Here is a 72,089-nt window from a genome sequence, read left to right as displayed (position 1 = left end):
TTTGCAACCACAACTACAAGGGAAGAAAATACCAGCAGTTTCTCGGACTTAGTGAAAATCACAGATTTTCACTAAATTGACAATTTCAGCCAGATGCCTACTTTGACAAAGCACAACTTGGACATACAAACTCCTAAGCATGAAACAAAACCACAATGCTGTAGAGGGGTTCACCCACTACTGCCACAACAAGGAATCACCCTCTTAGGCTCATCACACCACTTGGAACCAAGTTCTAAACAAAGCATCAAACAGAAAAATGACATCTCCAGAAAGTGTTCCAAAGGAAAATTTGATTCCACCAATGGATTCCTGGGATGATTGTACCCCAAAAACATATATAATACCTAGGTACTTGCATAGAACAGCTAGGCAGAAAGCTAAGATGAAAACCTACATGGAATCACATAGTCTCAATAGTGCCATATCACATGTGTTACACACTAGCTCATCACCTACACATGCATTTGCCCACACTCACAACTCCAATGGTGACATGAGAGTTTAGACCTCATGTATGTGTGCCATAGGACATCACCATACACACACACACACACCAATCATACACACACTACACATGCTAGTTTCTAACACACACACTTACTTACACTCACCTCAACTACCACTAGCTCACACACATATATGCTTGCACCCAAGTGTTCACTAAGGGAAAACCATGCCTTGGGCATGTGTGTGTCATACTCACACATGCACACACACACAACTCCACAAGCTAGCGAGCTCACACTGACATGGCCATCCACACAAACACATCCACATATACTCACACATGGTGTGCTTGCAACCACATACACACTACCCCTATACCTCTTACACTAGTGCACATCACCACAAGCACACATACACACATTCACATGGTTACCAACATCTACACAAGTACTTGGGTGATTGCACCACACAAGCACACACCTACACATGGAAGATTGCACACACATACATCCTACCACATACACTAGAATCACTACCCTCCTACACATGCACATCAACTAGAACAGGGGAAACCTATTGGTTTTGAAATATTAGGCAACAGAGTAGTGTTGCCCAAGCAAGCTGCAGCAAAACTACTATGAACAGCAAGAAGAAAACACAAAAAAATAAAAAGGGGACAGAGGGGATTCGAACCCATGCCCTTCTGCACTGCACACACAAGCACACCCACTGCACTACTGCTCCTGACTCTACAGAATAGAGGAGGCATACAGGGTAAGCTCTTCTCTGATGCTACTGCGCCACAGAAACAAAATACAACAAAAAGGGCACTGCAAGGTTCGAACCCACGACCACCACGTGCCAATACCACCTACTTACCACTACGCTATGAATAAGAATTTAACAGAGTAGAGATGGATACTCTCTTGGGTAACCCCTCTCTGTTCCTGCAACAGATCGGCGGTGGCCGGAACAGGGGACGACCACCAATGAAGCTACGCCCCAAATTGAACTGCGGCTGCTTGCGGGGAGGAAGAGGGATTCACCAGGGACCCATTCCCGTGCCTACCGCATCAGGAGGAAGCCTGCCACGGCGGCGCAACTAAACTCAGCTAAGCGGCGGCTACGGCGACACAGCGGCGGCGCTATGGCCCTAGGAAGCTACGCGTGAGGGAGAAAAGGAAGAAGAGGATGAGCAACTCACCCTGGAGTGCTCGGGGATGATCTGCTTCGACGGAGAGGAAGAAGAGGAAGCAGCCCTCGCGCGACCCGCAGCTTGCTCCGGCAACAACGACATGGAGGAGACGCCAGGAAGGAGGATCCCCCATCCTCGTGGATGCCTCGGGCTCGACGGAGATGCGCCGACGACGAGGGGAGGGACGACGGAACACCGGCGGCGACCACTGAACCTCTGAACCTGTCCTACAGATCTTACCTGACGGGGAGAGGGAGAGAGATGGAAGGGAGGTGGCGGCGCTAGGAGGGAGGACACGGAACCCTAGGAAGTAGGGCACGCACGCTGAGGTTATATAGGGCCTCGACGTCCGTGAACTCATGGCGTCTCTACGCTCCTCTCACACGCGCCTGCTACTGACGGAAGAAACAGGGGAAGGGAGGAACGGGGAAGCTGCGCTCGAGGGGAAAACAGAGAGGGAGAAGATGGGCCTCAGGAGGGGAAGGAGGCCCATGCTGGCGCCAGATAGAAGAAAAAGGAAAACCTTGGGGTTTTCCTATTTGAAACACAGCCAGTAAACAATAAATCTCCTAGGTAATCTATGTCTTCAAAAAAAAGATAAAAATGCCCTTTGTCATAAGGAATTATGACCTATTTAACTAAAATGAAAAGGGAATTTTTGGAGCACTTAAATATTTACAAAACAGAATTAACTAACTTTTTTTTGAATATTTACCCCACTAAAACCAATTTTAAAATCACAATAAACCTAGCACCACATCCACCACAAATCACTCTAAATGATAAACATCTTTGAAACATGGATAGATCATGTAAAACTTGTGCTTGAGAAAAATAGAGAGGGGGGTTTGAAACCTATTTGAAAACTAACATAGTTGCACCCCACTTTCAAATGCACCACTTCATCACAACACATATCATCAACACCTATCACATCCATGGAAACACAACAACAACAAACACAAGAAGGCATGAATGGAATGAATGCATGCATGCATAGGGGAGACAAGTAATATCACATGAAATAACACATGCATATATCTCACATGGAAATGACATAACGGACCCACATACATGAAGGTTCCAAATATGGCAAGTTACTCTCTGGGGAATTACAAACTCTCCCACACTACAAAAAGATCTTGCACCGAGATCTAGGATTGAAGGAACTCTGGGAATTCAGAACGGAGGTGATCCTCGCGTTCCCAGGTGGCCTCTTTATCGGAATGACGTGACCACTGCACCTTCAGAAATTTGATAGACTTGTTGCGGGTCTTGCGCTCAGTCGCCTCGAGAACCACAACTGAATGCTCACGGTAGGATAGGTCGGGTTGAAGGTCGATGTCTTGAAGATGAACTGTGCACTCGGGAGTCTTGAAGCATATCCGGAGCTGAGAGACATGGAACATGTCATGCACAATTGCAAAGTTTGAAGGGAGCTCAAGATGATACGCAAGGTCGCCTCTCTTGCCAATAACTCTCAAAGGACCAACAAAACGAGGCGCAAGCTTGCCTTTCATGCCAAAACGTTGTGTATCCTTCATAGGAGACACTTTGAGATAGACGAAGTCATCGAGCTCATAAGACATGTCACGATGCTTGCTATCATAGTAGCTCTTCTGACGGGACTACGCTGCTCTGAGATTATCCTGAATGACCCGACACATCTCTTCAGCTTCTTATATCAAGTCATTCCCAAGAATCTGACACTCGCCGGTCTCAGACCATTTGAGCGTGGTACGGCACTTCCTGCCATAGAGAATCTCAAACGGAGCTTTGCCTGAACTAGCTTGATAACTGTTGTTATACGAGAACTCAGCGAAAGGCTGGCAGTCTTCCCACTTCATTCCTAAAGAAATGACACAGGCTCTCAGCATATACTCAAGGACCTGATTGACTCTCTCCACTTTCCCACTAGTCTGAGGATGAAAAGTTGTGCTGAATCGTATCTTCGTACCCATCGTAGACTAAAAAGAGTCCCAGAACTTGGAAGTGAAGATACTTCCGCGATCCGAAGAAATCAACATAGGCACGTCGTGCAAAGATACTATCCTGGAAGTGTACAAATCTGCAAGCTGGGCTGCCGAGATGGATTCCTTGACTGGAGGAAAATGAGCCACTTTACTCAACTTGTCGATGACGACGAAGATGGCATCGTTACCCTTCTTGGACTTCGGAAACCCGGTGACGAAATCCATCTCAATATGGCCGAACTTCCACTCGGGAATGGGCAATGGATGCAAAAGACCTGCTGGACGTTGATGCTCTTCTTTCACCCTTCAACATACGTCACATTCATTTACGAACTGAGCAATGTCACGCTTCATGCGAGTCCACCAGAACGTCTGTTTCAAGTCCTGATACATCTTGGAGCTTCCTGGATGTATTGAGAGCAGAGAGTTATGAGCTTCTTCCATGATTACCTTTCTGAGATCACCTTTCGGAACGACAAGACGATCCTCAAAGAACAATGTGTCTCTGGCATCAACACTGAAGCACTTATATTTGGGAAATCCCTTTGCGAAGCCAATCTTAACTTTCTTCACCATTGCATCAAGAAGTTGTGCTGCTCTGACCTGATCTTCCAAGGTAGGAGAGATCTGAAGATTTGCAAGAAATCCCTGAGGTACTAACTGAAAGTTGAGCTTTCTGAAAGATTCACAAAGGTCTGGCTGGAGAGGCTTCAGAATGAGACTGTTGCAGTAATCCTTCCCGCTCAAAGCATCTTCCACGACATTAGCTTTGCCTGGCGTGTACTTAACGCTAGGATTAAAATCTTGGAGAATTTCCACCCAACGAGTTTGCCAGAGATTCAGGTTAGGCTGGGTGAAGATGTACTTGAGACTCTTGTGATCGGTGAACACTTCAACCTTTCGTTCCAACAAGAGGTGTCTCCAAGTCATCAGAGCATGTACCACTGCCGCCAGCTCAAGATCATGCACAGGATAATTCTTCTCACTTGGATTCAACTGCCTCGAGGTATAAGCTACCACTTCCTTCTCTTGCATCAGAACTGCACCAAGACCTTGAAGAGAGGCGTCGCAGAACACTTGGTAAGGTTTGGAGTCATTAGGAGGAACCAAGACTCGAGTAGAGGTGAGCTTCTCTTTGAGTGTGTCGAAGGCCAACTGACACTCTGGAGACCAGACATACTTCACACCCTTCTCAAGAAGACTTGAGAGAGGCTTAGCAATCTTGGAGAAGTTCTCAACGAACCTTCTACAATAGCTTGCAAGCCCGAGAAAGCTTCGAAGCTGTTTCACATTCTGTGGAGGCTCCCACTCAACAATGGACTGCACCTTCGACGAATCAACTTTGATGCCCTCGGCACAGATGATGTGCCCAAGATAAACAACTTGTTTCAACCAGAACTCACATTTGGAAAACTTGGCATAGAATTTATGCTCTCTCAGCTTATCAACCACCAGCCTGAGATGTTCTTCATGCTTTTCTTCAGTTTCCAAAATAACCAGAATATCATCGAGATACAGCAAGATGAATTCATTCTTGAACGGAGAGAATATGTAGTTCATCATACGACAAAATGTCGGTGGAGCATTTGCGTGACCAAAAGACATGACCGTATACTCATACGAGCCAAAACTTGTCCTGAAAGCAGTCTTTGGAATATCCTCTTTGCGAATGCGAATTTGATGATAGCCCGTCCTGAGATCGAGCTTGGAGAAGGTCTTAGCCCCTTTCAACTTCTCGAACAACTCATTAATGTTAGGAAGTGGATACTTGTTTCTGATTGTCTTCTTGTTCAACGGACGGTAATCGACACACAATTGGTCTGTGCCATCCTTCTTCTTGACAAAGAACACTCCACAGCCCCAAGGAGACGAGCTTGGTCTGATCAGACCCAGACGCTCCTGCTCATCGAGTTGCCTCTTAAGTTCCTTCAGCTCTTCTGGACCCGGTTCAATCTCAATAACACATTCAACTTCCCGGTGCGGAGGCATTCATGGTAGTTCTTCTGGAAACACATCTTCATATTCGCAGACCACTCGGACTTGCGAAATTGGATTAATCTCACCCTTCTCATTCAAGGAAAATAGACGGATTGTGTCATCGCACGCCGCGAAGATAATCACGTCCACTGAAGAGTGAGTAAGCTTCACTTCTTTAGCTTCACAATCAATTGATGCCTTGTTCATGGCCAACCAGTCCATACCAAGGATCAAATCAATGTTGGAATTGCCCAAGACAATTGGAGACCCCAGAAAAGAATAACTACCCATCTTGACAGAAACATCCGGAATTACCACATTAGAGCTCATCAACATGCCCAGGGAAACCACACGAAGAGGTTTGTCCAATGTCTTAGAAACGAAATCATGATTCCATGCAAATGGTCTAGACATGAACGAATGAGAAGCACCAGAATCAAACAACACTTTAGTAGGAATATCATTAACGAGGAGGTTACCCATAATCACATCTGACGAGTTCTCTACTTCAGCTGCATTCACCATATTGACTCTAGTAGACCTGGGGTTGAACTTCACGATAGCATTTCTTGGAGGTTTGCCTGGAGGAGGAGGCGGAAGACGCAGCTGAGAAGTTCACTTGTTGGCATAGTGACCCTTCTGCCCACACTTGTGACAAGCAACATCTGCCGACTAACGGTACTGTGTCTGAGGAGGCCCTTGCTTCTCCTACTGAAACCTCTGCTGGGAAGTTGGGTTGGGTGGGTGGGAAGAACCACGACCACCTGAATGCTTGAACTATTGTGTGTGCCGAGGAGGAGGAGGAGACACCCAATACTTATGTTGCTTTTGAACCACCTGAGTTGAGGAAGACGAGCTGGAATCTTTGAAGCGCTTCTTTGAATTCTCCACCCTGAGCAAAGCTGCCTCAGCCCTGAGAACTAAGTTGTAGAACTTATCGAACTCCTCAGGATCATGGAAAGCATGGGCTAGCTGCAAATCTTCTTACAAACCACCTCTGAACTGATAAAGCTTGCTCTTCCGATCCGAAATATTCTGCAACGCATATCGGGCCAGCTCGTGGAACTCGACGTTGTACTTGTACACGGAGTTACCACCTTGCTTCAAACGCCTGAATTTCTCACACATCTCCTCCACAAAGCTAGTCAAGATGTAGTGGGATCTGAAGTCTCTGCAGAACTCATCCCAAGTGATCACTCTAGCACCCCTAGAATTCTTCAACTGCTGCCACCAGATCGATGCTTGCCCCTTCAGCTAGAATGTTGCAAACCTGACGAAATCCTCTGGACGAACATTGCTGCAATCAAAGTGCTTGTTCGTGTCGCGGATCCAATCCTTAGCATCAAACGGCTGGTCACACAACGTGAAGGTCTTCGGCTAATTTGACAGGAACTGACTCAGATTAGCAAACTGATTGCCCCCATGATGGAAGTTGCCTTGCTACTGATTTTTCCTCTCTTGCAACAAGTGTATCAGCATCTGAGTGTTTGCATTTGTAGCAGCCATCACCGCTTGCTAAGCCTCTGCAGGAGGAGGCGGCGGCGGAGGAGGATTCTCTGGAGGAGGAGGTGGTGGCGGCATGTCAGCACCCTCATGACTTGGATTATGACGAGTTGGTGGAGCTATCCTGAAGACGGACAACACATTTGCCCACAACATAAATTGAAGGTAAAGCTGAATCAAAAAGGAAGGAATATCTGAACAGGAATATTAGCAATTGCACTCGACCAAAATAGTAAGAATGCTTCCTCAAAGTGACTGTCGACAAAATTCTGATTAAGACCACATGCAAACAAGTATGAGCTAGAACTGCTCGGAACAAACATATGATCGAGATTTCATCTGATATCTTCGTGGATAAGATCGCACGGCTCGAATTAACTGTAGCCATCTTGTGCAAGGTAGTGCACACGACTTACGAAGTATCCCCAAGTCATAGCAAGCTACAAGGACTATTTAAGACACAACGAGAACAGTTGTAAGACGACCGTGAACAAACGTACCCACTGAATGTCGAATCCCAACCTCACACCATGCATCTGTAGGAAGATTGTCCTATAAGTCACTACTTGATATCCCACCTATGAGTTCCCGAAATATCTGGTCATGCAAGCTGGTACACGGATACAAGGAGTAATATTCACACAACTCCTATACTAACCCGTCTAATGTATCACATCTGTTAACACATAATCAGAATCTCGGACCTTCATCTACTACAGACCCTCGTGATCACAATGATACAAAGTATGGCAGTACTACCGAACAATCCGCACCAGTGCTGGGGACATCGGGATTATCTCGCCACTACTAGTATTGAAGCAATTAGGAACATCCTTCGTTCTGAGATACTCAAAAATCTGAATGATGGTGATGTGCACAAGAATCCCCTGGAGCTCAACTCCCCGAAAGAAATCAAGCCAGGCAGGAGGTACCAAGACAGAACTCCGTCACATCGATAACATATAGATTTCAAAATACCCGCATGATCCTCAAAAAAATTTGAGCGAGAAGAGGAGTAGAATTAAGATTTACAAAGACGAGAACCTCACAACTCTCATACCAACTTGTAACGTCTAAGATGTGGTCCTTTCCGATTTAGAGAACGAGGCCCTATAATGGAAAGAAGCGCATCTAAGTGTTTCGCAAGCAAGATAAACATAGCACATACATAATTTAAGAATGACAAATAGGGAATCGTTTGCCATCTCCATAATATTGGAGTTACATCAACACATTTATTCAGACAAGGTAGTTCCGCTACGGACTACATAACATGAGAAAAAGGCTATGCTATCCCGCATGCTTGCCCATGATCACGACCATGCCTCAGTCTTCTGGATAGTTCACGTATAGGCGGTCGTTCTCCTCATCGTACTGCCACGCCACCTCCCTTCCATCTCTCTCCCTCCCCCCGTCAGGTAAGCCCTGTAGGGAAGGTTCCGAGGTTTAGTGATCGCCGTCGGCGTTCCATCGTCCTTCCCCTCGTCGCTGATGCGTTTCCGTCGAGCCCGATTCATCCACGAGGATGGGGGATCATCCCCAGTTCCATTTCCGAAGCTAGCAAGGCCGATCCTCCTTCTTGGCATCTCCTTCGCGTCGTTGTCGTGGGAGCAAGCTGTGGGTCGCGCGAGGGCTGCTTCCTCTTCTTCATCTCCATCGAACCAGATCTTCTTCCTTTCCCCGTCGCGCGTAGCTTCCCAGGGCCATAGCGCCGCCGCTCTGTCGCCGTCGGTGCCGCTTAGCTGAGTTTAGTTGCGCCACTGTGGCACGCTTCCTCCTGCTGCGGTAGGCACGGGAATGGGTCCCTAGTGAATCCCTCTTCCTCCCCGCAAGCAGCCGCAGTTCAATTTGGGGCTTAGCTTCGTCGGTGGTCGTCCCCTGTTCCGGCCATCGCCGATCTGTTGTAGGAACAGAGAGGGGTTACCCAAGAGAGTATCCTCCTCCACTCTGTTAAGTTCCGATTTGTAGCGTAGTGGTAAGTAGGTGGTATTGGTGCCTGGTTGTCGTGGGTTCGAACCCCGCAGCGCCCCTTTTTGTATTTTGTTTCTGTGCAGTAGTAGCATCAGGGGAGAGCTTACCCTGTATGCCTCCTATGTTCTGTCGATCCAGGAGTAGTAGCGTAGTGGAGGTGCTTGTGTGTGGACTGCAGTAGGGCATGAGTTCGAATCCCCTCTGCCTCCTTTTATTTTCTTATTTCTTTTGCTGTTCTATAACTTGTTGCTTGTTGTTCTATAGATAGGTTGCTGGTTATATTGCTTGGGCATCTCCATTTTTGTTGCTAGGATTTCAAACCAGTAGGGTTTTCCCCTTGTTTAGTTAAAAATGCATGTGTAGGGATTTTGAATGCAAGTGTGTGTGTGTGAGCAAGCTTGCATGGGATGTGTGCTTGTGTGGTGCAAGCACCCACATGTTTGTGTAGGTGATGTTGATGTGTGTGCTTGTGTGGTGCAAGCACCCAAGTGATTGTGAATGTGTGCTTGTGGTGATATGCACTAGTGCATGTGTAGGAGTATGTCCTTGTGTTGATGTAGATGTAAGTATGTATGAGATTATGTGTGTGTGTGCATGTGTGTGTGACACCCACATGCCCAAGGCATGGTTTTGCCTTAGTGAACACTTGGGTGCAAGCATATATGTGTGTGAGCTAGTGGTAGTTGAGGTGAGTGTAAGTAAGTGTGTGTGTTAGAAACTAGCATGTGTAGTATGTGTATGCTTGGTGTCTGTGTGTGTATGGTGATGTGCTATGGCACACATACATGAGTTCTAAACCCTCATGTCACCATTGGAGTTGTGAGTGTGGGCAAATGCATGTGTAACCGATGAGCTAGTCTGTAACACATGTGATATGGCACTATTGAGACTATGTGATTCCATGTAGTTTTTCATCTTAGCTTTGTGCCTAGTTGTTCTATGCAAGTACCTAGGTATTATATATGCTTTTGGGGTAGAATCATCCCACGAATCCATTGGTGGAATCAGATTTCCCTTTGGAACATTTTCTGGAGATGTCATTTTTATGTTTGATGCTTTGTTTAGAGCTCAGTTCCAAGTGGTGTGATGAGCCTAAGAGGGTGAACCCTTGATGTGGCAGTAGTGGGTGAACCCCTCTACAGCATGGTGGTTTTGTTTTATGCTTAGGAGTTCGTATGTGCAAGTTGTGCTTTGTCAAAGTAGGCATGTGGCTGAAATTGTCAGTTTAATGAAAATATGTGATTTTCACTATGTCTGAGAAACTGCTGTTATTTTATTCCCTTGTAGTTGTGGTTGCAAAAGTTCATGTGTTGGGAATCATCCCTTGCAATAAACTAGATAGTTGGAGCTCTGTGTCAATTTTAATGCACTTTCACTTCCTGAAGATATTGTTTTGGGGGTTGTCAAAATGCTTGAGAGCATAAACAACTGGTGAGAATCTGAGATTTTCACTAACTCCCAAAAATCTGTTAGCAACTGTAGATCTTGTTGTTTGTAACTCCTTTGTATTATCTTTTTGCTCATGCTTGTAGAGCTTTTGAATAGTTGTTCCCACATATGTTGTTTGGCACCTTTGGGAGGCTGTAGGTGCTTTGCATGTTGCTCTCAAACTGCTATGTTGTTGTTTAGGACAAAATGCATAGTTTTGTTGTTTTGTACATTGTGAGTGCATAGTTGATGGTGTGGTGAGTTTCTTTGCACCACCCCATCTATATTTGGTTGTTTGATCATGTGGCAACCTGGGAATACCAGAAGTATGCCATTGGGGAGTGCATGTGGTATATTTGATCTCTAGGACTCCATTTCTTGTTTCGTAGTTTCCGGTTGATCCGTAGCTCCGTTCTCAATGTTCTTTATATATTTTTGCATCGTTTTCGCGTGATGCACCTGTTCATGTCAACTTCATGCATGTCAAGATAGCTTAGAGTGAATTTCTGTCCAGAAGTTGTCTTTTCTTCTCATTCATATGCAAGTGACTAGAATAGAGATGCATGCTACATTCTCATCTCATGTATCATGTGTTTGTTGCATCATGTTGTGTTGTTGTTCATTGGATGCTATTTTTATCTTGGGTAGCACCGGGATCGAAGAGCGAGTACGTGAATTCGGGAGAGTACGTGCAGGGTGAACAAGAGAAGTTCCAAGGTGAAGACATCACACGCAAGATGACCATGACCTTGATAGCGTCTCTAGCTTTGTTATGCCTAGATTCACGTTTCCTTCGTCTTATGCTCACTGGCTACCATTGAAATAATTGCCTCCTGATATTGCCATGAACCCAAACACTTTCCCCTCCTAGCTAATATTGAATGGCTAAGTAGGCTTGCTCAGCTTCTAATGTTAGCGTTGCTAGTTGCAGGTGCAATTGTCTCATGTGATAACATGAGTTTTTGATATCATTATGTTTAAATTTGTTATTTAATTAATGCACCTACATACTTGGTAAATGACGAAAGGCCTAGCCTCTTGCCGGCTGTTTTATTCCGTTATTGCCGCCTAAGTTTTCGGCTACCGGTATTTGATTCCATAAATGATCGCTCCTAACACGTTCGGGGTTGTTATGGGGACCCACTTGATAAATCGTGTAGTGTTAATACTTGTCCGGCAGGACCCAACATTGGATTTAATTTGCTAATCACCTAATAATAATCTGCATAGGGAATAGCTACCCCGAGGAATTAATCAACAACCCAGGCAGTGCTCCTCATGAGTGTTGGTCCAAACCAGAGCACTGTGCGGGGCCAACTCAGGGCAACTTGAGAGATTTCTATCAGGCCATCGTACGTGTAGCTCATCTATCGTGTCCTGAGACTGAGATACGCAGCTCTTATCGGGGTCGTCGACATGACGGGAGGTCTTGCTAGTCTTGTCTTACCTTAGCGATATATCTTGCGTATAGGAATCCCGGTGAAGCTTTGGTTCTCCCTAGAGTTGAGGTTTTCCTCTAAGGAATCTGAGGAGATCACGAGATTCGTGATAGAGGATTACTTTGCGGCCCGTGACCGTTTGTGAGGGACTAGTTGGAGCACCCCTACAGGGTTTAATCTTTCGGAAAGCCGTGCCCGCAGTTATGTGGCAACTAGGAATATTTGTTAACATCCGGCTCTAGATAACTTGAACTAATTCTAATAGAACTGCCAACCGTGTGCGTAACCGTGACTGTCCCCTTCGAAGACCTCTCTTCGATCGGGAATACGGTGGGGTTATGTTTGATGCAGGTAGGTGATCAGGATCACTTAGTGATCATCTAGTCTTCGACCGCTCGCGTAGACTACCACATCTATAACAAGGCTCTGATACGAACTTGTAACGACTAAGATGTTGTCCTTTCCGATTTAGGGAACGAGGCCCCAAAATGGAAAGAAGCGCATCTAAGCGTTTCGCAAGCAAGATAAACATAGCACATACATAATTTAAGAATGACAAATCGGGAATTGTTTTACATCTTCGTAGATAATATCAGAGTTTACATCCACACTTTTATTCAGACAAGGTAGTTCCGCTACAGACTACATAACATGAGAAAAAGGCTATGCTATCCCACATGCTTGCCCACGATCAGGACCACGGCGTCAGTCTTCTGGATAGTTCACGTACATGCGGTCGTTCTCCTCATCGTACTGCCACGCCAGCTGCGTGCCGTTGGGATCACCTGTGTCGGGCATACCTGTACCGGTTGTGGTGTTGAAGTAATCTGTGAGCCACAGGGACTCAGCAATCTATGACCTCGGTACCGAAACTAGTCAAGTTATTAGGTGAGTAAGGTTCAGTGTTTAGGTTGCAGCATCCTAAGCGTTTATGGTGGCTAACTTACGAAGAACTAGTTATAGATGTGGTAGTCTACGCGAGCAGTCGAATACTAGATGATCACTAAGTGATCCTGATCACCTACCTGCGTCAAACATAACCCCACCGTGTTCCCGGTCGAAGAGAGGTCTTCGGAGGGGACAATCACGGTTACGCACGCGGTTGGCAGTTTTATTAGAATTAGTTCAAGTTATCTAGAACCGGATGTTAACAAATATTCGAAGTTGCCACATAACCGCGGGCACGGCTTTCCGAAAGGTGAAACCTTGCACGGGTGCTCCAACTAGTCCATCACAAATGGTCACGGGCCGCAAAGTAATCCTCTATCCTGTATCTCGTGATCTCTTCGGATTCCTTAGAGGAAAACCTCAACTCCGGGGAGAACCAAAGCTTCACGGGGATTCCTATACGCAAGATATATAGCTAACGTAAGACAATACTAGCAGGACCTCCCGTCATGTCGACCACCGCGATAAGAGCCACGTATCTCAGTCTCAGGACACGACGGATGAGTTACGCGTATGATGGCGTGATAGAAATCTCTCAAGTTGCCCTGAGTTGGCCCCGCACAGTGCTCTGGTTTGGACCAACACTCATGAGGTGCACTGTCCCGGGTTGTTGATTAATTCCTCGGGGTAGCTATTCCCTATGCAGATTATTGTTAGGTGATTAGCAAATTAAAACCAATGTTGGGTCCTGCCGGAAAAGTCTTAACACTACACGATTTATCAAGGGGGTCCCCATAACAACCCCGAACATGCTAGGAGCGATCAGTTATGGAATCAAACGCCGGTAGCCAAAAACCAAGGCGGCAATAACGAAACAAAACACCTGGCAAGAAGGTAGGCCTTCCGTCATTTACCAAGTATATATGTGCATTAATGAAACAACAGATTTAAACATAATGATATCGAACTCATGTTATCACATGATACAATTGCCCCTGCAACTAGCAACGCTAACATTAGTAGTTGAGCAAGCCTACTTAGCCATTCAATAATAGCTAGGAGGGGAAAGTGTTTGGGTTCATGGCAATATCAGGAGGCATTTATTTCAGTGGTAGGTAGCGAGCATAAGACGTAGGAAACGTGAATCTAGGCATAACAAAGCTAGAGACGGTATCAAGGTCATGGTCATCTTACATGTGATGTCTTCAGCTTGGAATTGCTCTTGTTCGTCCTGCACGTACTCTCCCGAACACACGTACTCGCTCTTCGATGTTGGTGCTACCCAACATAAAAATAGCATCCAATGAACAACAACACAACATGATGCAACAAACACATGATGCATGAGATGAGAATGTAGCATGCAACTCTATTCTAGCCACTTGCATATGCATGAGAAGAAAAGACAACTTCTGGACAGAACTTCACTCTAAGCTATCTTGACATGCATGAAGATGACATCAACAGGTGCATCACGCGAAAACAATGCAAAAACATATAAAGAACATTGAGAACGGAGCTACGGATCAACCGGAAACTACGAAACAAGAAATGAAGTCATACGGATCATATATACCACAAGCACTCCCCAATGGCATAATTCTGGTATTCCCAGGTTACAACATGATAAAACAACCAAATATAGATGGGGTGGTGCAAGGAAACTCACCACGCCATCAACTACGCACTCACAAGTTACAAAACAACAAAACAATGCATTTTGTCCTAATCTGCAACATAGCAGTTTGAGAGCAACATGCAAAGCACCTACAGCCACCCAAAGGTGCCAAACAAGATATGTGGCAACAGCTTTTCAAAATCTCTACAAGCATGAGCAAAAAGACAATAGAAAGGAGTTACACACAGCAAGATCTACAGGTGCTAACTTGGCCAAAAATAACAGATTTCAGGGACTTAGTGAAAATCTCAGATTCTCAGCAGCTGTTTATGCTCTGAAGCAGTTTGACAGCCCCCACAACAATAGCTACAGGAAGTGAAAGTGCATGAAAATTGACATAGAGCTAGACAAACACAAAAGCTCCAACTCTCTCGTTGATTGCAAGGGCTGATTCCCAACACATGAACTTTTGCAACCACAACTACAAGGGAAGAAAAATAACATCTCCAGAAAGTGTTCCAAAGGGAAATCTGATTACACCAATGGATTCCTGGGATGATTATACCCCAAAAACATATATAATACCTAGGTACTTGCATAGAACAACTAGGCACAAAGCTAAGATGAAAAACTACATGGAATCACATAGTCTCAATAGTGCCATATCACATGTGTTACACACTAGCTCATCACCTACACATGCATTTGCCCACACTCACAACTGCAATGGTGACATGAGGGTTTAGAACTCATGTATGTGTGCCATAGCACATCACCATACACACACACACCAAGCATACACATACTACACATGCTAGTTTCTAACACACACACTTACTTACACTCACCTCAACTACCACAAGCTCACACACATATATGCTTGCACCCAAGTGTTCACTAAGGCAAAACCATGCCTTGGGCATGTGGGTGTCACACACACATGCACACACACACATAATCTCATACATGCTTACATCTACATCAACACAAGGACATACTCCTACACATGCACTAGTGCATATCACCACAAGCACACATTCACAATCACTTGGGTGCTTGCACCACACAAGCACAAACATCAACATCACCTACACAAACATGTGGGTGCTTGCACCACACAAGCACACATCCCATGGAAGCTTGCTCACACACACACACTTCCACTCGAAATCCCTACACATGCATTTTTAACTAAACAAGGGGAAAACCCTACTGGTTTGAAATCCTAGCACAAAAAATGGAGATGCCCAAGCAATATAACCAGCAACCTATCTATAGAACAACAAGCAACAAGTTATAGAACATCAAAAGAAATAAGAAAATAAAAGGAGGCAGAGGGGATTCGAACTCATGCCCTACTGCACTCCACACACAAGCACCTCCACAGAGGGGATTCGAACTCATGCCCTAGGGAATCGGAACTTAACAAAGTGGAGGAGGATACTCTCTTGGGTAACCCCTCTCTGTTCCTGCAACAGATTGGCGATGGCCGGAACAGGGGACGACCACCGACGAAGTTATGCCCCAAATTGAACTGCGGCTGCTTGCGGGGAGGAAGAGGGATTCACTAGGGACCCATTCCTGTGCCTACCTCAGCAGGAGGAAGCCTGCCACAACAATAGCTACAGGAAGTGAAAGTGCATGAAAATTAACATAGAGCTAGACAAACACAAAAGCTCCAACTCTCTAGTTGATTGCAAGGGCTGATTCCCAACACATGAACTTTTGCAACCACAACTACAAGGGAAGAAAAATGACATCTCCAGAAAGTGTTCCAAAGGGAAATCTGATTCCACCAATGGATTCCTGGGATGATTATACCCCAAAAACATATATAATACCTAGGTAGTTGCGTAGAACAACTAGGCACAAAGCTAAGATGAAAAACTACATGGAATCACATAGTCTCAATAGTGCCATAGCACATCACCATACACACACACACACACCAAGCATACACATACTACACATGCTAGTTTCTAACACACACACTTACTTACACTCACCTCAACTACCACTAGCTCACACACATATATGCTTGCACCCAAGTGTTCACTAAGGCAAAACCATGCCTTGGGCATGTGTGTTTCATACTCACACATGCACACACACACACAACTCCACAAGCTAGTGGGCTCACACTCACATGGCCATCCACACGAACACACACAAACACATCCACATACACTCACACATGGTGTGCTTGCAACCACATATACACTACCCCTACACCCCTTACACTAGTGCACATCACCACAAGCACGAATACACACATTCACATGGTTACCTACATCTACACAAGTACTTGGGTGATTGCACCACACAAGCACACACCTACACATGGAAGATTGTACACACATACATCCTACAACATACACTAGCATCACTACCCTCCTACACATGCACATCAACTAGAACAGGGGAAACCTACTGGTTTAGAAATATTAGGCAACAGAATAGTGCTGCCCAAGCAAGCTGCAGCAAAACTACTATGAACAGCAAGAAGAAAACACAAAAATAATTAAAAGGGGACAGAGGGGATTCGAACCCATGCCCTTCTGCACTCCACACACAAGAACACCCTCTGCGCTACTACTCCTGGCTCGACAGAACAGAGGAGGCATACTGGGTAAGCTCTTCTCTGATGCTACTGCGCCAGAAAAACAAAATACAATAAACACGGCAATGTGGGGTTCGAACCCACGACCACCAGGCGCCAATACCACCTACCTACCACTACGGTATGAATCGGAGCTTAACAGAGTAGAGGAGGATACTCTCTTGGGTAACCCCTCTCTGTTCCTACAACAGATCAGAAGCGGCCGGAACAGGGGATGACCACCGATGAAGCTACGCCCCAAATTGAACTGCGGCTGCTTGCGGGGAGGAAGAGGGATTCACTAGGGACCCATTCCCGTGCCTACCGCAGCAGGAGGAAGCCTGCCACGGCGGTGCAACTAAACTCATCTTAGCGGCGGCTAGGGCGACAGAGCGGCGATGCTACGGCCCTGGGAAGCTACGCGCGAGAGGGAAAAGGAAGAAGTGGACGAGCAGCTCACCCTAGATTGCTCGGGGATGATCTGCTTCGACGGAGAGAAAGAAGAGGAAGCAGCACTCGTGCGACCCGCAACTTGCTCCGGCAACGATGATGCGGAGGAGACGCCAGGAAGGAGGATCGGCCTCGCTAGCGTCGGAAATGGAATTGGGATGATCCCCCATCCTCGTGGATGCCTCGGGCTCGATGGAGACGCGCTGGCGACGAGGGGAGGGATGACAGAACACCGGCGGCGATCACTGAACCACTGAACCTCTCCTCCAGATATTACCTGACGGGGAGAGGGAGAGAGATGGAAGGGAGGTGGCGGCGCTAGGAGGGAGGACGTGGAACCCTAGGCAGTAGGGCATGCACGCTGAGGTTATATAGGGCCTCGACGTCCGTGAACTCACGGTGTTTCTACGCTCCTCTCACACGCGCCTGCTACTGACGGAAGAAACAAGGGACGGGAAGAAGACACCGTCACAAAGAAGGGAGGAATGGGGAAGCTGGGCTCGAGGGGAAAACAGAGAGGGAGAAGATGGGCCTCGGGAGGGGAAGGAGGCCCATGCTGGCTCCAGACAGAGCAAAAAGGAAAACCTTGGGGTTTTTCTATTTAAAACACAACCAACAAACAATAAATCTCCTAGGTAATCTATGGCTTCAAAAATAAAGATAAAAATGTCATTGGTCATAAGGAATTATGACCTATTTAAATCAATTGAAAAGGGAATTTTTGGAGCACTTAAATATTTACAAAACAGAATTAAATAACCTGTTTTGTGAATATTTACCCCACTTAAACAAAGTTTGAAATCACAATAAACCTAGCACCACATCCACCACAAATCACTCTAAATGATAAACATCTTTGAAACAGGGATAGACCATGTAGAACTTGAGCTTCAGAAAAATAGAGAGGGGGGAAGGGGTTTGAAACCTATTTGAAAACTAACATAGTTGCACCCCACTTTCAAATGCACCACTTCATCACAACACATATCATCAACACCTATCACATCCATGGAACCACAACAAGAACAAACACAAGAAGGCATGAATGGAATGAATGCATGAATGCAGCGGGGAGACAAGTAACATCACATCAAATAACACATGCATATATCTCACATGGCAATGACATGATGGACCCACATATATGAAGGTTCCAAATATGGCAAGTTACACTGTGGGGCATTACAACCAGTCTTGCTTTGTTTCGAACGACCACACCATTTGCATCCTTCTTGTTCTTGAAGATCCATTTGATTCCAATGACATTATGTTCCTCCGTTGGTCTTGGCACTAATTTCCAGACTTGATAGCGTTCGAAGTTGTTAAGTTCATCATGCATACCTTCAAGCCAATCCTCATCATCAAGCGCATCATCTACCTTTAGGGGTTCAACACATGAAACAAACGCGTGATACATACAAAAGTTTGATAATTTTTGACGAGTGATTACCCCTTTATTGAAGCTACCAAGCACATTCTTCAAGATGTGTTGTCGAACACAGCGTTTGTTGGCTATCTTGGTAGCACGGCGCTTCATAATTTCCCTACTTGATAATGTAGGGGATTCTTCTTGAACGCTTTGAGCAGCGTCTTGAGCTTGCTCAATAGATTTCCCTTGATCTTGTTATTGCACTTGATCTTGGGTTGGCTCGGAATCTGGAGCATGATCTTGGACATCATTTGGGGTGGCACCATCTCCATGAGGTTTATCTTGTCATTGATCAGGTTCATCGGGTCGAGGGTTTACATTTTGTTCTTCGGAAGCGTGTGGGTCTAGCGAGGGTCATGGCTCCACTTGAGTAGACCATTGTCCTTCTCCTTCGGCCACAGGGGGTTCCTCAATGTGGAGTATTTGACCAATCCCCATTCTTCTTATGGCTTGAGGAGGAATTAAATCACCTACAGCACAAAGACCACTTTGCTCCACTTGGGAGCCATTATTCTCATCAAACTCCACATTAGATGTATCCTCAATGAGTCCGGTGGAGTTGTTGAGAACACGGTAAGCATGGGAGTTTGTAGCATAACCAACAAATGTGCCCTCTTGAGCTCTAGCTTCAAAATTAGACAAACGAACATTTTTCTTGAGTATGAAACACTTACAATCGAACACCCAGAAGTACCTGAGGTTGCGCTTGTTCCGTGTAAGGATCTCATGACATGCGGAGGTAGAGCCGATTGGATGCATGACATGCGGTGCTAATGGCTTCACCCCAGAAGTTGTACGAAGATTTGAATTCTGCCATCATAGTTCTTGTCGCGTCCATCAAATTCCGGTTCTTCTTTTTTGCAACACCGTTCTGTTATAAGGTGCTGAGTATTGATGCTTCATCCCCTCATCATTAAGGAACTCATTTAAGGTGTAGTTCTCGAACTTGGTGCCGTTGTCACTTCTAATCATCAAAATATTTGCTTCATGTTGATGTTGAGCTTCATTAGCAAAGTCGATGACAGTTTGTTGAGTCTCAGTCTTCTTCTTGAAGAAATATAACCAAGTCTATATTGAGTAGTCATCCACGATCACCAAGCAATACTTTCTGCCCCCAAGAATATCAAAATGGGGACGTCCAAAGAGATCCATGTGAAGGAGCTCCAAACGCCTTTTAGAGTATATGATAGTTGTTGGACGTTGAGCTATTTCATGAAGCTTTCCTTCAATACAAGCACTGCAAGCAGGGTCTATGGCAAAACTCACATTTTTTAGTCCACAAACATGGTCCCCTTTGAGGAGCCTTTGCAAAGATCTCATATTGACATGGGCTAGTCGGCGATTCCATAGCCAACCCACATCAACTTTAGCCATTAGACAAGTCGCGGTCTTAGTAGGTCGCTCCGAAAAGTTTACTACAAGAGACCATTCTCGACATATCCAACAAAGGCTACTTTAAGAGGCTTGCTCCACAAAAGGGCCACGGTATCAAGATTAAAGAATGTGGCAAAGCCCATAATTGCAAGCTGTCAAAAGGAAAGCAAATTGTATGCAAGGGACTCAACAAGAATGACCTTCTCTATAGATAAATCTTGAGAGATGACCACCTTACCAAATCCCATTACCTTAGATGTTGAGGCATCAGCAAGTTGGACATGGGTGGGCATAGATGGAATTGGATGCACATCCACCACAAAGTCCTTGCTCCCGGTCATATGATTTGTTGCTCCACTATCGAGCAACCATGACACCCTACCGGAAGCAAACTCCTGCACGAGATCAATGCTTGGATTTAGGTACCCTTTTTTGAATGGGTCCTTTGATGTTAGAAACAAGGGTCTTAGGAACACAAATAGCCCACTCAATGTACTCATAATAAGAACCAACAAATTTGGCATGAACATGCCCATCACTAGCACGACATAAAATATAAGAGGGGTTAAAATCGCCGGCGGTGTTGGTCGGAGTGGTTTTGCCATTCTTGACATTGTCACCCCCTTCCTTGTTCTTCATCTTCTTATGAGTACATTCACCCTCTTTGACAAAGATGTACTTAAGAGAGAAAGATGGCTTGGTCTTGTTCTTCCTTTTCTTTTTAGACTTGGTTGAAAACCCAAGTCCTTTATTACCTGCAACTTCCTTTTGATTTCTCAAAAGATCATTTAGATTTTTCTCTCCTTGGATGCACGTAATGAGGCCCTTCTCAAGCTGTTCTTTCAACTTGGCATTCTCCTCCTCAAGATGCACATGCTCACAACAAGGGTTAGTAACGCATGCATTATCAATTAAAACAAACGGAGGACAAGTAAAATTCTCCTTGGTTAGTTTTACTTGGAGTTGATCATGAGACTCCTTAAGGGAGAAGTGCACACTTTTCAAGACCTTGTGGGCCTTGTCGAGTACATCAAAATCCTCCTTGAGTCTATCATGTCCTAACCCAAGTGCAACCTTCTCAGGTTTAAGCACACGAGTAAGATCAATCGCAAGATCAAGTTCTTTTCATAATTTAGCATGATCAATGTTGTGTGACTCCTCAAGAGCAAAACAAAGACCACACTCTTCTTCTATGGCAATGTATAGTTCTGCTATCTCATCGGCGTAATCACGACTATGATCTTGCATCTTGGAGATAGTATCCTCATGAGTCTCAATGAGATCATTGGCTTCACCAAGTTGTTCCAAAAGAGCAACAAAGTCTCTTTTGGTTTCACCCTTGATCTTACATAAGAATTTATCAAATTCATTTTCATCAAGTTCCACTACTTCACTATTATCAACATAGTCTAATAATGAAGGAGAGGTAGTGAGAGTGGTCTTGGTGCTAGGAGTTACCTTATTTATACCTTTGGACATGAGGCACTTGGCAATACGGTTCTCTTTGTTGGCGCCGAAGACAGATACCTTCAGAGAGTAAGTGGCAATGGAGATGGTGGTCGTTGTCATCCCCTCACGACTTGTGTCGTCTTCATCATCATTGGAGGTGTACTCTTCATGGGCCACCAAGCCCCTTGGATGAGTCTTCTTTGTGAAGGTGTTCTTGTTGGGGAAGGACTTGGGCCTATCCTTGCGAATGAGCTTGCCACCGTTGTCCTCCCTCTTCTCATAGGGGCAATCTGCAACAAAGTGACTCACATTGCCGCCGTTTTAGCATGTCCGTACTCGTTGTTTGTTCTTGGACCCACTTGAGTTGTCCTTGGATAAGTTGGGTCTTGAGTTTCTTTTGTTTCCCCAAAACTGCCTTGAAGCAAGAGCCATGTGCTCATGATAAGTGTATTTTGTGTCTTCGGGGCAGCCATCTTCTTCCTCTTCTTCTTCATCGACAATGGCCTTGGTCTTTAAGGCAAGGTTGGGAGATGTTGTTTTTGACCGAACACGAGCAAGCGCATTGTTGGCGGTCTTGTTCATGATATCCATAGCAATGAACTCATCCAACACTTTGCGTGAGGACAAGGAGTGAAAATCTGGTCTTTGCCGAATGACGGAAGACATGGCTTTCTTGAAAGGCATGACCACCTTAAGAAACTTGCGCTTCATCCATGTGTCATCCGTATCTTTGCTCTCATGGTCTTGGAGAGAAACAGTGAGGGCAGTCACCCTCCGATAGAGATCATGAGGGTCTTCATCTTCTAGCATTACAAACTCATCGGCCTGATCGAGAAGCACTTCAAAGTTTTACCGTTGAATGCTTGAGCTTCCCTTGTACATCACCATGATGTGCTCCCAACACTCCTTGGCACGAGTGAGGGGCCGCAGGTGTGGGAGATTTTCTGGTGGTACAGCGGATTAAAGGATGAATAATGTGGAATGATTGTATTGGTTGTCCGCCTCTTCTCTTGGAGTAAGGTTCCTTGGATCATGAGGATAATAACCTTGCTCGATGATTCTCCAAAGATTTGTTGAGTTGTGATACAAATGAGGCTTGATAAAAAAACCCAATTAGCAAAATCACGTTTAACAAGTTTTGGAGGAGGTCATAGGTTATTAATATGCGGGGTTGGATACCGGTCCTCCATAGATCGGAGGAGGCGGAACCAAGGCGAAATTCCCCGTCCCATTCTTATCATGAGGAGAGGAGGTTTGAGCACCTTTAGCCGCTTCCTTATCGGAATTGGCCTCCAACACCGATGAGGTTGGTTTAACCACAAGCAACAGGTCGAGAGAGTTTCTCATCCCCTCAAGTAATTCTTTAAGCATGGATTTGACTTCGGTAGTCATGGACGTCTTGAGTGAAGGCATGGCCTCATTCATGTCGTCTCGTGTGACCGAAACCACCTCCACGGCCTCCGACCCTTCGGGACGATCCCCACCATCGTCAACCATACTCTTCAGGTGGTGAAACCCTTAATAAAGAGATGTAGCTCTGGTACCAATTGAAAGGATCGATATGGTTGACTAGAGGGGGATGAATAGGCAACTACCAGTTTTTAGCTTGTCTTAACAAATTGATGTTAGCAACAAAAGGTTCTCTATATGAACGACTAGGTGAGAAACCTATATGATGCTAACTACAACAGTCATAAGTGCAAGCAACGAATACACCACAAATACAACAAATCCAAAGTAAAGGTAATAGATAACCGCAAGTGGAACTGGTGGAGACGAGGATGTGTTACCGAAGTTCCTTCCCTTTGACAGGAATTACGTCCCCGTTGGGGCGGTGTGGAGGCACAATGCTCCCCAAGAAGCCACTAGGGCCACAGTATTTTCCTCACGCCCTCACACAATGCGAGGTGCCATGATTCCACTATTGGAGTCCTTGAAGGCGGCGACCGGACCTTTACAAACAAGGTTGTGGCTATCTTCACACAAAGCTTGGAGGCTCCCAACTAGACCACAAAGCTTCACCACAATGGCATGTGGCTCCGAGGTAACCTCAACCGTCTAGGGTGCTCAAACACCCAAGAGTAACACGATCCGCACGGGATTAGTGAGGGGAATCAAATATCTCTTGGTGGAAGTGTCGATCAAGACCCTCTCAAGAAATCCCTAGAAAATCAACAAGTTTGATTGGCTAGAGAGAGAGATCGGGAGAAAGTAAGCTTATGGAGCAACAATGGAGGTTGGAGAGGTTGAAGGTAAGCTCCTCGAATTAGAAGATAGCTTTATATAGTGGTGGGCTTAGATCCAACCGTTACCCACCTACCACAACAATAGACAAGCGGAACTACCTCTCCTATGAGGGGTACTACCGCTTCTAAGAGCGGTGCTACCGCTCTGCACCTCACCAACCACAATACTAATAAATTACTACCATGTCTACTACTGAGCGGGAAAAGTACGCGAAAAAGTCCGTGTGAATGGTAGTAAAAAATTACTATCGCACTCAGGGTGGTAGTACCGCTCTTGGAGTGGTAGTAAAAATTAACTACCGCTCTGAGAGCGGTACTACCACTGGCCCTTTTGCATACACAATAATATGAGTATGGAGCTCCATTGTGGCCAAAAAAAGGTGGTGCACCAAGTGTACGTGATGATTCCACCCACACCTTTCCGACGTGGACCCCCTCTTAATAGTATGTCTTTCCTACAACCTAAAACCACCAAAGAGAAACATAGAAAGCGATCGTCTTCGAGAGATTCTGAGGGGCATCGAATCGTTTTGTGCGTAGATATGAATTGTCTGAAATGCTCAATGCACACGATTAGCCCGTGCAGCCATTGTCATCAATCACAAAATACCACTTAAGGATAAATATTCCCTAACAACCGGAAAGCGACCAACGAATATTTTCACAAAGCAATTGGATGAAGAAAGGTTTCGCCAGATAAGGCATGAGCTAAATATCATTTATTCGAGTAATGTGGTATAAAACTATGCACAACCCACCACAGTCATCATTTTATCTTGTTTTAGATGTAGGCATGGACATAGGGGGTGTTGCTTTCTCCATGAACTCACAGTCCTCTTATTATGCATAAAAGTAATATAACTTTCACATCTACCATCTTTATGGTACTCGTGCTTCAAAGGTGAATTTTGGTATTGCGCCCAAGGTTAAATCTTTGTGGTGCCAAACTATTTGACTCTTACAAAGGTGGACACAGCCATGGACCCTCTCTTGTCTGGAGAGCTTTTTGGTTCTCTTTGGATTTTCATTTGCTTTATTTATACTTTAGGTCTTCGGTGTTTGTTCACTCCATGTTTGGCTTTTATGTTTTGCGTCCTACAACCTTCGAGTGCACACCACCATATTTCAGTTACTTATCTCTATCCCAAGCACATACACTTCCCAAAAACCATCTAAATTTCTATTGTGCACAAGTCACTTTTTGATCGTGGAAGCAGCTCCAGCGGCTGAGAGATACAACTGCGATGATCGAGCGGTTCAACCACTTATGACCTTGGCTGCAGCGCTCCAATAGTACAACCACTGTGGTTCTTGTGGTTCTACCGCAAACCCATGGGATGTATGATAGAGGCAAGGGTCCCGATATTCGAGTGAGATGGTAACTATCGATTTTGTGGAGGTGACTTTGACGACCCGACTACAAATATGCATGATGTTGGGCCTTAGCAATTGCTAAACCAATCTCCATGAGGTTACTGATGATGCTGGAAGCGTGACTAGCATCACCAGGAAGGACTATTCCTTAAATAAAATCGAAAAATAAGCGAGAATATGATAAAGCAATCTGAATATTGCAAATATATATGAAGTATTGATAAAGCTGGGGATCTCAAAGCGGTCTTGTCCTGGTCATTGGACACAAACAAAGTACACCCAGTTGCAATGGCTAACTTTTAACTAAACAAATACCAAGTCCAAGCGGTGCCTTAAGGGCCTTATTTATAGGGTAAAGGGAGGAAAATTTGTCCAACCTTGGTAAGGTAGGACTAAAACACCTCTTGAGTCATTTCCCCTACAATACAGACTCTAAAACCAGCCCATGTAGTAGTATTTTGAAATTGCATGGCCTTGTACCAAAATAAGGTGTCGTGGCACTTATAATAAGTTATGGGTAAAATTTATAAATGGGCATGGTGTATATTTTGTCCATGTTTTTGTATGTCATCATGGGGGCTTCAAAATGCTGAAATCTCCACTAGAAACATCGTTCTAGTTCCCTTTGCATGCGCCTTCATATCCATACTTGTTCCTGCTCCAATGTCCACCCCTCTTGTCCATGCTAGTCCCTTCATTAGTAATCAACACAAATGTATCTACGTTAGACTGTGTCGTGTTCTCATGAACATTGTATCATTCCCACGAAATTGTAGTACGTTATAATTTAATTGGCGTGTGCGAGCTCTAGTAAAATTTCCAGTATGTATAGTAGGATGGGTTGTGGGTGTAATTATGGTATTAATGTCCTCATCATCCTCCCCTTCTTGAAATGAAGTTGCCCTCTACATAAGCTCATCTTCCTCACCCAAATAAGGCTTCAAATCTGCAATGTTAAAAGTGCGACTAACCACAAAATCTGCAGGCAACTAAAGTTCGTATGCATGATCATTTATTTTCTCTAACACCTTCAAAGGACCATCAGCACATGGCATTAGCTTTGGCTTACGCAAATCAGGGAACATATCCTTGCACAAATGTAACCAAATAAAATCTCCACGTACAAAGACAACATGTTATCTACCCATATATCCAACAAGTTTATATTTAGCATTCATATGCTCAATGTTTTCCTTAGTTAACTCATGCATTTTTCAGATTAATTCCTCGAAGATGGAAGAGGCAACAAATAAACAGGTGCACGGGGTAGGAAACCATACAAAAAATGGCACATCTTAGTAGTAGGATGCGACGAACTATTATAAGCATTTCAATATGAGGCAAGCATTCTTCCCACATTTTCAGGTTATTATTCAAAACAACCCTAATTATAGTATACAATCATCTATTGACTACTTTAATTTGTCCATCATTTTGGGGGTGACGGGTAGTACATAAAATCAGTTTAGTCCCCAACCTAGCCCATAAACATCTCAAAAGTGGCTAAGAAATTTAGTATTATGGTCTGAAACAATTGTATTTGGAACACCATGCAAGCGAATAATTTCATGAAAGGGCAAATCAACAACATTAGGAGCAACATCATTTTTATTACATGGTATAAAGTGTGCCATTTTTTAAAATCTATCCACGACAACAAATATGCTATCCCTCCCCTTCTTAGTTTGAGGTAAACCTAAAATATAGTCGATATATATATATATCCTCCCATGAAATACTAGGTACACGCAAAGGCATATATAAACCATGAGGATTGAGTCATGACTTAGCTCTTTGATATGTAGTAAGACAAGTAACAAATGCTCAACATCCCGTCTCATCTTTGGCCAAAATAACTGTGTAGCAAGTACGCCATCCCTCTTCTTCATGCCAAAGTGTCCCATCATTCCTCCTCCATGCACTTCCTACAACAACAAAAGAAGAACGCAGTTAGCAGGAATGCATATCTTCTTAGGACGAAATAAAAATCCATCATTAATGACAAACTTGTTCCATGTTGTCCTTATTTATAATTTTGCATCACATCCATAAATTCAACATCATGCATATATTGATCTTTGATGGTTGGAAACCAAATATTTTAAAGTCAAGCTTCAAAAGCATAGTACAATGATGAGGCAATGCATCAACAATAACCTTTCATTTCCCCTTCTTCTGTTTAATGACATAAGGGAAGGTCTTAATGAATTAGTCCCATTTAGCATGTCTACGGTTCCGTTTTGCTTGACTTTTAATGTGTTTCAAAATTCATGATCAGAATGCATAACAAATTATTTGGGCCATAAATAATTTTGCTATGTTTCCAAAGTCTGAACAAGAGCATATAATTCTTTAAGTAGAATTATTCACACTAGGTCTACTCAACTTTTTAGAAAACTATGAAATAGGTTTACCATCCTCTAATAACACACCTCCTAATCCAATTTCACTAGCATCACATTCAAACTCAAAAGTCTTATTAAAATCAGGAAGTTGGAGTAAAGGATAAATGTATCAACTTATCTTTCAATGTCGTGAAGGCTTCTTCCTGTGTGGTACCCCAAACAAAATACACAACCTTCTTTGTAAGATCATTGTGAGGTGCAACAATGGTGTTGAGATTTCTAACAACACGTTGATAGAAACCAACGAGCCCAAGAAAACTCATCACTTGTGTGACCATTTTGGGTTGCGGCCAACTCTCAATAGCTTCAACCTTGGCATTATCAACTTCAATTTCCCATGGAGTAACAACATAGCCAAGAAAAGATACTCGGTCAGTTCAAAAGGTTAACTTCCCAAGGTTACCAAACAAATGTAAATCATGTAGACCAATTAAAACAACATGTAAATGCTCCAAGTGTTCCTCCAAAGATCTGTTATGAATTGGTATATCACCAAATAGACTACCACAAATCGTCTATTGAACGTACATAAAACTTTGTTCATTAATATCAGGAAAGTGATAGGTGCATTAGTTAACCCAAAAGGCATGATTAAACAACCATATAATCCAAACTTATTCTTAAATGTTGTTTTCCATTCAACTTTCAATTTCATACGAATATGATAGTATCCACTATGCAAATCATCTTTAGAGAAAATGGAAGAGCCACTTAATTCATCAAGCATATATATCATCTAGCCTAGGAATAGGATAACGATAATGAATAGTAATATTGTTAATGCCTCTACAATTAATAGACATACGCAATGTACCATCCTTTTTTGGCACTAGAATAATAGAAACAACACAAGGACTAAGGGATTCATGTATATAACCTTTGTCAAGAAGATCCTATACTTGATGTACAATTTGCTTCATCTCCTTTGGATTGGTATGGTATGATGCATGATTGGCTAGCGATGCACCGGGAATTAACTCAATCTAATGCTCATTCCTTCTAATAAGTCATAATCCGAGTGGCACGTCTTGTCGAAAGACGGTAAGGAGCTCCTATAATATGTTAGTGTCAACAGGAGGCAAAGAGGGAGGCACGTCCTCAAATGAAAATAATACCACTTTGCACACAAAATCATAGCAAACAGAGTTAGTAAAATAAACATCAGCAATATCAAAATTTTTGGGAAGTAAACATCCACTTTACAATTTTATTTTAGATGCAACACTAGATGATGGTTTATTACTGATACGTCTCCAACGTATCAATAATTTATGAAGTATTCATGCCATGTTTGCCTATGTTTACAATACTTTTATATGGTTTTGATGCACTTTATATGATTTATTAAGAACTAACCCGGACTCATGTTGTTTTTAGCACAACTACCGTGCTGTTGTTTTTTGTGCACAAAATGGAAGTTCTCAGAATCGCCCAAAACTTCTCTATAATTTTTGTTGGAGGAAATAAGCAGTATTGAAGCGAAGAACCACCGGAGGGAGCCACACGTGGGCCAGAAGCCAACATGGCGCCCCTCGTAGGTCGCGCCCCAATGGCTTGTGGGGCCCACATGGATGTGTTTAGCGTGATTCCAACATTGAAAATCCCATATATACGAGAAACCACGAAAATAAAGAGAGAACTTCCGCTTCACCGTCGTAACTCTCTCTATCGATGAAAAACCCATCGGAGCCTTTCCAGTACTCTCCCAGAGAGGGGAAATCATCTCCAATGGCCATCTTCATCATCCCGGCAGAGGGCATGACAAGGAGGGAGTAGTTCACCCTCCGTGCTGAGGGTATGTACCAGTAGCTACGTGTTCAATCTCTCTCTCTCTCTCTCTCTCTCTCTCTCTCTCTCGTGTTCTTGTTGTATCACGGGCCTTGTCAATCTACTTGGATCAAATGATGTTATTCCCTATCTACCTTGTTGTGATGAATTGAATCTTTCCTTTCAAGATCTCATTATGTTGGATTGGATATTTTGGTTTGCGAACACTTGATGTATGTCTTGCATGCGGATACCCGTAGTGACATTGGGGGTATTCAAGTGATTCACTTGACATATAATATGGCATCAACTTGCGGATTCCGGTGACTTTGGGGATCTATGCATAGGGGTTGATTGCACGTTTTCATACTATTTTCTCCCATAGAAATATTGGGGTGATCCTTGAAGTTCTTTGTGTTGGATTGAATATAATAGATCTGAGTTTGTTTGATGCATGTCACATAATTTACCCACGGATACTTGAGGTGACATTGGAGTATCTAGGTGACATTATGGTTGTTTTATAAGTACCATCGGTGTTATTCTAGTACGAGCTCTAGGGTTGTCTGTGACACTTGTAGGAATAGCTCAAAAGATTGATCAGCAAGAATAACTTTCAGGTGATACTACTACCTACACCAATTTCATCTTAGTGTTATCCGCTAGATAGGAACATGGAGTGATTCTTTGTTACACGTTGAAGGATGATCATATGATTCTATTATGTTAGCATTTTTGAGAGATTTCACTAGTGAAAGTACAAACCCTAGGCCTTATTTACAAGCATTGCTATACGTTTTGCTCGTTGTTTTACACTTGCTACCTTTCTTTGTTATATTTTCATATTACAAAAACCTATATCTACTATCCATACTACGCTTGCACCTATACAATTTCCATTGTATTGGGTGTGTTGGGGACACAAGAGATTTTTTTATATTTGATAGCAGGGTTGTTTGAGAGAGACCATCTTCATCCTACACCTCCCACGAATTGATAAACCTGAGGTCATCCACTTTATGGAAAATTTCGACTGTCGTACAAAACTCTGCGATTGGAGGTCTAGCATTGTCTACAAGAATAAAGTTGTGTAATAGACATCAAGCTCTTTTCTGGCGTCGTTGCGAAGGAGGTGAGTGCTTGAAGGTATATCTTTAGATGTTGCAATTTAATCTTTTGGTTTATTATTTTTCACTAGTTTGGTTTTATAAAAGAAAACTACAAAAAAATGAATTTAGGTTGCCTCATTTGCTTCATCTCTATAATGTATTTCATGAAAATGATGGTTCCGAAAATTATGCTCAAATGCTAGAGGAAGAATTTATGAAAATGCTTAATGTGAAATCATTAATGATGAGCATGATAGCAATATTGTTGGTATGAATTCTCTGAATATCCATGATGCTAATGATATGCAAATCCACAAGCTTGGGGATGCTATGTTTGAAGAAGATGCTATTTTTACGCCCCCAAGTTTTGATGAGCAAATTTATTATGATGAAATCATGCCTCTTTTCTATGATGATTATTGTGATAACATTTATGCCATAAAGAATAAGCATAACCATAAAACTTGTCATCATGACTTTAATTTTCACATGGATTATATCAATCAAGTATCTCATGATAGTTATTTAGTTGAGTTTTATCCCACTACTATGAGTGATAAGAATTTTGTTTGTGTGGGTAGTAATAAAAATTCTATGCTTGTAGGAATTGCAATATAAAGTTTCCTTCCTAAGTGTTCAAAGTTTTGAAGTCATGCTTGTTTTGCCTTCCTATGAAAGTTGATTATTGCTAATAAATTATTTGCTTGAAAAATACCTATGCATAGGAAGTGGATCAAACTTACATGTGCTTGCAATATCTGATACATGATGCTCCCTTGTATGTTTCAAATACTATTCCTATGTGAGCATCATTGAAATCATCCTGCCTAGCTAAAAAGCATTAAAAAGCACTTGTTGGGGGACAACCCAACACTTCTACTTTCCGTTTTTTCTGTTCACATGATTAATCTACTCTATTAATCATGTTTTGTGTCATTTATTTCAGTAAGGTGCCAAGTAAAGCCTTTGGGATAGTGTGGTTACTTGCTTGTTTGATTATGTGCAAAAAAACAAAAACTTTTACGTCCAGTGCAGAATTTCTGTAATTTTACTGGAATGTCAAAAAAGTCTGAAATTTTTACACAGTTTTTGTATGCAAATTATCTTTGTTGTCCTACTTGTTCAAAAAATTTAGAGTCAGAGAAGTATGCTGTTCATTCATATCTTCACACATTGTTTTCTTTGTGACACATTCTGTTTTGCATGCATAGTTTGCTTGTTTAGTGTTTCCATAGATTATGTTCAGTTATATAAATTATGGGAATGATAGAATGCAGTAGGTATTATGTGAGAACGATTATGATTTTTTTCTTGACAGTACCTAAGTGAATGATCTATCTTTATTACACTAACCCATCTCACGAAGTTCCGTTAAGTTTTGTGTGATTGATGTTTTCAAGTTTCGGGTGAGATATCAATATGAGGAGAATAAGTAGAAAAAAAGAACTCAATATTCATGATTCCGAAGGCACCCCAAGGTAATATACAAGGAAGACTCAAGCGACTAAGCTTGGGGATGCCCCGGAAGGCATCCCCCCTTTCGTCTCCAACATTATCGGTATATCTTAGTTCGAGCTATATTTTTATTTGTCACATGATATGTGTTTTTATTGGAGTGTCATTTTATTTTGTTTTTATCTGTTAGATGTTATTGATAATCTTGTTTTTAATAAAAAATTCCAAGAACTGCATTTATAATGCTTGAATTGCATGTATGATGTGTGTTGTACAAAAACAAGAAACTTTTGCTGTTGTATTTGAATTATCTGATTTTACTAGAACATGGGAAGTTTTTGAAATTTTTACATGGTACTTTCATACAAATTATTTATCACTTCCCAAATTTTCTGAATTTTTGGAGTTACAGAAGTACACCATTTTAATAGATTGCTACAGACTGTTCTCTTTGGACATATCATTGTCATAGTTTTGTTATCTATTTATCCTAGAGTTTTATTAGCTTATATTGGTAGATATAAATTATGTAAATGATGGTATATATTACCTAATATTTGAAAATTATTATGAAACTTGTCTTTGCAGTAAATTAAGTTTTGATTTACTTTTATGTGTACTAATCTATCTCACGAGTTATTTTCAAGTTTCATGTGGATGAAGTTTTTCAGACTTAGGTGAAACCAGGACATGAGAGGATTGAACGAGATAAAAAAGCTCAAGCTTGGGGATACCCAAGGCATCCCAAGTAAATATTTCAAGAAGTCTCAAGCATCTAACATTGGGGATGCCATACATCTCACCTCTCTTCGTCAACAAATATCGGTTAGCTTATGTTGAGCCTAAATTTTTATTTGTCCACATGATATGTGCTATTCTTGGAGTGTATATTTGTTTTATTTGATATTTGAAATAAAATATAAGATCTTAAAATATTTATTGAGATAGAATCCTCACATGGCTACTTAATTATTTGACTACTCATTGATCTTCACTCATATCATTTGAGAGTAGCTTGATGTCTTCTCTTGTGTTTCACTTATACCCTAAGAGTAAATTGTGAATGAATTGAATATCATAAATATGAAATAATCAATGTGCATTATGCATTGTAGTAGTTTCACATTTGGTTTAGAAAGTAAAATCTATTGAAGTTTTACAATCACTGTATTGGTCATATGAGCAATTCATGAATGATTTGTATAAGGAAAAGAACATTCACATATAAATATATTATCTTGGAGATCTTTAATGATTGTGAATACCCATTAATTATTTTCAAAGTTTATCAAATAGTTGAAGTTGGACAAGGAAGACAATGTAATGGTTATGTTCAGGTATATTTCATAGAAGTTATATTGTTTTCGATCCTCCAACATGATGTGCTTGTTTAGAACCTTTTGCTAGCCAAAACTTCATACTAAGTAGAGATATTACTTGTGCATCCAAATACTTGAGCCATGTTTGTTCCATGAGAGTCCACCATACCTACCTATATATGGTATTTCACTACCATTCCAAGTAAATTTGCATGTTCCACCTCTAAAACCTTCAAGTAAACATTCGTTTTGTGTGCCCGTACCCCTCATGGAGCGATGGGGCGGTCAATATATTTCATGCTAAGCGAGTTATTCTCAAGATGAGTGTTTATTCACTTGTAATTGCACGAGAGAGGCTGGTAAAAAGGATGCCCAGTCCTACACAATACAAAAATAAATAAACAAGAACTCCCCTTAGAAAGTTGATTGTTTGGATGGCACTCGTGGATGCGGCTAGCCATGGAATGTGCTTGAATGGTGGAGGGGGTAAAATTTCAATTTTGTTTGGGAACCGCCAATAATGTGATTAGCATGGAAGATATTGAAAACTATGTTGTGACATTGACATGAAAGGCACGCCACCCAGATTATATATTCATCTCTATTTTAAACAATGAGCTATGGCACCTCTACAAATCCATGCTTCCCTCTATGAAGGGAAAACCTATTTACTTTCATGTTACTTATTTTTCATGTTGAGTCAACTTCTTATTCCAACCTCAATCTATTAGTTGGCAAGCACCATGTGGTGGGGAAAGATCAAAACATATATATCCATTCCAATATATTTGATCATTATTCATTATTGTTGACAATTATCTTGATGATAAGTATGCTGGGAGGTGAAACTTTAAGCCCCTATCTTTCTCTGTGTTCAATGGATGTTATTTGTTCTAAAAATATGCTTTGAGTATTAGCAATCATAGAAGACCATATGATAATTGAGTATGTGGAGCTCTTACTTAGACTTGATGATGCATTGAAATTGTTTGATGACTAAGAACATATGATGTTGAGTTTCAAGAGAATGCATTGTTTGAACCATGACATGTGAATTAATTGCTACTCAATCTTGAGAAGTTTTATGATAAATACTTGTTGGTTACGATACTACAAGAAGTGATTGAAATTATCCATGATCAAAACTATTCATTATGCTAGCATTCACTCTTCATAAATTATTTCTTTTAACATTTACCTACTCGAGGACGAGTAGGAATTAAGCTTGGGAATGCTGATACATCTCCAACGTATGGATAATTTATGAAGTATTCATGCCATGTTTGCCTATGTTCACAATACTTTTATATGGTTTTGATGCACTTTATATGATCTATTTAGAACTAAATCGGACTCACGTTGTATTCACCAGAACTACCGTGGTGTTGTTTTTTGTGGAGAAAATGGAAGTTCTCGGAAGCGCCCGAAAATTTTATATTTTTTTTGAAAGAAATAAGCAATATTAGATCGAAGAACAACTAGAGGGGAGCCACCTGTGGGACACAGGCCAACAGGGCACAACCCACCTAGGTCGTGAGCTCATGGCTTGTGGGGGGGCTAGGTTGATCCATTTAGCGTGATTCCAATGATGAAAAATCTCATATATACGAGAAACCCCAGAAATAAAGATAGAACTTCCGCTCCGCCGCTGCAACTCTGTGTATCGATGAAAAACCCATCTGGAGCCTTTCCAGTACACTGCCGGAGAGAGCAAATCATCTCCGATGGCCATCTTCATCATCCCGGTAGAGGCCATGGCGAGGAGGGAGTAGTTCACCCTCGGGGCTGAGGGTATGTACGAGTAGCTATGTGTTCAATTTCTCTCCCTCTCTCTCTCTCTCTCTCGTGTTCTTGAGGTGGCATGATCTTGATGTATCACGGGTGTCGAATTTCGGGCTCCACAAAACCCTAAATATTCGAACTCAGGGGCGTGTACGAAGATCTCTCGTGGGCTCACCTCACCTAGCTCGCTACTCGTCGGAGATGGCAAAGAACTCATTCGATGGTGAGGAAGACACAGAACACGGCAGTTTACCCAGGTTCGGGCCGTTGGGAAGCGTAATACCCTACTCCTGCTTTGGTGGATTGCCTCTCGTGGAGGTTGCTGGATGAACTAGTACAATGTTCGAGGGCCTCCGGAGGCTGGTTTGTCCTTGTGTGATTCCGGTGGGCGAGGATGAATGAATCGAGTCGGATCGGGTCCGATCGGGGCCTCTCCTTCGAAGTAACCTATCCTGTATATATAGCGGCGGTCCCGGTCCTCTTCCCTTATCGTTTTGGCGGGAAGGGATCCCACAATGGCCAATTTTGAAGGGGAACATGGGAACATGCTCCCCCTGCCAAAAGGTGGTCTTCCCCTGCAAACAGGCTGCCAGCGCTGTAGGGACGGGTCCAGGGGTGACGTCTGTCCTGCTAGCGGGTGGCCATGGCTTTTTTGCACCAGAAGGGAAACCTTTCGAAGATGCCTTGGAAACCTCGGTACGTCCTTGCCCCCTTTGCATGCACTAAAGAGGAAACTGCTCCGCCCTGTTGTCTGCTGCTCGCCTGTCCTTCCCACACGTCATCCTTGACTCCTCGGGCTGAGCCTTGCCTCAGAATATCCGCCGCTCCAGATGGGTCCTGATGAGGCCCCACGCGGGTCTTTATGTTGTTCCTCCTCGCGAGGCTTGGCCCCTCGCGAGGGCCTTGCCTTGAGTGGTATCACGCCCAATCATGCTTGTTTTATGAAGTGGACCAGCCGTGGGCCACAGGAAGGCAGGTCTGGGTACCCCCGTTCCTAGAACGCCGACAGTAGCCCCCGGGCCCACGGCACGCTCAGGTTGGCTTCTGGGCCGAGCCTTGAGGTCGGCCTGAAGCGCCGCGGACCCTTAACGCTTGTGGGCCAGGTCTGGCACGTGTCTTGCGGGTGATGTCGGGTTCCCCTTGCCTTAGTTTCCGCTCGAGTTATCAGGAGTCTAACTTGTTGCGTTGGTCCATTATTGCCTTCCCTTATCCCACACTCTCTCTTCCTCCTCAGAGTCCAACTCCAACCGGCATCTCCAAGATCCAGCGTCGCGCCGCTCCCTTTCCAGTTCTGCGATGGCGCCCATCGGCAAGCAGAAGCCAGAGTTGCAAGGTCCTGCCCCGGCTCCTCCGCTCCTGGAGTGCGCCCTCTCCAAGGACGTGGATCTCGTCCCCATGCTTCCATGGACTACGGCCGAGTCCAACGAGCACGGGAGAACCCTGATCTGTCTTGGCGCCATAGAGAAGCGGTCCGCGTCAAAGGTGGTATACTCCTTCCTTCTCCATAGTGTCTTCGCGGGGCTGGCGTCGCCTTTGTCATCATTCTTCACCGCCATCCTGAATCACTACGGGATCCAGGCCCTCCATCTCCAACCCAACTCCATCTTGCTTATGTCCGTCTTCGCTTTCTACTGCGAGGCCTTCGTAGGCATGCGGCCTTCAGTAGCCCTCTTCCACCATTTTTTCAGCTTGTGCCTACACGACGATGCACATTTGTTGCCATGTCTCTCCTTCATAGTGGCCCAGAGCGACAATTTGCTCGTGAAGGCTGGGAAGAAGGTGGATAACTTCAGGCATCGTTGGGTTCTTATGAGCCTCAAGGACGCCAAACCTCAGCTGGAGGAGCCGAAGGGGCTGCCGGAGAAGACTTCCGCGTGGAGCTCGACGAAGTTCGCCTACCCTCGGGTCGTGCCTATCCTGGAGAGCTTTTTCCGCGACATCAGAGCCAGGGGGCTGGCCGGTGGGATGATAGTGAAGGAATTCATGGTGCAGTGCCTCGCGCCCCTTTAGGCCCATTCCAGACCCCTGTGGGACTACCGGGCTAGTGACGACGAACTCACGCTCCGGTCCCTGGACCTTCCCACAGAGGAGCTGAACAGGGTCGTGGCGATCTTGCTGGGCGGTGACCCTGGTGACCTGCCCGAGGCTCTGGGTCCGTTGTACCGCCTCGATGACCGGACGGATCGGATCGCCGCGCTACCTATCTTTGATGAGTGGGGGCTCTTCCGGGTCGAGGGCTCTGGTCCGGTGGAGGTATCGTCGGACGACACCTCCGGCGGGGAAGCGTCGAAGAAGACTGTCGAAGACTGCCCGCGAACGCGCCTCCCCCGTCGCAGGCCATCCTTCTGCGCAAGCTTGAAGATGATGATGCCACCGGCGAGGACTCTGCGGTTATCTCCTCGCGCCCGACCAGGACCTCCACGGGACCCGCGTCGGCCCCGCGCGCCACCTCGTCCGCGTGTGTGCCCTCCCCCCAGAAGTGCGAGGCTGGGTCATACTTAGCGCATCCCGCCTCCGCCGGAGGAAAGCCTGAGGCACCGGGCTCGCCCCCCTCCGTGGGGTGCCCTGTTGCTCCCATCATCGCGGGGGCGGAGAAGAAGAAGAGATGGATCGACCTCAAAGATTAAGTTACTTGTCTTGGCATGCCATGCGCGTCTGTCGTCCGTGCTTGGTCGATTCCCTATTTTGTCTGATCTCGAGGGGCGTCGTCTCACCGAGGGAGAAGAGGAAGAAGACGGGCGTCAAGCCGAAGGCGACTCCTGATGCACCACCGGCCCTCTCCAATGCATCGCCGCCAGCCGATTGTCGGGACCCCGATCCTAAGCCATAGGAATCCAGCCTGTAACACATCGCATCCCTTTGCGTTCTCACGCACGGTTAACTCCACGGCCGCAGCCTTACCTTAGCCGGGACCGTTTGCATCTTTTGACTCACGTATGCAATAGTGTCGCCAGCATTCCAATGTCAAACAACCCGGATCGACAAGTCTAGTCATAAACCAAAGTGGCAGTACCGCACAAGGACAAGCATACATGACCAAACAAAGCAGGTGTCGGTCACTAGCGAGTGTAGACGAGTCGTAGCAAGCTAAAAGGACTCCATTACATCGCGTGACATTTCCCCAAAGGGGACAGACACAGCAGCTAAGAAGGACACATGCCGGTCAACCAATGTGTCCGGAGCAGTAGCGAGCTACCATGGCTCGTTGGATCACAAAGGGGCATTTCCCTGTAAGGAGTGCTACTAAAATTCACGACTAGGTAATCGAACCCCATACATATCAAGTACGACACACGTACGCATGGCACACCGATATGTATAGATACATCGATGGCATCACAACATAACCATAAACATACAAGCTTTATTTAAGAGGCTCGGAAGAGCCACACACATAATATTACACAGTAAGGGTCTCACGACCCATAATAGCAGTCATTCAGTTACAAGCCAGCGGAAGGGTTTAAAACTGTCTGAGTACAAACAGGTGCAACTAGAAGGCACATGGCCTGACTATACTACAGACCCAACCTAGGGCCAGATCGTAGCTGGGACACCAGCTACTCGTCGTCGTCGATGTCTATGAAGAACCCTCCGTTAGGGTCATTAGCAGCCTCTGCAACATTTATTAAGCAAACATGAGTACGGAGGTACTCAGCAAGACTTTAGGATAACTATCTACTCATGTAATGTATCAATAAGGTATTGTGGGGTTTCATGCGGGAAGCCAGCATTTGACTCGTGGCTAGACAACTTGCATTTTTAAATAATTTTGACAACTTGATTTCTCGCACACGAGTCCACTAACACCACAACAATACACCATCGTGGAATCATTCCGTCTCCATACGGAAATGCCGTCCATGACACTCACGCTTATCTTGACAATTTTATGAGTAGCCATTTAAGTTATCTATGAACAACATATGTCTCCAAGTAGTCCAAATCCGCGGACGCGGCTATTCGAATAGATCATAACCCTGCAGGGGTGTACTTCGTCACACATGCTCTCGCCACTTATCGCCATGTGCACGTCATGCACCTCGGCAACCTTCAAGCGGAAGCCCAGCGAGGGAGTCGGCCACGACCGTTAACCACACTAGTACCTAGTCCAGGTTTATCGCCTATCTGAGAGTAACCCGTACGGAAGTCCGGCCGAGGTTTCCGCCAGGGCCTCAAACGATGTGCGCAGGGTTCCCAAGCCCACCATCCGGGTGCCACTTGGTACACCATGCCACTGCCTACCGCATCACAGCCCACCTCTTAGGTCAGCGCTATGCACGGCCTCCAGCATGACTATAAACACCAGAAACTACTTGCAACTCCTGGACCGAGTACTAAGCGATTAATAAGTCGAGCGGGGTCATATTTCAGGGCCCAGCATGTGATAGTATCTAGTCTTGGATTACATACACGGAACTAGTTCCTAAGGACGGTTCCAATGAAACAACCCGCCATGTACTCCTACACAGCCTTTCACCGGTACCTTTACCAAATCAGGTTCAACACACAACCTTTGCTTACCGAACACATTCTCACAATTCTGTTCATCTCCCAGATGATAGACCATACACAACCCTAAGCATAGCATGCATAGCAGGATAAGGCACATCATGGCTCAAGAAACTACCAGGTATGCTAGGTTGCAGGGTTCGACTAGTTACTGTGACAAGGATAGGCCATGCAAAGGAAGTGGGTTCAACTAACGTGGCAAAAGCAGTTGAAGCATTTGATCCTAATGCAATAAGTAAGTGCAGGAGCAAGAACATGGGATTTATCGGGATGATCAAAAATGGTTGCTTTCCTTGTTGCTCAGAGGAGTGACAATATCCGTCAGACGGATATTCGGTGGAATCCGGGGGAGCGGAGCCTACTGAAAGGAATGACAGCAATCAATAACAAACATATGCAATCAAGATGATGCATGAGCATGGCATGAGGGTGCAAGGTGGTATACTATTATAACTAACATGTATTAGGTTTGAAGTTGATTTGAATCACATTCAAATATCACTTCAAACGAGGTATTCTCGGATACCAATTTAATTGATTCGACCTGATGCTCAGATCAACTTGATGTTAACATGCATGGGATGACATGTTAGGTTGCTGGTTTGTAATTAGGACAGTATTTGATCATGTCATTCATAGTGAAATTTAAATATTTTCCATATTCCATTTATAAAGTATTTATAAGAATTGACTTATTCATTAATCTACATGTTTGGGTTCTGTAACATTTTCAAACATGTTTGAAAATGACATATTCAGATTCCTTGAATTTTTCTGATACTTTTTCATATATAAATTATTTTCATTGGAGTTACAGATTAATTTCTATGAATTTTTGAAGTTATAAACATTTCTGGAATTATTTTTATACTGAAAAATCCCTTTATTGCGTCAGCCTGACATCAGCAGGTCAACTGACCTGATCAGGTCAAACCTGACAGGGGGACCCACTGTTCAGCCTCTCAGGGGCTAATCTCGCGCTAACCAGCCCCTAAGTGGGTTTGACTTGGCCTTGGGCCCACTGTCAGTGAGTGTTTAGGCGTTAAACTACTGGGTTAGGCTGGCCACGTCGTTCCTCGCCGGAGCCTGGCCGGCGGCGACCAGATCCGCGGCAGAACCTCGCGGAGACATGCTAAAATGTGCTGTGGTGCTCGGAAAAGGATGCTGAGAGCACTGGAGTGGTCTCCAGGCTCGACCTCATCAAGCGCTGGCCTCAGGGAGAGCTATAGGTGGCCGGAGTAAGCCGGCGACGAGCCGGGGCGGCTGCCGGAGTACGGGTTTGATGGTCCAGTGGCTAGGGGGCACGGATCCGAGGGGAAGGAGAGGGGAAATGATCGCAGGCTCACGGGGAGTGCAGAGAAGGGCTTAGACGGCTCGGGGAAGGGCTGTTGCCGGCGTTTCACCATCGATTTGCCGGCGACCGAAGGTTGAAGACGATGCCGTTGGGGACGTTGCAGAGCTCAGGGAGACTTTGGCCATTGCAGAGAGAACCAGCTCGATGAGGCGAAGCTACTGGACTACTCGGAAGGGGGGTCCTGTGGCTAGAGGCGCGGCGGCTCGAGCTCGTGGCAATGGCGGCAGAAGGAGGGAGGAGAGATCCTGAGAGGAGGGGGGACTGGAGCTGGGGAACAGATAGGGACGGCCTCGGGGTGGATATCCCCGTGCTTGCCAGCGCGAAGCGGCGGCCAGGCAGCCAGGGAGCTGCGTGGAGGCCCGCGGCGACGCGGCGGCCACCTCCTGCTCCTACTGGCGAGGAGGAAGACGGCAGAGCTACTGGGCCGGGCTGAGGTGAGCGTCAGGTAAGACTTATCTCATTTTCTTTCTGTTTTGTTTCTCTTTTAATTACTGACATTGATTTGCTATTTATTTCAGCTCCCAAATAGTTTGTAAAACTATGTTGAACACCCCAGAATATTTGTTGGAATATTACCAACCATTCCTAAAGTTTTCAACATTTTTGAAAGTTTAAAGTTTCTGATTTCAAATTTAAAACTTGAAACCAGTAGCTTTTTGCATTTATTTAAAATGCTTATAGTGTCAAGAAAAAGGTTTTCTTCATTGCTTATATACTTTCAAGATTTATCAGAAAGATTGAACTTTTCTTGAGGCCATTTTGGGTTCATTGATTTTAACTAGTTTGAATTTTCCTTTATTTTGAGAAGTGGCTAGGGTTTTAGAATTTTCCTTCACCACTTGCTTTGTTCTTGTTGAAAATTTCCTAGATGCAATGCAAAGAAAACATGAGTACAAAGCTAACTTGATTATAGTGTCAGGGATGTGACACCGATGGAGAGGGGGAGGCTCGCGCGGCGACCTCCCAGGCCTTGATCGTCGCGCCCCTGAGCCCCCGAAGCGTTCTGAGGCGGTCGTGGGGACGCCGTTTCTCGAGGGGCAGGCTCTGGAGGGCCCTCAGCCCGCTGATGCGCCAATGCTTGCAACCTCCAGGCAACCTTCAGAGCCACTTGCCCCTAGTGACGATGCCTCCCTGACGACACCACCCAGGGCAGCTCTAGAGGCTCCTCAGGAGGAGATCGAGAAGACTTTGGTATTCACCCTGGGTGTCCTGAACGAGGCCTTCCGCGATGTGGGAAGGTCACGGTCATGATGGCGAACAGCGAGAAGGAGGCCAAGGCCACTCGCGCCGTATGCGAGGAGGCGATGGAAGGACCGCTGCGGTCGCCAAACACTGCCAAGAGGCGGAGGCTCGTCTGAAGGCCCTCCAAGAAGAACAAGCCAAGCTAGCCGACCAGCGTTGCATGCGGGAGGAAGAACTCACGGCCCGCGAGGCCAAGCTCGCCGCCCGGGAAGAAGAGTTGTCCCAGGAGGAAGATCGCCTCGGCATGAAGGAGGCGCGCTTGGACGAGCAGGAGAAGAAGGTCGCCTCAAGGAAGACCCTTCGCGATGCCAAGGGGGAAGCCCTCGCCGCGTCCGAGAAGAAGAAGGCCACAGAGCTGGTCGGCTTCCCTGACGTTGATCTCAAGCTTCGCACTGCGCTCTACACCCCTCTGCCGGGACGGGTTCGACGAGTCTCTGGCCACCCCAAAGAGTGGCTTCGCCACACTCGTGGCGGAGCTCACCGTGGCATTGGAGTACACCGTCGTCCAGATGGACAAGATCCTGGACAGTGAGTGACGCGACCTCTTCTTTGAGGCCGCGACATGCGTCTTCAGTCACCTTCATCTTCGCGAGCCGGGATTTGAGTTCGGCTTCGTGATCGTCTCGGTCCCCACTAAGGTTCAACACAACGCTGCGTAAGCGGTGAAGGGCCTTCTGGAGGCGTTGGTGAAGAGGTTCGCCCGCGTCGCAGCTCCTTCATCTCTCGGCGATGCTGAAGCCGACGACGGGGAAAGCGACGCTTCTGACGCCGATGAGAAGCCCCCAGAAGACAGAGCGACCTGCGGTGGCGGCTCCTCCTGAGTTCTTCCCCCTATTTTTTCCCGAATGCACATCATGCCTCGTGGAGGCGTCAAACTTATCTTCGTTTTCAAGGATTTATTGAGGCTTCTAATAACCGGCTGACCGCTTGAATGGTATTTTTGCCTCGTTTCTTTCATGTTTGCTGTGATACTCTGCGTCGGCACGGCCCGCCTCGCGTGTACCTCCGCCGTCACGGAACCAACCAGAAACCAGGACGGCCCAAAGGGGGAAGGGGCTACGAGCATAGTTAAGCCCCTGAGTCGTGATGCTCAGAGGTCCCCCTTGACGTGCGAGCAGCCCTCATGAGGGGGATGCGGCGAGGAAGTTGAAACTTCAGAACACTTTCAGCACTCTGCGTTGGCAGGGCCCGCCCCGCGCATACCTCCACTGCGATTGGACCGACCAGAAACCAGAACAGTACAAAGGGGGAAGGGGCTACAAGCATAGTTAGGCCCCTCAGTCGCGATGCTCAGGGGTCCCCCTTGACGTGCGAGCGACTCCGATGTCCCTCCTAAGAATCTGGACAATTTGGAACCCCTTCAGCGCTCTGCATCGGCAGGGCCCGCCCCGCGCGTACCTTTGCCGTGATCGGGCTGAACGGAAACCAGGACGGCCCAAAGGGGAAAGGGGCTACGAGCACAGTTTAGGCTCCTGAGTCGCGATGCTCAGGAGTCCCCCTTGACGTACGAGTGACTCCAGCGTTCTCCCTGTGAGATTTTAAGTGGTTTGTTGAGCGCACTAGTCTCTGCATCGGGAGGGCCCGCCCTGCGCATACCTCCACCACCGTTGAACCGACGAGAAACCAGGATGGCCCAAGAGGGAATGGTCTACGGGCGTAGTTAGGCCCCTGAGTCATGCTACTACAACAAAAGACCTTCCAACGGCGCCAGAAATAGGAGTGTTGCTTGATACTCCTCAGCAACGGCACCAGGAATCCTTCAGCTATGGCTACGCCTTAAGCGACTTCCTAGGCAAGTATGCAAAGGATTTCCCCCGTGACCTTGGAGCCTTGCGTTGGTGTTCCCTCGAAGAGGAAAGGGTGATGTAGCGTAGCGGTGGTAAGTATTTCCGTCAGTTTGAGAACCAAGGTATCAATCCAGTGGAGGAGTATCTCAAGATCCTGCACAAACAAAAAAGCTTGCTCCCAACGCTATGAAGGGGTTGTCAATCCCTTATAGATTTTTTGCCAAGTGAGAACTGAAAGCAACAAAGTAACAAATCAAAGTAAAAGCGGAGGTGTAAACAATGGATGTGATTAGACCCGGGGGCCGTAGTGTTTACTAGGGCTTCTCTCATTTAAGCAAGTAGACGGTGGGTGAACAAATTACTGTCGAGCAATTGATAGAACCGCGCAAAGTCGTGAGGATATCTATGGCAATGATTATATCTGTAGGCATCATGTCCAAAACAAGTAGACCGATGCTTTCTGCATCTACTACTATTACTCCACACGTCGACCGCTATCCAGCATGCATCTAGTGTATTAAGTCCAAAAGAACAGAGTAACGCCTTAAGCAAGATGACATGATGTAGAGGGATAATCTCAAACCAATGATGAAAACCCCATCTTTTTACCCTTGATGGAACCTACTTGATGTGTGCGTTGCCGCCCCTACTGTCACTGGGAAAGTCACCACATGGTAGAACCCAAAACCAAGCACTTCTCCCATTGCAAGAATCATAGCTCTAGTTGGCCAAACAAAACCCAAGACTCGGAGAGACTTACAAGGATATCAAATCATGCATATAAGAAATCAACAAAGACTCAAATATATATATCATAGATAATCTGATCACAAATCCACAATTCATCGGATCTCGACAAACACACCGCCAAAGAAGATTACATCGGATAGATCTCCATGAAGATCATGGACAACTTTGTATTGAAGATCCAAGAGAGAGAAGAAGCCATCTAGCTACTAACTACAGACCCGTAAGTATGAAGTGAACTACTCACGAGTCATTGGAGGGGCGATGATGATGATGAAGAAGCCCTCCAACTCCAAAGTCCCCTCCCGCAGGGCGCCGGGAAGGGTCTCCAGATGAGATCTCGCGGAAACGGAAGCTTGCGGTGGCGGAAAAGTATTTTCGAGGCTCCCCTGATTTTTTGCTGAATATTTGGGAATATATAGGCCAAGGATCTAGGTCAGGGGGCGGCCAGGGAAACCACAAGCCCTGACACCGCCGCCTCCCCCCTGGTGGAGGAGTGGGAGCTTGTGGGCTCCCTGGAGCCCACCTGGCTTGGCCCAGCGGCCCCGTGATCTTCTTCCGTTCGGGAAAAAATCATTTCGGGGTTTTTTTTCCGTTTGGACTCCGTTCCAAAATCAGATCTGAAAAGAGTCAAAAACACACAAAAAACAGGAACTGGCACTTGGCACTAAATTAATAAGTTAGTCCCAAAAAAGATATAAAAGGTACATAAAACATCCAAAGATGAAAAGATAACAGCGTGAAACCATCAAAAATTATAGATACGTTTGAGACGTATCAAGCATCCCCAAGCTTAACTCCTGCTCGTCCTCGAGTAGGGAAGTGATAAAGAATGAAGTTTTGATGCTTTCATGCTACCTAGCATAGGTGTCCTTTGTAATTCCTCTTATGTGACGTGAATGTTCAGATCCATTAGATTCAAAACAATAGTTTGCTATTGACGTGGAAACAATAATAATTCAAGCAAACTAGCAAGGTAATCATGAACTTTCAAAATAACAAGGCCAAAAGAAAGTTATCCCTACAAAAGCATATAGTCTGGCTATGTTCTATAATCATTGCACAATGAAATTAAATCATGCACAACCCCGGTATTGGCCAAGTAATTGTTTCACACCTTTACTTTCTCAAACCTTTTCAGCTCTCACGCAATACATGAGCGTGAGCCATGGTTATAGCACTATAGATGGTGTGGCATGTGGTGGAGGTTGCAAGACAAAAAGGAGAAGATAGTCACATTAACTAGGCATATCAATGAGATATGGAGATGCTCATCAATAGATATCAATGTGAATGAGTAGGAATTGCCATACAAATGATGCACTAGAGCTACGAGTATTTGAAAGCTCTTAAGAAAACTAGTGGGTGTGCATCCAACTTGCTTGCTCACGAAGACCTAAGGCAATTTTGAGGAAGCCTACCATTGTAATATACAAGCCAAGTTATATAATGAAAATTTCCCACTAGCTATATGGTGCTGACAAAACGAGAGACTCTCAATCATGAAGATCATGGTGCTTAATATGCACATGTGTGGAAAAAATGGTAGCATTGCCCCTTCTCTCTTTTTCTCTCATTTTTTTTGGTGTGCTCTTTGGCCTCTTTTTTTATTTTGGTGGGCTTCTTTGGCCTCTTTTATTTCCTCACATGGGACAATGCTCCATTAATAATGATCATCACACTTTCAACTCAAAACTTAGAGCAACTATGACTCTATATGGAATGCCTTCGGTAGTGTACCGTGGCAATGATCTAGCATGGCATAGACATCAATGGAAACATCATGCTAGCTATCTTACGATCATGCAACGACAATGTAGACGTGGTGGCACATGTCATGGTGGTAGTTGCATGGCAATATATCTCGGAATGACTTTGAAAAAGCCATAGTAGGTAGGTATGGTGGCTGTTTTGAGGGAGGCTAATGGTGGGTTTTGTGCACCGGCGAAAGTTGCACGACGCTAAGAAGATAGTGATGGTGGTAGGTGAAAGTGCATCTAAACCATGGACTCAACATTAGTCATGAAGAACTCATATACTTGTTGCAAAAGTTTTATTAGTAATCGAAACAAAGCATTCAACGCATACTCCTAGGGGAAGGGTTGGTAGGTATAAACCATCGCGCGATCCCGGCAGCCACGCAAAGGATGACAATCAATATACTAGTCATGCTCAGATTTCATCACATAGCGGTTCACCATACGTGCATGATACGGGAATCACTAACTTCAACACAAGTATTTCTAGATCCACAACACCTTACTAGCATGACTTCAATATTACCATAACCACAACTAAAAACTAATTGAGATGAATCAAACTTCTCTAACTATTCAATGCACATGAAGGTGGAAGTTTTCGTATCCCTTTGGATAACTACCCCTTTTGAGACTACTTTCAAAGCATAGATCAACTACCCAGCCACGCATCGCTGCGCTCTAAAAGATATAAGTGAAGCACACAGAGCAAAAGTATCTAGCTCAAAAGATATAAGTGAAGCACATGTGAGATGAATTGTCTACCAAAAGATATAAGTGAAGCTCGACAAAATCACGGTGTGTGCATGTCTCTCTCTCGAGGTGTGAATCAAGGATGGTTGTGTCACAACAAAAATAAAAGACTGCTATGATACAAGACACTCCAAGAAAAAACACATAACATGTGGTGAATAAAAATATAGCCCCAAGTAACGTTACCGATGGATTGAAGACGAGAGAGGGGATGCCTTCCCGGGACATCCCCAAGCTTAGGCTTTTACGGAATCCTTGAATCTCTTGGGTGCCTTAGGAATCCCCAATCTTGATCTCTTGCCACTCTTTATCTCTTTGTCCATAAGAACTTCACCCAAAACTTGAAAACTTCACAACACGAAACTTAAACAGAAACTCGTGATAACATTAGTATAAGAAAGCAAACCACCACTTCCTTAGGTACTATAGCAAACTTAAATTCTACTTTTGCTGATGTTGGGTTACTGTACTTTCAATCTTCCATGGCTAATACCCCCCGATACTATCCATAGTTTCATCAAAATAAGCAACCAACAAAACAAAAACAGAATCTGTTAACAGCAGACCAGTCTGTAGCAATATGTATATTTCGTATACCTCTGGTACTTCTGAAATTCGGACAAATTACGACAGGCTGAAGAATTTTCGTAGAAATCAGCAGAAAAAAGAATCAACTCAAAAGCTCTTACAGAACAAAACTGACAATTCTTTTCGTGAGCAGAAAGTTTCTATCTTTTCCAGCATGACCAAACGGTCATCCCCAAGACTAATCATAACGGTTTTGCTTGGGACAAACGCAAAAAGAAACACAAAAAACACAATCATAACAGAATTATGAAAGTGTGGAAAACACAAAACAGAAAGAAAGAAGATAGATTTGTTGGGTTGCCTCCAAACAAGCGCTTTTGTTTAACGCCCTTAGCTAGGCAAAAAGTGATGGAATCACGTATAGTCATCTTTAGTGCTCAAACCATAGGTAACCCTCATCATAGATTCATTAGGCAATCTTATTTTATTTCTAGGAAAGTGCTCCATGCCCTTCTTTAAAGGAAATTGAAATCTAATATTCCCTTCCTTCATATCGATGATAGCACCAATAGTCCTTAGGAAAGGTCTACCAAGAATAATGGGACATGAAGGATTGGAATCTATGTCAAGTACAATGAAATCCACGGGTACATAGTTCTTATTGGCAACAATAAGAACATCATCGATCCTTCTCATGGGTTTCTTGACAGTAGAATCCACAAGATGCAAATTAAGAGAACACTCTTCAATCTCATGAAAACCAAGAATATCACATAAAGACTTTGGAATCGCGGAAACACTAGCACCCGAATCACACAAAGCATTGCACTCATAATTTTTTATCTTGATTTTGATAGTAGGTTACCACTCATCATAAAGTTTTCTAGGTATAGAGACTTCTAGTTCGAGCTTCTCTTCAAGAGATTTCATCATAGCATCTACGATATGGGCGGTAAAGGCTTTGCTTTGGCTATAAGCATGTGGAGAGTTCGCAATGGATTGCATCAAAAAATGCATTCAAACAAGGAGCAATTACCATAATTGAATTCCTTGAAATCCAAAGTGGGAGTTTCATTACTACCCAGAATTTTGTATTCTTCTACTCCACTCTCCACACCTTTATCAGCAAGATAGGTGGACTCTGAATCATTGAGGCGTTTTTCAACCAAAGTGGATTCATATCCAGCCCCTCCATAAGTAGGTTTAACACGCGAAAACAAAGATGCAAGAGGAGACACACCAAGCACTTTAAGATCTTCGTGATTTGCATCACTAGAACGCACCCTTTTAAACCATTCATGTCTAGCGCGAATTTGGGCGGTTCTTTCTTTGCTCTCATTCATGGAGATACGCATAGCTTTCAAAGTTTCATCCAAGTTGACCTTGGGAGGAGCGCATCTAACTTTGAAAGCATCAATATCACAAGACATCCTATCAACGCTTTTAGCCAAATCGTCTATTTTAAGTAGTTTTTCCTCTATGGACGCATTAAAAATCTTTTGAGAGTTGATGAACTCTTTGATATTACTCTCTAAATCAGGGGGTAATTTGTTGTGATTTCCATAAGTGTTGCCATAGGAATTGCCATAATTGTTAGAGGAGTTACTAGGAAAAGGCCTAGGAATGCAGTTTCCTCTAAAAGTATTGTTGTTGCCAAAATTGTTCCTACCAACAAAATTCACGTCCAAACTAGGGTTGCTACTCTCAATGAAAGAAGATTGTGGCATGTCATTAGGATCTACGGTAGCGTTTCTACTAGAAACCAAATTCATCAACTCGTCCATCTTAGCACTAAGCGAGTTAATCTCTTCTATAGCATGCACTTTTTTGCTAGCAGGCGACCTTTCAGTGTGCCACTGAGAGTAGTTGGTCATGATATTGACTAGGAGTCTTGTAGCGTCTCCTAACGTGATTTCCATGAACGTTCCACCTGAGGCGGAGTCCAAGATATTGCGAGAAGCGAAATTCAAGCCAGCATAAAAGATTTGTATAATCATCCTCAAACTCAAGCCATGAGCGGGACAATTTCTAATCATAAGCTTCATCCACTCCCAAGATTGTGCAACGTGTTCATGATCAAGTTGCTTGAATTTCATGATATATTTACGTAAGGAGATGATCTTAGCCGGCGGAAAATACTTGGATATGTAAGCATCTTTGCACTTATCCCAAGAATCGATAGTATTTTTAGGCAAAGAAGAAAACCAAGTTTTTGCGCGATCTCGCAACGAGAAAGGAAAAAGTTTCAACTTAATCACGTCATTATCCACATCTATTTATTTTTTTTGCATATCACAAAGCTCAATGAAGGTATTGAGATGGGATGCAGCATCTTCACTAGGAAGGCCAGAGAATTGCTCATTCATAACAAGATTCACCAAAGCTGCGTTGATTTCATACGATTCCGCACTAGTGGCACGAGCAATCGGAGTACTAATAAAATCATTATTATTAGTGCTCGAGAAGTCACAAAGTTTGGTGTTTTCAGCCATGATGACTTCAACAAACAAACAAGCATACAAGCAAGCGAGAAAACTGGCAAAGGGAAACGGCAAAGGCAAAAGAAAACGGCGAAGGAGAAAGGCAAATGAAAACGGCAAATGTGAAGTGGGGGAGAGAAAAACGAGAGGCAACTGGCAACAAAAGTAAATGCAAGAGATGAGTTTGTGAGACCTACTTGGATAGATTTTCATCTCTCCTCCCCGGCAATGGCGCCAGAAATACTTCTGCTACAGCAACAAACGACCTTCCAACGGCGCCAGAAATAGGAGTGTTGCTTGATACTCCTCAGCAACGGCACCAAGAATCCTTCGGCTGCGGCTACGCCTTAAGGGACTTCCTAGGCAAGTATGCAAAGATTTCCCCCGTGGTCTTGGAGCCTTGCGTTGGTGTTCCCTCGAAGCGGAAAGGGTGATGTTGCGTAGCGGTGGTAAGTATTTCCCTCAGTTTGAGAACCAAGGTATCAATCCAGTGGAGGAGTATCTCAAGATCCTGCACAAACACAAAAGCTTTCTCCCAACGCTATGAAGGGGTTGTCAATCCCTTATAGATTGTTTGCCAAGTGAGAACTGAAAGCAACAAAACAAAGCAAAGTGAAAGCGGAGGTGTAAATGATGGATGTGAATAGACCCGGGGGCTGTAGTGTTTACTAGTGGCTTCTCTCATGAAAGCAAGTAGACGGTGGGTGAACAAATTATTGTCGAGCAATTGATAGAACCGCGCAAAGTCATGACAATATCTATGGCAATGATTATATATATAGGCATCACGTCCAAAACAAGTAGACCGATACTTTCTGCATCTACTACTATTACTCCACACATCGATCGCTATCCAGCATGCATCTAGTATATTAAGTCCAAAATAACAGAGTAACGCCTTAAGCAAGATGACATGATGTAGAGGGATAATCTCAAACCAATGATGATAACCCCATCTTTTTACCCTTGATGGCAACTACTTGATGTGTGCCTTGCTGCCCCTACTGTCATTGGGAAAGGTCACCACATGGTAGAACCCAAAACCAAGCACTTCTCCCATTGCAAGAATCATAGATCTAGTAGGCCAAACAAAACCCAAGACTCGGAGAGACTTACAAGGATATCAAATCATGCATATAAGAAATCAGCAAAGACTCAAATATATATATCATAGATAATCTAATCACAATTCCACAATTCATCGGATCTCGACAAACACACCGCCAAATAAGAATACATCTGATAGTTCTCTATGAAGATCATGGAGAACTTTGTATTGAAGATCCAAGAGAGAGAAGAAGCCATCTAGCTACTAACTACGGACCCGTAGGTCTGAAGTGAACTACTCACGAGTCATTGGAGGGCGATGATGATGCTGAAGAAGCCCCCCAACTCCAAAGTCCCCTCCGGCAGGGCGCCGGGAAGGGTCTCCAGATGAGATCTCGCGGAAACGGAAGCTTGCAGCGGCAGAAAAGTATTTTCGAGGCTCCCTTGATTTTTTGCTGAAAATTTCAGAATATATAGGCCAAGGATCTAGGTTAGGGGGCGGGCAGGGAGGCCACAAGCCGTGACACCGCCGCCTCCCCCTGGTGGCGGAGTGGGAGCTTGTGGGCTCCCTGGAGCCCACCTGGCTTGGCCCAGAGGCCCCCTGATCTTCTTCTGTTGGGAAAAAATCATTTTGGGGTTTTTATTCCGTTTGGACTCCGTTCCAAAATCATATCTGAAAAAAGTCAAAAACACAGAAAAAACAGGAACTGGCACTTGGCACTGAAATAATAAGTTAGTCCCAGAAAAGATATAAAAGGTACATAAAACATCCAAAGATGACAAGATAACAACGTGAAACCATCAAAAATTATACATACGTTTGAGACGTATCAAGTCACAATGCTCAGGGGTCCCCCTTGACGTACGAGCGGCTCCGTACCTCGAGTGGTGTGCCCCCCGCACTAGGCGTGGCATTGGTCACAGGTGGACTAGGTTGATTTCCTGGCCAGCTGTGGGCTGAGTCATTGGTGGACTGTGTTGATTTCCCTGCCAGCGACGGGCATAGTCATTGGCGGACTGAGTTGATTGCCTTCGTCTTCTCCCCAACGCGGAGCATAGGGCTGCCACTAGGCGTGGGATGGACCCCTCCTCGTCCTTGGGGGGGCCTGGGCGTATATAGCATCGGCTCGTTATTACGTGAGAGTGTCACGGTGGGGGTGTATCTCGGAGGTCGCGAGGACGCTTTGGCCTCACAAGTGTCCCTACCCCTGAGTCATTGGTGGACTGATTCGAGTCTGCTCCCCAGCACGGAGTATAGGGATGCCACTAGGCGTGGGATGGACCCCTCCTCGTCCTCAGGGGGCCCTGGGGGTATATGGCCTTGGCTCGTTATTACATGAGAGTGTCACGGTGGGGGTGTATCTGGGAGGTCGCGAGGACGCTTTGGCCTCGCGAGTGTCACTACCCCTGAGTAATTGGTGGGCTGATTTCTTTTGCGTCATTGGTAAACCCTGCTGACTTCTTCTTCTTTCGGAGTGAGACAGGGTGTCTGCTGCCTTAGGAGGCCTGCAAGGATAAGCTTCACCGAAGCCCCCAAGCGGGGGGTCGACCGCCCAGAGACGCAAGCAAGGTAGAATTTTAGGGTCCGAAGTGGGTGCGACCAAAAACAACTAAAGGATGCTTAAATGAAAGTGGCGACCGGGGAATGCCATGAACTCCTGGAGACGGGGTAAGACAAAAAATTAACTGGCAGCAGCTAAGAAAAAGTTCACGTGGAGGCAATGTCGTTGAAGGGCCGAGGGCGCCGCCGTCGTCCGATCTCCTGCTTCCACGGTCGCGACCCTCACGGGTCCATGGTCTCCCGAGGCTCGGGACCTTCGCTCAGCCCGAGCATCGCCTCCTCTTCCTTCCCATGCCCCAGCAGGCAAGGCATGAGCATGGCCCGCTGGAGTCGCTGGTACTTGGCAGCCGTGTTCCTCAACCCAAAGGGCATGAGGGTTCTAGAGCCCGGGCATACCCACCGATGGTCAGCTCGCGTGGGCCAGAAGGGGCCTTGAGCCGTGGCTCTTTTGATGGCGAGCGTATTGATGCTAATGTGGGGCCGATTGACCATGCCGACGACGGCGACTGCGATTGGTGATGTTGGGCAGTCTTCGCCTCGCACGGGCTGGGCCTCTCGAAGCTCTTGGATTGCTCTGCTGACGGACTCATGGGAGCTGGGCGGACGCGCGCTGGATCTCACCCTCGAGTTATGCTCGATCGCCACCCTCGCCTCACTGGTCAGGCCCGGGACATCCCTGGTGGGAGCCCAAAGCCCTGACCCAAGGGGATGTCGAGCGCGCCTTCCTATGCGAAGGGAGGCATGACCCCGTCCCCGGGCATGGAGCCTGAAGCCCCAGGGCGCTACGTGGGGAGGAGATGCTTCTTCTTCTTGCATGGGTCCTCGTGAGGTGGCTCATCTTCTTTGCCGTTCGAGTGTTCCACCTCCACCGCGCGGTAGGCGTGTTCGAGTGTACATACGACATCCTTTTCGTTGCAGGCCATGGTGATGACGCCACCGCTCCCCGTCTTCTTGAGGACGTTGTAGCCATGGTGGGTCACTGCCATGAACTTGGCGAGAGCCCGGTACCCAAGGATCGCGTTGTACGGCAGGTGGATGTGCGCGACGTCAAAGACGATGATCTCAGTGTGGTAGTTCTTGCGCTCGCCCAAGGTGACCAGCAGATGCACCTGCCCGATGGGCACGGTGGACCCTTTCGTAACTCCTTAGAAGGGCTTGGTGGGCATGAGATGCTCGTACGGCAGCTGGAGTTTCTCAATGGTCTCGACTGAGAGGACGTTGAGCCCCGCTCCACTTTCGATAAGGGTCTTGTGACGAGGATGTTCTTGATGGTCGGGGTGCACATCATGGAGAATTTTCCGGCCATGATCGAGCACCTGAGCTAATCACTTGGGTCTAAGGTGATGGTGGTTTGGGACCAGTTGAGGGGGCGTGTTGCTTCGGGATTCTGGAGAGAGGCATTCACCTCCTGAGTGAACTGCTTGAAGGCGCGATTGGAGGCCGGGGTCTGGGCGCCGCCCAGGATGGAGGGCACCGCCCTGATCTCCTAGAAGCCCCAGCCCCAGCATCCTGTATGTCTTCATCCCTCCTTCTAGGTGGCGGAATCAGAGGAGGCAGCCAACGGTCTTCATGAGGCTGTTCACGCCACCCCTCACACGGCTCTCGGTCGTCCGAGTGGCCTCCACTACGGCCACCGCCGCGCGCGGGCCCTTTGTCTCCCCGTCCGGGGCGCCTGCTGAAGTGCTTGGCACGGACCAGTTGGAGCTCTTGGCACTCGGAGGTATCATGGCCGGTGGTGCCATGGAAGACGCACGTTGGCCCCCTCCAGACGGACGCTCTCCCCCTTGGTCGTACTTTGTTTCACGATCGGGTGCGAGCACCGCAGGATCCTTGCGCTTCGCCTCCTTGGCCTTGCTCTTCTTCTCGTTTGATTCCATCGCCTGAGGCCCGAGGAGTGACAGGCGACCTTCTTTAGCCCTGGCGCACTTGTTTGCCAAGTTGAACATCTCCAGTGCAGTGCTCATTTCATCACTCATCGCGAGCTCCTCCTTATCTTGAGGTTGGTGACTCCATCCAAGAAGGCCGAGATGACGGCCTCGTCTGACACCTTGGGGATCTTGAGGCGCATGACCGTGAAGCATTGTATGAACTTGTGCAGGGTCTCCCCCTCCCACTGCTTGACGCGCTGCAGGTCATTCACGATGGGGGCACGATCGTGGGTGCCCTGTAAGTTGGCGACGAAGCGTTCGTGCAGGCTATCCCAGGAGGTGATGGACTCCTTCGGGAGGTTGAGGATCCAAGAGAGCGTGCCTCCCTTAAGCGCTGATACGTCTCCATCGTATCTACTTTTCCAAACTCTTTTGCCCTTATTTTAGACTCTAATTTGCATGATTTGAATGGAACTAACCTAGACTGGCGTTGTTTTCAGCAGAATTGCCTTGGTGTTATTTTTGTGCCAAAATCAAAGTTCTCCGAACGTCCTGAAAATTTACGGGGAGCAGTTTTGGAAAATAAGAAAAATATCTGCGCCAAGTTCTACCTCAGGGGGTGGGCCAGTGGGCCACAAGCCCTGGCTCCGCCACCACCCCCCTGGTGGCGGTGGGCAGGCTTGTGGGGCCCCCACGGCTCTGCCGCCCCCAATCTCAGGTCTATAAGATCCCTTTCGTCCTAGAAAAAATAAAAAAAAGAGAAGTTTTCGTCACGTTTTCAATACGGAGGCGCCGGCACCACCTGTTCTTCATCTGGAGGGCAGATCTGGAGTCCGTCTTCCGCTCCGGAGAGGGGGAATCGTCGCCATCGTCATCATCAACCTTCTTCCCTCTCCAATTCCATGAAGCTCTTCGTCGTTCGTGAGTAATCTATTCATAGGCTCGCTGGGCGGTGATGAGTAGAATGAGATCTATCATGTAATCGAGTTAGTTTTGATGGGGATTGATCCCTAGTATCCACTATGTTCTGAGATTGTTGTTGCTACTACTTTGCCATGCTTAATGCTTGTCACTGGGGCCCGAGTGCCATGATTTCAGATCTGAAATTATTATGTTGTCACCAATATATGTGTGTTTTAGATCCGATCTTGCAAGTTGTAGTTACCTACTATGTGTTTGGATCCGGCAACCCCGGAGTGACAATAACCGGAACCACTCCCGGTGATGACCATAGTTTGAGGAGTTCATGTGTTCACCAAGTGCTAATGCGTTGGTTCGGTTCTTTATTAAAAGGAGAAACTTAATATCCCGTAATTTCCTTTTGAACCCCGCTGCCACGGGAGGGATGGAAAATAGATGTCATCCAAGTTCTTTTCCCTAAGCACGTATGACGACACACAGAATGCATGCCTACATCACATTGACGAACGGGAGCTAGCCACATATCTCTCCGTGTTATAACTGTTGCATGATGAATATCATCCAAACAAATCACCGACCCATTGTTGGGGAACGTCGCATGGGAAACAAAAAATTTCCTACGCGCACGAAGACCTATCATGGTGATGTCCATCTACGAGAGGGGATGAGTGATCTACGTACCCTTGTAGATCGTACAGCAGAAGCGTTAGTGAATGCGGTTGATGTAGTGGAACGTCCTCACGTCCCTCGATCCGCCCCGCGAACAATCCCGCGATCAGTCCCACGATCTAGCACCGAACGGACGGCACCTCCACGTTCAGCACACGTACAGCTCGACGATGATCTCGGCCTTCTTAATCCAGCAAGAGAGACGGAGAGGTAGAAGAGTTCTCCGGCAGCGTGACGGCGCTCCAGAGGTTGGTGATGACCTTGTCTCAGCAGGGCTCCGCCCGAGCTCCGCAGAAACGCGATCTAGAGGAAAAACCGTGGAGGTATGTGATCGGGCTGCCGTGGAAAAGTCGTCTCAAATCAGCCCTAAAACCTCCGAATATATAGGTGGGAGGGAGGGGAGGAGGCAACCTCAAAACCTAAAGGTTTGGCCGAAATTGGAGGTGGATGAGTCCTACTCCAATCCTACTTGGAGTAGGATTCCACCTTCCCACTTGGAAACTCTTTCCACCTTGTGTTTTTTCCTTCTCAAACCTTATGGGCCTTAGTGGGAACTTATTACAGCCCACTAGGGGCTGGTTTATCTCTTCCCATAGCCCATGAGACCCCTTGGGGCGTGACACCCCTCCCGATGGTCCCCGGCACCCCTCCCGGCACTCCCGGTACACTACCGATGAGCCCGAAACTTTTCCGGTAATGCACGAAAACCTTCCGGTAAGCAAATGAGGTCATCCTATATATCAATCTTCGTTTCCGGACCATTCCGGAAACCCTCGTGACGTCCGTGATCTCATCCGGGACTCCGAACAACATTCGGTAACCAACCATATAACTCAAATACGCATAAAACAACGTCGAACCTTAAGTGTGCAGACCCTGCGGGTTCGAGAACTATGTAGACATGACCCGAGAGACTCCTCAGTCAATATCCAATAGCGGGACCTGGATGCCCATATTGGATCCTACATATTCTACGAAGATCTTATCGTTTGAACCTCAGTGCCAAGGATTCATATAATCCCGTATGTCATTCCCTTTGTCCTTCGGTATGTTACTTGCCCGAGATTCGATCGTCAGTATCCGCATACCTATTTCAATCTCGTTTACCGGCAAGTCTCTTTACTCGTTCCGTAATACAAGATCCCGTGACTTACACTAAGTCACATTGCTTGCAAGGCTTGTGTGTGATGTTGTATTACCGAGTGGGCCCCGAGATACCTCTCCGTCACACGGAGTGACAAATCCCAGTCTTGATCCATACTAACTGAACTAACACCTTCGGAGATACTTGTAGAGCATCTTTATAGTCACCCAGTTACGTTGCGACGTTTGATACACACAAAGCATTCCTCCGGTGTCAGTGAGTTATATGATCTCATGGTCATAGGAACAAATACTTGACACGCAGAAAACAGTAGCAACAAAATGACACGATCAACATGCTACGTCTATTAGTTTGGGTCTAGTCCATCACATGATTCTCCTAATGATGTGATCCCGTTATCACATGACAACACTTGCCTATGGCCAGGAAACCTTGACCATCTTTGATCAACGAGCTAGTCAACTAGAAGCTTACTAGGGACAGTGTTTTGTCTAGGTATCCACACAAGTATTGTGTTTCCAATCAGTACAATTATAGCATGGATAATAAACGATTATCATGAACTAAGAAATATAATAATAACTAATTTATTATTGCCTCTAGGGCATATTTCCAACAGTCTCCCACTTGCACTAGAGTCAATAATCTTGTTCACATCACCATGTGATTCCAACGAATCCAACACCCATATAGTTATGGGGTCTGATCACGTCTTGCCCGTGAGAGAGGTGTTAGTCAACGGTTCTGAAACTTTCAGATCCGTGCGTTCTTTACAAATCTTTATGTCATCTTATAGATGCCGCTACTACGTGCTATTCGGAAATGCTCCAAATATCTACTCTACTATATCAATCCGTTTCACTACTCATAGTTATTCGGATTAGTGTCAAAGCTTGCATCGACGTAACCCTTTACGAAGAACTCTTTAACCACCTCCATAATCGAGAAAAATTCCTTAGTCCATTTGTTACTAAGGATAAATTTTGACCGCTGCTAGTGATTCAATCATGGATCACTTTCTGTACCTCTCAACATACTATGAGTCAAGGCACACTTCAGGTGCGGTACACAGCATGGCATACTTTAGTTTCTACGGCTAAGGCATAGAAGACGACCTTCGTCTATTCTCTTTATTCTGCCGTGGTCGGGTTTTGAGTCTTACTCAAATTCACACCTCACAACGCAACCAAGAACTCCTTCTTTGCTGGTCTATTTTGAACTCTTTCAAAAACTTGTCAAGGCATGCATCTTGTTGAAACTTCTATTAAGTGCTTTCGATCTATCTCCATAGATCTTTGATGCTCAATGTTCAAGTAGCGTAATCCAGGTACTCCTTTGAAAACTTCTTTCAAACAACCTTGTATGCTTTACAGAAATTCTACATTACTTCTGATCCACAATATGTCAACCACATATACTTATCAGAAATTCTATAGTGCTCCCACTCACTTCTTTGGAAATACAAGTTTCTCATAAACCTTGTACAAACCCAAAATCTTTGATCATCTCATCAAAGTATATATATTCCAACTCCGAGATGCTTGCACCAGTCCATTGAAGGATCGCTGGAGCTTGCATACTTGCTAGTATCTTTAGGATCGACAAAACCTCCTGGTTGTATCACATACAATGTTTTCTCAAGGAAACCGTCGAGGAAACAATGTTTTGACATCCTACGTGCAATATTTCATAAATAATGCATCAACAACTAACATAATTCTAACAGATCTTTAGCATCGCTACGAGTGAGAAAGTCTCATCATAGTCAACTGTTTGATCTTGTTGAAAACATCTTTGCGACAAGTCAAGCTTTTCTTAATAGTGACTTATCACCATCATCGTCTGTTTTCCTTTAAAGATCCATCTTTTACTCAATAGTCCTATGACCATCAAGTAATTGTTCCAAAGTCTACACTTTGTTTTCATCCATGGATCCTCTCTCGGATTTCATGGCTTCTAGCCATTTGTCGGAATCTGGGCCCACCATCGCTTTCTCCATAACTCGTAGGTTCACTGTTGCTCAACAACATGACCTCCAAGACAGGGTTACCGTACTACTCTGCAGCAGTACGCGACCTTGTCGACCTACGAGGTATGTAGTAACTTGATTCGAAGCTCAATGATCATCATCATCAGTTTCCACTTCAATTGGTGTAGGCGCCACATGAACAACTTCATGCGCCCTGCTACACACTGGTTGAAGTGATGGTTCAATAACCTCATCAAGTTCTACTACCCTCCCACCCAATTCTTTCGAGAGAAACCTTTCCTCGAGAAAGGATCCGTTTCTAGAAACAAACACTTTGCTTTCGGATCTGAGATAGGAGATGTACCCAACTGTTTTGGATATCCTATGAAGATGCATTTATCCGCTTTGGGTTCGAGCTTACCAGACTGAAACTTTTTCACATAAGTGTCGAAGCCCCAAACATTCAAGAAACGACAGTTAGATTTCTCTAAACCTCAGTCTATACTGTGTCATCTCAACGGAAATACGCGGTGCCCTATTTAAAGTGAATGCAGTTGTCTCTAATGCATAACCCATAAACGATAGTGGTAATTCGATAAGAGACATCACAGCATGCACCATACTAAATAGTGCGTGACTATGACGTTCAAACACATCATCATACTATGATGTTCCAGGTGGCATGAACTGTGAAACAATTTCCACATTGTCTTAACTGTGTACCAAAAACTCGTAACTCAGATATTCATTTCTATGATCATATCGTAGACAGTTCATCCTCTTGTTACGACGAACTTCACTCTGAAACGGAATTGAACTTTTCAATATTTTAGACTTGTGATTCATTAAGTAAATACTCCTGTATCTACTCAAGTCGTCAGTGAAGTAAGAACATAATGATATCCACTGCGTGCCTCGGCACTCATTGGACTGCATACATCAAAATGTATCACTTCCAACAAGTTACTATCTTGTTTCATCTCAATGAAAACAAGGCCTGGCTCATGTGGTATGATTTGCATGTCACTAGTGATTCGAAATCAGGTGAGTAAAGATCCATCAGCATGGAGTCTCTTCATGCAATTTATACTAACATGACTCAAGCGGCAGTGCCACAAGTAAGTGGTACTATCATCATTAACTCGTATCTTTTGGCACCAATGTGTAACACTACAATCGAGATTCAATAAACCATTGAAGGTGATTATTCAAGCAAATAGAGTAACCATTATTCTCTTTGAATGAATAATCGTATTGCAATAAACACGATCCAATCATGTTCATGCTTAACGCAAGCACCAAATAACAATTATTTAGGTTCAGCACCAATCCCGATGGTAGAGGGAGCGTGCGACGTTTGATCATATCAACCTTGGAAACACTTCCAACATGTATCGTCACCTCGCCTTTAGCTAGTCTCCGTTTATGCCGTAGCTTTCATTTCGCGTTACTAATCACTTAGCAACCGAACCGGTATCCAATACCCTCGTGCTACTAGGAGTACTAGTAAAGTACACATCAACATTATGTATATCAAATATACTTCTCTCGACTTTTGCCAGCCTTCTTATCTACCAAGTATCTAGAGTTGCTCCGCCTCAGTGACTGTTCCCCTTATTACAGAAGCACTTAGTCTCAGGTTTGGGTTTAATCTTGGGTCTCTTCATTAGCTCAGCAACTATTTTGCCGTTTCACGAAGTATCCCTTCTTAGCCCTCGCCTTTCTTGAAACTTAGTGGTTTTACAAACCATCAACTATTGATGCTCCTTCTTGATTTCTACTTTCGCAGTGTCAAACATCGCGAATCGCTCAAGGATCATTGTATCCATCCTTGATATGTTATAGTTCATCACAAAGCTCTCACAGCTTGGTGGCAGTGACTTTGGAGAACCATCACTATCTCATCTGGAAGATTAACTCCCACTTGATTCAAGTGATTGTCGTACTCAGACAATCTGAGCACACGCTCAACGATTGAGCTTTTCTCCTTTACTTAGTGGACAAAGAATCTTGTCGGAGGTCTCGTACCTCTCAACAAGGGCACAAGCATGAAATCACAATTTCATCTCTTTAGAACATCACTTATGTTCCGTGACGTTTTACAATGTTTTCGGCGCCTTGCTTCTAAGCCATTAAGTATTTTTGTACTGAACTATCGTGTAGTCATCAAAAACGTGTATGTCGGATGTTCACAGCATCCACAGACGACGCTCGAGGTGCAGCACACCGAGTGGTGCATTAAGGACATAAGCCTTCTGTGCAGCAACGAGGACAATCCTCGGTTTTACAGACTCAGTCTGCAAAGTTTGCTACTATCAACTTTCAACTAAATTTTCTCTAGGAACATATAAAACAGTAGAGCTATAGCACAAGCTACATCGTAATACGCAAAGACCATTAGACTATGTTCATGACAATTAGTTCAATTAATCATATTACTTAAGAACTCCCACTCAAAAAGTACATCTCTCTAGTCATTTGAGTGGTACATGATCCAAATCCACTATCTCAAGTCGGGTCATCACGTGAGTCGAGAATAGTTTCAGTGGTAAGCATCTCTATGCTAATCATATCAACTATACGATTCATGCTCGACCTTTCGGTCTCATGTGTTCCGAGGCCATGTCTGCACATGCTAGGCTCGTCAAGCTTAACCCGAGTGTTCCGCGTGCGCAACTGTTTTGCACCCGTTGTATGTGAACGTTGAGTCTATCACACCCGATCATCACGTGGTGTCTCGAAACGACGAACTGTAGCAACGGTGCACAGTCGGGGAGAACACAATTTCGTCTTGAAATTTTAGTGAGAGATCACCTCATAATGCTACCGTCGTTCTAAGCAAAATAAGGTGCATAAAAGGATTAACATCACATGCAATTTATAAGTGACATGATATGGCCATCATCACATGCTTCTTGATCTCCATCACCAAAGCACCGGCACGATCTTCTTGTCATCGACGTCACACCATGATCTCCATCATCATGATCTCCATAAACGTGTCGCCATCGGGGTTGTCGTGCTACTCATGCTATTACTACTAAAGCTACGTCCTAGCAAAATAGTAAACGCATGTGCAAGCACAAACGTTAGTTATAAAGACAACCCTATGGCTCCTGCCGGTTGCCGTACCATCGACGTGCAAGTCGATATTAACTATTACAACATGATCATCTCATACATCCAATACATCACATCACATCGTTGGCCATATCACATCACAAGCATACCCTGCAAAAACAAGTTAGATGTCCTCTAATTTTGTTGTTGCATGTTTTACGTGGTGACCATGGGTATCTAGTAGGATCGCATCTTACTTACGCAAACACCACAACGGAGATATATGAATTGCTATTTAACCTCATCCAAGGGCCTCCTCGGTCAATTCCGATTCAACTAAAGTTGGAGAAACTGACACCCACCAGTCATCTTTGAGCAACGGAGTTACTCGTAGCGATGAAACCAGTCTCTCGTAAGCGTACGAGTAATGTCGGTCCGAGCCGCTTCGATCCAACAATACCGCGGAATCAAGAAAAGACTAAGGAGGGCAGCAAAACACACATCACCGCCCACACAAACTTTTGTGTTCTACTCGAGAAGACATCTACGCATGAACCTAGCTCATGATGCCACTGTTGGGGAACGTCGCATGGGAAACAAAAATTTTCCAACGCGCACGAAGACCTATCATGGTGATGTCCATCTACGAGAGGGGATGAGTGATCTACGTACCCTTGTAGATCGTACAGCAGAAGCGTTAGTGAACGCGGTTGATGTAGTGGAACGTCCTCACGTCCCTCGATCCGCCCCGCGAACAATCCCGCGATCAGTCCCATGATCTAGTACCGAACGGACGGCACCTCCGCGTTCAGCACACGTACAGCTCGACGATGATCTCGGCCTTCTAGATCCAGCAAGAGAGACGGAGAGGTAGAAGAGTTCTCCGGCAGCGTGACGGCGCTTCGGAGGTTGGTGATGACCTTGTCTCAGCAGGGCTCCGCCCGAGCTCCGCAGAAACGCGATCTAGAGGAAAAACCGTGGAGGTATGTGGTCGGGCTGCCGTGGAAAATTCATCTCAAATCAGCCCTAAAACCTCCGTATATATAGGTGGGAGGGAGGGGAGGAGGCAACCTCAAAACCTAAAGGTTTGGCCGAAATTGGAGGTGGAGGAGTCCTACTCCAATCCTACTTGGAGTAGGATTCCACCTTCCCACTTGGAAACTCTTTCCACCTTGTGTTTTTTCCTTCTCAAACCTTATGGGCATTAGTGGAAACTTATTCCAGCCCACTAGGGGCTGGTTTATCTCTTCCCATAGCCCATGAGACCCCTTGGGGCGTGACACCCCTCCCGATGGTCCCCGGCACCCCTCCCGGCACTCCCGGTACACTACCGATGAGCCCGAAACTTTTCCGGTAATGCACGAAAACCTTCCGGTAACCAAATGAGGTCATCCTATATATCAATCTTCGTTTCCGAACCATTTCGGAAACCCTCGTGACGTCCGTGATCTCATCCGGGACTCCGAACAACATTCGGTAACCAACCATATAACTCAAATACGCATAAAACAACGTCGAACCTTAAGTGTGCAGACCCTGCGGGTTCGAGAACTATGTAGACATGACCCGAGAGACTCCTCATTCAATATCCAATAGCGGGACCTGGATGCCCATATTGGATCCTACATATTCTACGAAGATCTTATCATTTGAACCTCAGTGCCAAGGATTCATATAATCCCGTATGTCATTCCCTTTGTCCTTCGGTATGTTACTTGCCCGAGATTCGATCGTCAGTATCCGCATACCTATTTCAATCTCGTTTACCGGCAAGTCTCTTTACTCGTTCCGTAATACAAGATCCCGTGACTTACACTAAGTCACATTGCTTGCAAGGCTTGTGTGTGATGTTGTATTACCGAGTGGGCCCCGAGATACCTCTCCGTCACACGGAGTGACAAATCCCAGTCTTGATCCATACTAACTCAACTAACACCTTCGGAGATACTTGTAGAGCATCTTTATAGTCACCCAGTTACGTTGCGACGTTTGATACACACAAAGCATTCCTCCGTTGTCAGTGAGTTATATGATCTCATGGTCATAGGAACAAATACTTGACACGCAGAAAACAGTAGCAACAAAATGACACGATCAACATGCTACGTCTATTAGTTTGGGTCTAGTCCATCACATGATTCTCCTAATGATGTGATCCCGTTATCACGTGACAACACTTGCCTATGGCCAGGAAACCTTGACCATCTTTGATCAACGAGCTAGTCAACTAGAGGCTTACTAGGGACAGTGTTTTTCTATGTATCCACACAAGTATTGTGTTTCCAATCAATACAATTATAGCATGGATAATAAACGATTATCATGAACTAAGAAATATAATAATAACTAATTTATTATTGCCTCTAGGGCATATTTCCAACACCCATTGCCTACGAGTTTGTCCTACTGCTGTTACTTGTCTTGCTCTGCTGCTGCTACTACTACTGTTGCTACTTCTGTTACTTGTTTTGCTCTGCTGCTGCTTCTACTGTTGCTATTACCGTCACTTGCTACTGTTGTCACTACTGCTGTTCCTTGCCGTTGCTATTGCTCGTTACACTGCCATTACTTGCTACTTTGATGTTACTACTTTGCTTGCAGATACTAATCTTTTAGGTGTGGTTGAATCTGACGAATTCAGCTGCTAATACTCGAGAGTATTCTCTCACCTCCTGTCTGGTAAACCAACAAATTTGGGTCGAATACTCTACCCTTGAAAACTGGTGCGAACCCATGCGCTGGTGGGCCATCAACAACATTCTTCTAGTTCCATTGGCGGGGAGTGCTAGCAGCATTCTTCTGGTGTCGTTGCAGGGGAAGGTTTGTTGTCATCAGCATTCGTCTAGCCATCGCCAGAGATTGCAATCAGCATTTTTCTGGCGCCGTTGCGAGGGAGGTATTGCTATATTCTCTGAGTCACTTGGGATTTATATCTGCTGATCACTATGAAGAATCTAAAGGATCAGAAGACCAAAGTCTTGCCCTCAACTACGAGGGGAGGTAAGGAACTGCCATCTAGCTCTGCACTTGATTCACCTTCAATTATGAGTAAGTTTGCGACATCACCTCCTGCTAGAAATCTTGATATGTCGCCTGTGCTTGATGATGCTTGTGATACTACTGCTAGAGATGCTATGCTTGATACTATGCCTGATGATACTATGCTTGATACTATGCCTGATACTGCTAGATATGCTATGCCTGATACTGCTACAGATATTTTGCCTGATACTGCTAGAGATGTTATGCCTGATGATGCTAGAGATGCTATTTTGCCTGATGATGTTATGCTTGATACTGCTAGAGATACTCCTTTGCCTGATGTTCCACTAGGAGTGTTCCTTGATGCTCATATTGCTAGAGTTACTGCCAATGCTCGTGATGCTTCTGAAACTACCGATACTATTGAGATAGAACCTGCTTTTGTTCCTGCTAGATCTAGCTCTCCTATATATGAATTGCCTGATATACCTGAGGGTTACATTATGGAGGGAGAGATAGCTGAGGATTTTCTTGCGTGTAAGGATGCCTATGACGCTGAGAAATTACTTTTCAAGTGGAAGGAAAAATCTCGGGAAGCTAGGATGAAAAATGACCCGAAGTTTGCCACTTCGCCTATCTTGGTCACTGACAAGGATTATGAATTCTCTGTTGACCCTAAGATAATCTCTCTAGTCGAATCTGATCCTTTTCACGATTATGAGTCTGAGACGGTCATAGCCCATCTTGCCAAACTATCCAAAATTGCCAACCTTTTCACTAATGAGGAGAAGATCCTCCACTACTATATCCTTAAGTTGTTTCCTTTCTCTCTAAAGGATGACGCTAAAGTCTGGTTCACCTCTCTTGCTCCTGGATGTGTGTGTAGTCCCCTGGAGATGGTCTATTACTTCTGTGAGAAATATTTCCCTACCCATAAGAAGCAAGTTGCCTTGCAGGAAATATACAACTTTGCTCAACTCCAAGAAGAGAGTCTTCCACAAGCTTGGGGGAGGCTCGTCCAGCTACAGAATGCTTTGCCTGGTCACCCTCTTAAGAAGAATGAGATACTTGATATCCTCTATAACGGACTTACCGATGCCTCTATAGACCACCTAGATAGTTGTGTCGGTTGTGTTTTTACGGAACGAGCTGTAGAACAAGCTAAGACCCTACGGAATAACATCTTGATCAACGATAATGCTTGGACTATTCCCGAACCACCTCCTAAGCCAACTCCTAAGAAAAGAGGTATTCTATTCCTCAGTCCCGAAGATATGCAAGAAGCCAAGAAATCTATGCAAGAAAAATTCACTAGATCCGAAGATGTCAAAAGTCTACCACCTATCGAAGAAATCCATGGTCTCGATAACCCGATACAGGTAGTAGAAGTGAATTCTCTGCGTAGGTTTGATGAGAGTGATATTCCTTTTGATAAACCTGCTAGCCTATGCTTTGATGAATTCGACAACTTTTTTGCCAAACAACAGAGTTTCAATGATTATGTTAGCAGACATTTGGAACAAAGTACTCGTATGCTTAGCCATTTAAGTGCTTGTGTAGACAGAAATGTCAATGATCTGAAGCTTCTAAGTAAACATGCATCTATGATTACTACTCAGGTAGAACAAGTACTTAAAGCTCAGAATGACTTGCTCAATGAATTAAATGACAACTCTGTCAGAGTCATTACTAGAGGAGGCAAAATGACTCAGGAACCTTTGTATCCTGAAGGTCATCCTAATAGAATTTATCAAGATTCTCAAGGAATCAACGCTAATACACCTAGTCATCCTAAGGGGAAGATGAAGGATGATAGAAACCTGCACGCCAGTTCACCAAATACTGTCACACGTGAAGAACCTAATGATATCTCTGCGTCTGATGCAGAAACACAATCTGGTGATGAACATGAACCTGGTGACAATATGGATAGTGATGTTCATAATAATGCTCAACCTAGCAATGATGAGGATGTGGAGATTGAACCTACGGTTAATCCTAATAATCCACAACCTAAGAAATATGACAAGAATGACTTCACTGCTAGGAAGCATGGTAAGGAAAGAGAGACATGGGTTCAGAGACCTATGCCCTTTCCTCCTAAACCATCCAAGAAAAAGATGATGGGGATTTTGAGCGCTTCGTTGAGATGATAAGACCCGTCTTTCTGCAGATGCGATTAACTGATATGCTCAAGATGTCTCCATATACCAAGTACATGAAATATATCGTGACTAATAAACGGAAGATACCAGATCTTGAGATCTCCACCATGCTTGCCAACTACACTTCCAAAGGTGGAACTCCTAAGAAACTTGGTGATCCCGGAGTGCCCACTATACCTTGCTCCATTAAAGGAAACTACGTAAGAACTGCCTTATTGACCTTGGAGCCGGTGTTAGTGTTATGCCACTCTCTCTTTATCGTAGACTTGAGTTGGATAAGTTGACACCCACTGAAATTTCTCTGCAAATGGCCGACAAATCAACTGCTTTCCCTATCGGCGTTTGCGTGGATGTGCCTGTTGTGGTTGCTAATACCACTATCTTAACAGACTTTGTTATCTTGGATATTCCCGAGGACGATGCCATGGCTATCATCCTCGGAAGACCCTTTTTTTAAACACTGTAGGGGCTGTTATAGAATGCAACATAGGCAATGTCACTTTCCATGTCAACGGTAATGAGCACACAGTGCACTTTCCGAATAAACGATATCAAGTACATTGCATCAATGCTATCGAAAAGACTTCATCGATTCTCATTGGGAGCTTTGAATGCCCTATTCCTCATGTCAAGATGAAGTATGATTTTCTTGTTGGGGATATACATATCCCCATTGAGGTGTCTTAGTGGCTATTCGAAAATTCTCTGTTCTCTCTTGCGATTCGAGAAGGTTTTGTCATAAGGACTTGATCAATCCCATTGACGGATTTCTTTCGATGACCATGAAACGGATGAATCAAAGAGTCACATAACTTTGTTTTGAGTTTTCCTTTTCTGTTGCTTAGAAGAAAAATGATAGAATTAGTTTAGTTTTTCCTGTTTTCTACTTTAGCGTCCCAGAGAAAAATACCTCAAAAATAAAAGTTCTTCGATGGTCCTGAAAATTTAGTATGATTTTTTCTGGAATTTTTAAAAATTATGGGCCTGAGAGCTGGCCTGGGGGCCTGACCAGTGGGCCACAAGCCCCGCCACCGCCACATATCCCCTGGTGGTGGGGTGCAAGCTTGTGGGGCCCACAAGCACCCCCTCCACTCATTCCAGCTCCCAGCCTCTTCTTCCACCTCCAGAAAAAATTGTTTCGCAGCTCAAACCCGTGTTCTTGCTCATTTGGCTATGATTTTCGATCTCCTTGCTCAAAGCACCATTCTCCGAACTGTTTTGGGGAAATTACTCCTTGGTAAGTGACTCCTCCATTGGTCCAATTAGTTTTTGCTCTAGTGCTTTATCCTTCGCGTATTCTTGCTACCTTGGTGACCCTGTTCTTGAGCTAGAAAGGTTGATTTTAGCTGGTTCCAAGTAGTTTTAGCGCGTGATACGGTCTCTAGGCACTAGTAGGAGTAGTTGCTACAAGTTGGGTTAATCTTTATTCGCTTTTCTTTCGAATTCTCTAAAAATTTCAGAATTTTTCAGAGCTACAAAAAGAAAATATGAGGAGGTTCTTGAGAGGCTCTTCAAGACGTAACCCCAAGGAGGATGAGAAGAACCACCCCAAGTACATAGTTCCTCGAGTCACAGAAGTTCGAACGTGCGAGTGGCCAAGTGATGAATTTTTGCGCGCCGCCGGACTTTATGAAGACTTTTATTACTCTGTGGAGAACGCAGGTCTTACTACGTTTGTTGAAGATAAGTGCCCACAATATCTCCTCCTCACCAATATTTTCGTTCAAAGCTTCAACTTTTATCCGAGGAAGAATCCTCCCATGGTTGAGTTCATGATATACGATGTCCCCCAGTGCATGACACCGCAGGACTTTTGCAATGTATGCAAATTACCTTATGTTGGCGATATCCGTGACCCTCGTCCACGGGACTTGGAGGATTTCATTGGTTCTATTGCTGTTGGAGAGGAGAGAGGAGTATCTTGCGCTAGAATTGCTAGCATACATTTTCCTATGCTTCGGTACTTCTCACTATTTGTGGGAAAATGTTTGATTGGCCGTAGGGAGGCTGGATCACTTAGTTCTCTAGACCTTGCGGTTTTGCGTGAGGCCTTTATAACGATAAGACTTATAACCTGGGCGCTATAGTAGCTCAACGGTTGAACCTGAACCGTTCTAAAGGTGTTGTCTATGAAGGTATCTATGATACCCATCTTGCCAGACACTTTGAGATACCCATTAGACTAGGAGAGGAAGGAGAGATGCTTCTCCCTGAGAGATATCTGGATTATGACAGCATGGCTCGCCATGATTTTCTGGATAGAGATGCTAGTATATGGATGATTTATAACCTGGTGTTTAGTCAGGGTACTCGAGAGACTATTACTTTGCCTGCTCCTTCTTTGTTTGATCTTCATGCAGGCAGGTACACTATTATGCCCGCGGACATCTACGCATATTAGGGCTTGGCCCAACCACAAGCGCCCGTGCCCGAGCCGCCAGTCGAGTACCAGACGCCAGTTTATTAGTGAGAGCCAGAGGAGCTCACACAGCAGTGGCATCCACCGTCTTCTCCGAAGTATCCTGGAGCTGGTTATTTCCCACCTTGGGAGTAGACCAAGCTAGGCCAAAAGCCTAAGCTTGGGGGAGTACGTGTTCTCACCAACTTTACATTCATGCTTATGCTTTCACTTTGTTAGCCGGTGTTTACACATTGCCACTGTATTATCCATGCTAGTTTCTTTTCGTTTTCTTGTTTTCTTGTTTTGTATCCTTTTGAGAAAACCCAAAAAGATTTTTCTTTCTTCTTTTGCTTGTTGGGAGATTTCCTGTGTAAATAGTTTTATTTTTCTTTGTGTCAAGGTAAAAGATATTGGTTTCAATGTTTAGTGGTTCTTACATGCTTACATGTTTAGCTTTCAAAGAGACATATTATTTTGTCTTCTCCTTTGTGTTTGCATGCAGATTCAGCTTAGTCCAATGCGCTTATTATCGTTTTCATCGTTCGATCGTGCAAATGAAAGGCAACAATGATGATATATGATGAAGTGACTGAGACTGAAAAGCTGGTATGAACTCTATCTATTTTGTTTTTTGTAAATATGACTAGCTTGTCGACCCAGATTTAGCTTTGTTGTGAGAGAACCATGTTTGCAATGACAACTTAGATATCATAGTTTCTAATGCCATGCTTATTTAGCTGAGAGCTTATAATGGTTTGTCTTGAATTGCAACATAGATTTTGACATGACTATGATGTAGTATGATAGGATGGTATTCTCCTTTGAATGTTTCAAGTGGCTTGACTTGGCGCGTGTTCATGCATGTAGTTGAAACAAAATCAACATAGCCTCTATGATGTTCGTGTTGATGGTGATTTATATCCTGTTCATGCTTGCATTTAATGTTAGTCAAACCCATTGCATCTTGATGACTGTTGTCGCTCTCTTGTTGGTCGCTTCCCAGTCTTTTGCTAGCCTTCACTGGTACTAAGCGGAATACTGCTTGTGCATCCACTTCCATAAACCCAAAAGTTTTTCCATGAGAGTCCACCATACCTACCTATTTGCGGTATCTACCTGCCGTTCCAAGTAAATTTGCATGTGCCATTCTCTAAACCTTCAAGAAATAATATGTTTTGCATGCCCGAACCGCTCATGAGGTGACAGAGGGCTATTGGTATCTTCCATGCTAGGAGTGTTATCCTCGACACGTGTTTATTCATAGTCATTCACGAGAAAGGGGCCGGTAATTGGAATGCATAGTTCCACGCTTAAATTGAAAACATAACTGTAAAACAAGACTCCCCCCGGATTGATATTAGTATGGACGGTACCCGAGCATTCGGCTAGCCGTGGAGTGTGATTGATTGGTGGTGGGGGAGTTAAAACTTTACTTTTCTGTTTGGGAACCGCCTATAGCATGAGTAGCATGGAAGATATTGAGAACTCTTGGTCATTGCGTTGACAATGAAAGCATGCCACCCAAAATTATTATCTCTATTTTCAAAGCTTGAGCTCTGGCACCTCTGCAAATCAATGCTTCCCTCTGCGAAGGGCATGTCTATTTATTTTCCTGTCGAGTCATCCTCCGCTTATATAAGCACCAATTAGAGAGCACCTCTGTCATTTTTATGCTTTGCTTTTGATTGATATTGAGTATGACTATGACTGGATCTTCGTTGCTATGAATTACAATGTTTAGTCAGCTCTTGATCTTTGAAAGTGCTCTGCATTTATGTTTTGCGGTCTCAGAAAGAGCTAGCGAGATACCATCTATTCATATTACTTCATGCTTGTTTTGATTGAAGTGTTGGTATTTGAAACTCATTATTATTTGCTCGTTAGCTGATTATGCCATTGATATTAGTTTACTGTGAGACCTTTGTGTCATTTGCTTATGTAGTTAACTTGTGATCTTACTGAAATTCTGGTTATGTGTTAG

Source organism: Hordeum vulgare, chromosome 5H (genome assembly GCF_904849725.1).
Source record: "Hordeum vulgare subsp. vulgare chromosome 5H, MorexV3_pseudomolecules_assembly, whole genome shotgun sequence".
Lineage (NCBI taxonomy): Eukaryota > Viridiplantae > Streptophyta > Magnoliopsida > Poales > Poaceae > Hordeum > Hordeum vulgare.
Note: the sequence above shows the minus strand (reverse complement) of the source record.